We start from the raw sequence: 61,854 nt of genomic DNA, 5'->3' as shown, positions 1-61,854 counted from the left end.
TTCATCACTTGGGCAAGCCAATCAGCTGTCCCTAAACACACATACCCAGAGTTTCTTTCAGGCATCTCTTCGGGGGGGGGGGGGGGGCTAAGGCCCCCCCCCCCCGAAAAAATTTTTAAATTTTTACCGCCCCCCCCCCCCCCCCCCCGAACGAAATGAAATTTATATAATTTATATAGAAAATATATACTTTTAACAGTGTCCGCCCCCCCCGAAGAAAGTTTACCGCCCCCCCGAAGATTTCAAGTGCCCCCCCCTCCCCCGGAGAAAAAAGTCTGGAAGAAACACTGCACATACCACATGTTACTAACGTGTTCGAAGTAACAGCGAAGTAGTGCATTTTAAACTGACTAAACTGGTGCAGGTGGGACGACAGAGGGTACCACTGCTAACCTGCAAATCTCGAGTTCAAATCCCGTCCCTTGAAAATGGATACCTGACAAACGTTACCGGCGGCTGACCACACCATCCCTTCAGATGCCGTGGCTACAAAGATAGGTGAACTCTACTTCATCTGCGTTTCGTCCGACAGGGTAACTGAGCTACTGCATGTCCACTATCAGTCCCTACCATAATGTATCTACTAGAAGGTTCCTAATTATATCAAGCATTTGGATCGAGGTTAAGTCCAGTAGGTCTTGACGCTGCGACTAGGTTTAAATATGACTTTAATACAAGTTACACGATACTCATCAGTTTACAGTTTGGTCTAAGTTTAATTATCGATATCATCTTTACTAACTGTTCAATGTAGCGATAACGGTTGAACGAAATGCTTTAAATAATTTTAAAAATAACTACGCCAACAAAATATTGTGATTCCCCCACAAACCATTCCTCCATCCCCGCCCAGATCCCTGAACCCCCCGCCCCCCCCCCCCCCAACCCATCCCCCAAATCCCTGAACTCGCCCCATTCCCTCACGTCCAGATACCTGAAACTCCCCCCCCCCCCCCCACCCCGTACGCTACGCCCCAAATCCGTGAAACCCCTCCCCGCCCCTTACGCCAAAATCTCTGAGCTCCCCCCCCCCTCCGCCTCTACACGCCCAGATCCCTGGACCTCCCCCCCCCCCGCCCTCACGCCCCAAATCCCTGAGCTCCCCCACCCCTTATAAAACCACGATACAACATTTCCCATCTCAAGTTTGATCCGATTTAGCTCCAGTAATATAATTAAGAACACATCAAAACCCGTCTGCCGTTGCAAAATTAGATTTTTTTCTTCAAAATTCTCTTTTTTTTCTTTTTACGACAAATGCGAGTTTTATTTTGTTACGGTCGTTATCATGACGCCATCTTTAAGCTTCAACACAACCCCGCTCCAAACCTTAGTGCTACACGCTAATGTTGAGATTAACACCTCATTAGGAAACAAGAACTAGGCGGATGTTTCATTTTAAAATATTTTACTTTGGGTTGGATTTTTAAATTTAGGTTATTTTTATAACAAGATAATCGTTACTTGTTTTTTTTTCTAATACGATTACGTAATATGCGTGAAATAATTTAATTAAGCATTTAAATATAGAAAGAATTTATAAAAGGTGAACGCATGATTTTGATAAATGATAATGATGCATTTTTTTGCGTTCTGAAAAAAAATTGCAAACATCTTTCTAGCTGAGTAATACAGTGCTTATGTGTGTGTATGTGTTTGTGTGATCGCTTACTGCGTGTGTGTGATTGTGTATGTACTTTTGTACAGTTGTTACACTTCCGCACAACCAAGTTCCACAACTCCTGATATCTAATCGACTTAGTCGATGACGAAAACAGGGGCGGTCACCCAAACCAAGTTCCCTAACTCTGGCAACCCAACCCATCCAATACAATTGACAGAGCACCATATACCCTTCTTTCTCATACAATTTATTAAAAAAAAAATTAAAAAAGCAATAATTTACTGTATTTTAACGCCCATGCCAAATTAGCCTGCTCTTTTTTTTTCCTTTCTAATTTCCAGTACACTGGAGACCAAGACCGCCAATCGTGTTGTGGTAGAGGGGTCACCGTGACATGGGGCGAATGTTTTATCCAATGCGTGTAAAATGATCTAAGCATTACATCACACAGATGGCGCAACATTTTCCGACAGAAATTACAGGAGATGTTTTCGTAAACATACAGTTGATTATACGGAAAGTCGTTTTCTATTGAAGATTTTTGTGTTCTTTCTGTAGAATGTATATAACTTGTCCACCCAGCTCTGATGGGTACCTGAGTCCAACCAGCTCTGATGGGTACCTGACTCTAGTCCACCCAGCTCTGATGGGTACCTGAGTCCAACCAGCTCTGATGGGTACCTGACTCTAGTCCACCCAGCTCTGATGGGTACCTGACTAGTCCACCCAGCTCTGATGGGTACCTGAGTCCAACCAGCTCTGATGGGTACCTGACTCTAGTCCACCCAGCTCTGATGGGTACCTGACTCCACCCAGCTCTGATGGGTACCTGACTAGTCCACCCAGCTCTGATGGGTACCTGAGTCCAACCAGCTCTGATGGGTACCTGACTCCACCCAGCTCTGATGGGTACCTGACTTTAGTCCACCCAGCTCTGATGGGTACCTGACTCTAGTCCGCCCCGCTCTGATGGGTACCTGACTCTACTCCACGCAGCTCTGATGGGTACCTGACTCTACTCCACCTAGCTCTGATGGGTACCTGACTCTAGTCCACCCAGCTCTGATGGGTACCTGACTCCACCCAGCTCTGATGGGTACCTGACTTTAGTCCACCCAGCTCTGATGGGTACCTGACTCCACCCAACTCTGATGGGTACCTGACTCTACTCCATCCTACTCTGATGTTTATGTTTTTAAAACCAGAAAAGTATATTCCACTGCATACACAAACTCTTCCTATGCATATGGCTCACATATCATCTGCCCACATATCATCTGCCCACATATCATCTGCCCACATATCATCTGCCCACATAATATCTGCCCTTACGTGAAAGTATACTTGACAAACGTGAATCCTTGTCCAGCCCTTCCATACCTTGACCAGCCCCACAAGGAAGCTGACCACACCCTTTACAACAACCCTCCAACACCATGAGATTCTCCCACACACGCATACGCCACTGCACCATCATGTATATACCCCCCTCCCGCACGCACACACACACACACACACACACACACACACACACACAAACACACTCGGTGAATTGCTGTTTTTAATTTCACCTGTCATGTTATAGCACATATGATCTAATCTCATTATCATCTTAATTAATCAACAAAAAGTGTTAAGCCATGTTTATTATTTCACGACTTCGCGTTGTTCAACGCTTGTGTAATTAACTAAATTAATTAATTAAGCTTTTTTTTAAATAATAATTAATTTAACTTTTTATTTCTTTAAGTTTGTTTTAATACAAGAAGGTGGGTTTCAGAATAGGGCCGACCATACTCTAGGGCCCTGGGCCCCGAGTTAGTATATTAGCGATTGAAACTGTATGCAATATAATTACAGATCCACAGTTAAGTAAGCTGTATCAATATTGAAAAGACGCGTATAAATTTAGTTCTTGACAGTTTCAATCTGGTAGATTCTTTCTGAGAACAAATTATCGTGACGTCAACGACTATTCGGCCAAATTAAGTGTTATTATTTCGATTTAAAAAAAAAATTGTTTTACAAAGTTGATTAAAACGTAATGTTATTGATTCAAAACAATAATTTTCTTAATTTGAACGTCATGTTTTTTTGAGCAGTCGAGAGTCAAACGACCATACACAGAGTGGTCGAGGCCAACCGTCCATAACATACGTCAAGTGGTCAAGACATGTATATGATTATGGGCGTATGATTCTGGGGTATGTTATTTGAATCATCACACACGAAAAATTCATGGCGCAGTCCATCACATGGTCTAAGATAATGTCCAAGACGAAAAGATATTGTGTCTCAGAGAGACAAAGACACTATCCAAGACAAGACACGGTTCTAATAGGGGAAGATGTGATCTAAGACAAAGACACTATCCAAGACAAGACACGGTTCTAATAGGGGAAGATGTGATCTAAGACAAAGACACTATCCAAGACAAGACACGGTTCTAATAGGGGAAGATGTGATCTAAGACAAAGACACTATCCAAGACAAGACATGGTTCTAATAGGGGAAGGTGTGATCTAAGACAAAGACACTATCCAAGACACGACACGGTTCTAATAGGGGAAGATGTGATCTAAGACAAAGACACTATACAAGACAAGACACGGTTCTAATAGGGGAAGATGTGATCTAAGACAAAGACATTATCCAAGACAAGACACGGCTCTAATAGGGGAAGATGTGATCTAAGACAAAGACACTATCCAAGGCACGGTCCTAATAACTGTCCAAGACAAAGACACTCTCTAACAGTCAAAGACACTACAAGACATAGTACAAGACAGTGCCACACAAGACATGAAAAAATATGTAGGTGCCACGTCCAAAACACTCTCAAGACGTGACCAAGACACGACTTGAGACACGAACAAGACTTGGTGTGAGACGCTGTTACTAAGAGCTCAAAATATTGCATTAATACCCTTCCCCCCTCCCCTCCCCCACTTTACACACACATGCATCGTCAAAATGCCATTTAGACATTCCATATTTTTTAATTCTGCCAAAGTAAAACAACAAAATACATGTCCAGAAAAATCCACCGAGCGAGACATTATATAAACCTTACACCGATTACACGCTAACCCTAACTAGTCTTTCCCCCACCACCCCCCCCCACACCTTATGATACGGCTACCCCCAATCTCCTCCCCCCCCACCCCATAATACGGTTACCCCCAATCTCCTCCCCCCCACCCCATAATACGGCTACCCCCAATCTCCTCCCCCCCACCCCATAATACGGCTACCCCAATCTCCTCCCCCCCCCCCCACCCCATAATACGGCTACCCCCAATCTCCTCCCCCCACCCCATAATACGGCTACCCCCAATCTCCTCCCCCCACCCCATAATACGGCTACCCCCAATCTCCTCCCCCCACCCCATAATACGGCTACCCCCCAATCCCCCCCCCCCCCATCTCCGCCCATGTAGCCATGGAGTATGTTGTTTACTTGGTTCCACCCATACCCAGGACGCACCAAACTCCTTGAGTGGGTTCCCGCAGATGGCGAAGTGATCACAAATGTGTGTTTAGCACGAAGGTAAAGAACGGGAGGTGTGGGGGGATGGGGGTGGGGGGGGGGGGGTGACGGTAGGATTGGGGTGTAGCTGGTAGGTGAGCAGTTAAAGTGACGCCTGATGCATGATAATGATCGCATAACGCATGCTATAGCATATTGATCGTTTTCTAATTCGCATCCATTTTTTTTCAAACGCGATTTTTGTCACGTGATTGTTTCTGCTATTTATAGCTTACACTTTTCTGTTGTACGCGTTAAGTCTTCTAAGTTGTATTTTGTTTTAAATCGAGAACAAATTTTTTTAGTTAGAAAATTTATAAAAACAAAATCAGAAATTCGTTTGTGGTCTAGTGTCTCTGGTTAATATATAACATCACTGAGTTCACTCAGCACTAATGAGTACCGTGCATGAAGAGAGGCGGGTGATTGAGGTGGTACTGACTCATGACGGTGATATTATAAAAGTGCTTGTCAAACCAAGGAGTTGGATTGAAACCCTCTAAAATGTATTTGGGAGATACCAAAGAAAACATTTTTTTTAGCTAGGGCTAGCTTTAGTTTCTCGGTAGTGACCAGGGGTGGACTGGTCCATAGGTCAACAGGGAACAATCGCAGAGTGCCCCATGTAAAAAGTCATGGTTGGCCATCATGGAAAAATTTCGGTGGGCCATCAGGGAAAAATTTCGGTGGGCCATCAGGGAAAAATTTCGGTGGGCCATCAGGAAAAAATTTCGGTGGGCCATCAGGGAAAATTTCGGTGGGCCATCAGGGAAAAATTTCGGTTGGCCATCATGGAAAAATTTCGGTGGGCCATCAGGGAAAAATTTCGGTGGGCCATTAGGAAAAAAAATCTCGGTGGCCCACAGGAAAAGTGCTGTTATAGTCGTATTTATGTTTTGATTTATTAATTATTATTTTTTTTGTGTCCATTCCTTCATGTAAAATTCAGGCACTTATGGAGAGAAAAAAAATACGCAATGAAAATTTGAATCTGAGGTTTGTGGCCCATTTTTATAATCTCTCGGGCCTCTTGGGCATAGCCAGTCCACCACTGATATTGAAAGTTTGCGGAGGATCGAAATGTGTTGAGGAAGAGTGAGCAGTTGAGACAGAGAGGTTAAAGAGAGGAGAAGTTGAATGGTAGGGGTGGGGGAGGATTGAGAAGTAGATTGAGGATTGACAGGTTGAGGAGATGAGGGGTGAAGTAGAGTAGGGATGATTGAGAAGTAGATTGAGGATTGACAGGCTGATGAGATGAGGGGTGAAGTAGAGTAGGGGTGATTGAGAAGTAGATTGAGGATTGACAGGCTGATGAGATGAGGGGTGAAGTAGAGTAGGGGTGATTGAGAAGTAGATTGAGATGAGGATTGATAGCCACAGGAGGAGATTAAAAGAGGTGTGAGGGTGTAATATAAAGCTCTAGAGAAAGGATAATATCAAGAGAGAGAGAGAATGTGAGGAAGAGAGGGAGGGAGATGTTAGAGAGGGAGTAGAAAATTGAGATGCCTGGGTTTGAAGGCGAAGCAAATCTGTTCTGAGGCTGGGCCATAAGCACGGAGCGATGCTAAACATACGCTAGTAACATATTGGAGTAATTTAAGATGGCACTCAAACATAAGTGCATGTCGGTGTTCTTATGTTATGGGTGGGGGGAGGGGGGGGGGGTAGAGCACACGGGTGTGTGAGGGAGTGTGTGTGTGTAAGGGGTGAGGGTATAAGGAAAGTGGTGGGGGAGATATGGTGAGGTAGAAAATGAGATGATGAGATATGAAACTTTACACACCTGCAGTAACTTTTTAAAATTGAAATCCACCTCCCCCCCCCCCCATCTTTCCAGAAATAGATTTGTAATTCTTTCTTAGGCGTATCGTATAGGTGTTTAAATGGAGGGGGGGGGGTGATATTATGTAAAACGGTACCGTTTATATCTATATTTATTAGATATTTTTAGTTTTCCGTTTAAAATGTGTTTGTGTTTATGTGTGTCATATTGTGTCTGTCTGAGTGTATGTGCGTGTGTGTCTGAGTGTGTGTCTATGTGTTCATGTGTCTGAGAGTAAGGGTCCGTGTGTCCCAGTGTGAGTGTCTATGTGTCTTTATATGTGTATCAATGTATATGCACGTCCGTCAATATGGGTGTCTGTATGTGTCTGAGTGTGTCATTGTATCCGAGTGTGGATGTCGGTGTCTATCTTATCTACCTCGATGTATGTGCATGCATGTCCGTCTATATGTGTCTGTGTGTGTCTGAGTGTGTCTGAGCGTGTGTGTGTGTGTGTCAATGTGCATGACGTATATCCGCCAGTCTGTGTCTCTATGCCTGTGTGTCAATGTGCATGACGTATATCCGCTCGTCTGTGTCTCGGTGTCTATGCCTGTGTGTCTCTGTGTCCGCGAGTGTGCCCATCCCCTGTGTGCCTAACGCTCCGACCCACGTGACCGCATCACGTGATACGGCCATCACGTGGTAGCACCAACATGTCAAGCCTCACCCGCAGGTGCGGCACTACTAGAGAATAATACAACTCGCCTGTGACTGTTGATAGAGGGCCGAATAAATAAAACACAAATTCCACACACCCCCACCCCCTACCCCACCACCCTGCGCCTTAAGGAACACATCATTTGACCATCTGTTTACCTCCACTTGCGTTACCTCCTATTTAACCCCTCCCCCCACTCCATACCCCTTTTCACGTGGTAATAATGGTGTCTATACGACTATATAGACATTAAAAATGTTATCTCCAGGGTGTATATGTGAATGACCTCCCTTGTCTTTACTACTTTAGTTCCTCAAATTCTCGTAACAGAGTTCTGTTTCTTTCCTCGCATGGTTAAATATATCCCCCCACACACACACACACCCTCACCCCCACTCCCCATCAGCACCACACACACACACACCTCCCATGCTAGCACTGCCAGCCAAGCCGCGTTACACTGAAGGCACCAGGCTACAAAACATCTGGTCAGCACGCTGAAATAATCAAACAAAATTCTGGCATTTAAAAAAAAAAATTTTGGCTTTCATTTCTGAAAGTTTGCGCTGGCCAACAGATGTCCCTTGGCCAGGGAGAGTTGGTTAAATGGGATGGTTAAATGGGATGTTTAAATGAAATGGTTAAATGTGTTGGTTAAATGGGATGGTTAAATGGGATGGTTAAATGAGATGGTTAAATGAGATGGTTAAATGAGATGGTTAAATGAGATGGTTAAATGGGATGGTTAAATGAGATGGTTAAATGAGATGGTTAAATAAGATGGTTAAATGAGATGGTTAAATGGGATGGTTAAATGAGATGGTTAAATTGGATGGTTAAATGGGATGGTTAAATGAGATGGTTAAAGGGATGGTTAAATGAGATGGTTAAATGGGATGGTTAAATGGGATGGTTAAATGAGATGGTTAAAGGGATGGTTAAATGAGATGGTTAAATGAGATGGTTAAATGAGATGGTTAAAGGGATGGTTAAATTGGATGGTTAAATGAGATGGTTAAATGGGATGGTTAAATGGGTTGGTTAAATGGGATGGTTAAATGAGTTAGTTAAATGAGATGGTTAAATGAAATGGTTAAATGGGATGGTAAATTGAAATGGTTAAATGAAGTGGCTTAACGAAACTGTTAAATGAAGTGGTTAAATGGGTTGGTTAAATGGGATGGTTAAATTAGTTAGTTAAATGGGATGGTTAAATGAGTTGGTTAAATGTGGTGGTTAAATGTAATGGTCAAATGAGATGGTTAAATGAAATGGTTAAATATGATGGTTAAATTAAAAGAAATTGTTAAATAAGCTGGTTACATTTGCTGGCTAAAGGAGATGGTTAAAAGTTGGTTTTAAAAAGTTGCTTTAGCTAAATAAAATTAGTTAAATGAACCAACCACACACCACCCCTCCTCCATTCCCACCTTCGCCAAACATCATCACAGACAGAGTTTCTTCCAGGCATCTCTTCGGGATGTGACGTCATTCTTGGACGACCCGTTAAGATTTATCCCACACTCAAAGAAGGTGAGGAGCGGGAAGGTTTTCTTAACTGGCGTTAGTTAGTCTGCTTTTTTTTGTCTGCCGTTTGTCTGTTGAAATATTAATTAAAACACCTGCAGGTAATGGGACTGTGTGGGACTGTGTGTGAGGGTGTGTGGGGATGTGTGTGTGTGGGGGGGGGGGGGTGTCATGGCTGTGTGGCGCTGTACCGAGTTTGCTTACGTGCTAGTTAAACAATTTACGAGCACGGTCCGACACCTGTGTCCCCTGGGTGGGGCCACACGTGGTGTTCCTCAGCTTAAGACGAATGGAAATTACACAATTATTGTGGCTATTTTCTAGAAAAAGTTTATTTACACAATTATTGTGGCTGTTTTTTGGAACAAGTTTAATTACACAATTATTGTGGCTGTTTTTTGGAAAAAGTTTAATTACACAATTATTGTGGCTGTTTTCTAGAAAAAGTTTAATTACACAATTATTGTGGCTGTTGTCTAGAAAAAGTTTAATTACACAATTATTGTGACTGTTTTCTAGAAAAAGTTTAATTACACAATTATTGTGGCTGTTTTCCAGAAAAAGTTTAATTACACAATTATTGTGGTTGTTTTCATGTAAAAGTTCATTTACACAATTATTGTTGTTATTTTATAGAAAAAGTTTAATCACATATTTATTGTGGCTATTTTATAGAAAAAGTTTAATTACACAATTATTGTGGCTATTTTCCTGTAAAAGTTTAATTACACAATTATTGTGGCTATTTTCTAGAAAAAGTTTAATTACACAATTATTGTGACTTATTTCTTTAAAAATTTACAATCCTTGTGGCTTTTGTATTTTTACTAAAGTTGGATTACACGACGTTATGACAAGACATTACTTTTTATTGATGTAAGTTTATGCTTAGGCAATAATGGTTCTGTAAAAGTTCAGTCTGATTTCACTCGTCAAAAAAAAAAAACTATCGGCTAAATTTATTCTTTGATGGGTTGTTGTGTTTTCTTTCTCGTATTATTACACCTGTTATTTTTGCATTTATTTAACTACAGTCGCTCTACGATGTTTCAGTTGCACCCGAGGTAAATTAGAGTGGTTGGGTTGTGGAGCAGATTACAGCTAAACGGAGTCGTACCTGAGACCACCCAGCTCTGATGGGTACCTGGTTCACGATAGGGAAAGTAAAGGCGGCTGGGCATGGTACTGCCCACAATATGCCTTCATATGCCGAGGTCACAGAAGCAAGTGAGATCTTTTTTATCTTCCTCATGCGTGAACCCTCGGGCACGATAGTTGGGGACAGCCACTCTTCTCGGAGACGCAACTCTAAACAAAAACAACTTCTGCCTTGTAGTTTGTTCTTGGTTGGACAAAGGCTATGGAAGCAAATCCAACGAGAAAAGCAGGCTGAAATTGGAGTCAATGGCATATATGGCGCATAATAAGCTTACACGTAATACTTAATTGTGTTGGAGGGAATCACTTCCAACATTAAAAAATTAAGAACGAAGAAGAAGAATATCCGTCTATTCAGCTTAAAACTTGAAACATGCATGTAGATAGGGAAACAAACATTACTTTGAAACAATTTGGTACATTTTTAAATTTCATTTTTTTTTTACCTTTGAACACCACACAGTACCCCACCCAGTACCCCAAGCATTTCTCTGAACCAACAATCTCCAACTATTTATCTCTGATATTTACCTCCCTTTTTTTTCCTTCACTAAACTCCTTCAGTCCGCCTTAAAGACGTCAATTGCTTTTATCGGGCTAATCTTTTAATCCCCTTACGTTATAAAAAATTTGCTCGTGTCACATCTTTTAGTATGACAAACGGGTTGAAACACATTGAGGACGTGTCAGAATTGCGAGCCTGACCATATATCAGACGGACGAGCCTGGCAACGTGAAAACGAACCTGACCACTTATTAGAAGGACGAACCTGACCACTTATCAGAAGGACGAACCTAACCACGTGGAGACGAACCTGACCACTTATCACTTATTAGAAGGACGAACCTGACCACTTATCAGAAGGACGAACCTAACCACGTGGAGACGAACCTGACCACTTATCACTTATTAGAAGGACGAACCTGACCATGTATCAGAAGGACGAACCTAACCACTTATTAGAAGGACGAACCTGACCACTTATTAGAAGGACGAACCTAACCACGTGGAGACGAACCTGACCACTTATCACTTATTAGAAGGACGAACCTGACCACTTATCAGAAGGACGAACCTAACCACGTGGAGACGAACCTGACCACTTATCACTTATTAGAAGGACGAACCTGACCATGTATCAGAAGGACGAACCTGAGGACGTGGAGACGAACCTGACCGTGTATCAGAAGGACGAACCTGACCATGTATCAGAAGGACGAACCTAACCACTTATTAGAAGGACGAACCTGACCACTTATTAGAAGGACGAACCTAACCACGTGGAGACGAACCTGACCACTTATCACTTATTAGAAGGACGAACCTGACCACTTATCAGAAGGACGAACCTAACCACGTGGAGACGAACCTGACCACTTATCAGAAGGACGAACCTAACCACGTGGAGACGAACCTGACCACTTATCACTTATTAGAAGGACGAACCTGACCGTGTATCAGAAGGACGAACCTGACCATGTATCAGAAGGACGAGCATGAGCATAAAGCTGTGGGGTTTTCGTGAAATGGTTAAAAAAAAGTAGAGAATTGGAAACAGGCGTGATGTAAAAGGTGTGAGTAAAGAGTACGTTCTCAACACATTTCTCTAATACAGAATCCATAAAAAATATACACCTATATAAATAAAATGTTCTTTAAAATAGCTGAGCCATGGTCAGATGGGCAATCTGGTGGTGAAGTTAAAACTCTTTAACCCATTACGTACCGCGTCACGTGCTCGGTGCGAGTTGATTAACTCTTGGGTGACTGGTTTTTTCAGGTACCTTGTGGGTTGGGGGGGGGGGGGGGGTAGAGGGAGAGGCGGTACAGGGGTAAAGATACAGATTGTAGTTGTGGAGGGGATGGGGAGGGGTGAAAATACCGGAAGTCCAAGGTGCAACAGATTTTTTTCCGGCATATTTGCTGCACATCTGCACAATGCTCAAACATCTGCCTAATCCTAAAACCAATTGAGAGTTATCGAACGTTCCTGTCAGTTGGTAGGAGTTTTTTTAAGAGGTCCAAAAAAATTTCTGTGTGTGGATGGGAATGTGTGGTTGTGGTGGGCGGGTGTGGCGGTGGAGTGGCCCTTATCTTAGTAGAGACAGTTGGGGCTGTCAAGTTTGGCCACTTGAATTCATTATCTTTCTATTGTTTGTATCAAGTGCTTCACTGTGTATTCTAAGGGATTTGTTAAATATTTTTGATTTATATAATATATATATATATATATATATATATATATATATATATATATATATATATATATATATATATATATATATATATATATATATATATATATATATATATATATAAACACTTGGATGCCTATAGCATATAAGGAAAACAGAAGACATAAGTTATTAAAATGATTGCTTTTCTTTTTAGATGAATATAGAACCGAATATCGAATGTGTTGGCCATTTGCTTGTTTGTTTTTGTCTTTGCTATATAAATAAGATTGGAGAAATAACACCAATACTAATGGTATCTGCATTGAGGTTAATGTAATAATTTAAATAATAATTAGTAATAAAAAAAATAGTGTTAGTTACCTCACTAGTTAAAGAAATAAAACAGATAGTGTTTTCACTTGTGAGGTAAGAAGCACTATTTATTAATAGAAAGGGGGGGGGGGGTAGAAATAACACCAAGGTTGGTCTGATACCCAAAAATACCAACCCTAGATACGCCACTGCTTCAGTAAAATCTTTCAGAAAAAATGTCACCAGAATATTTGAATAGTCTGTTCCGTTCTAGGACGGTCAATGTAAGCTGTGAGATAAGGCAGGCCGCGTCATGACGTCAAGCGAATCTCTACGTTATCATACGTCACATGACCGCCTAGTTAAGCGCGGTACCGACCGGAGCTGGTACGGTACCTGTGACTTTCAGTTCTGTGAATTTCGCTCCCCTGCTAGGTCAAGCTGTCCTTCTTCCGGGACATTAAGAAATTTCTAGAATCGGATAAGAATAGTTGTTTTATTTTAGTCTATCCACGTGGTCTGATACATGGTGCTAACCTCGTTTTTTTTTTCTGAGGTGTCATTACCAATTTTAAAAACCTGTATCACAAAACTAAATCCAACTAAACTACAATCAATAACGGATGTTTGTTCGTTTGATCATTACATCAGACAAATCTTTACAAAACACACCTGACCCAAATGTTAAAAAAAAAAAAAAAAAACTGTCGGTGGTTTATTTTTTTGGCCGACACTTTAAAAAAATCTGGCCTGTTAGTACGCGCGGGAAAACTTACACCCCGGTGCGAGTGACTTGACCACTGGTTGTCTGGGCCGGTGTCACCGCAGATATTTGCTCCGTTTTTTTTTTCTCTCTGGCCGTTGGTTACGTGAAATGTTGACACTCCCCCGGTGTGTGTAGGGGGGGGGGGGGGAGTGCCGCTGTCCTGATGAGGGGTGGTGTGCGGATTAAACAGGTGTCTTTAAATTACCTGTAAATAATTGCCCCAACTCGCGGACGAGCTTTCGAACTTGAATACGAACAATCCCAGTCCAGATGTCGAAACTAGCAGCAAAGTGGAATAAAACGTGGTGGAACATTGATGTTGAGAAAATATCATTGCGACGAACTTAAAAAAAAATAAGGAAATTCCTCACAAAATTAAAGCGTTTTTTTTTTTTTGTTGTTTTTTTTTTTTTAATTTTTTTTTTGTTTTTTCTTGCATTTTCTTTTTCTCTCTTAATTTCCTTTCCTCTTTCTATCTCTCTCTCGCCTGTCAACCTATCTTTACATACAGGATAATTGAAGCCTTACAGGCCCACTGTCTTGAGACAACTCATCCTACGAATAATTCAAAATAAAAGCAACTCCAAAATAAAAGAACGACAAAACAATAATATTGTGAGAGTAGTTTCCCCTTAGTCGTCCATCCAGTGTTTGTGCCCCGAGGGCCGGGCCACGCTCCACGCGTCAACCAGGATAGTCCAGCGTCTCTGACATGCGCACTTGGGTGGTCAACAGGGATTAACCGGACCGTTTTAATCCGTTAATGGCCCAGGTGTAGGGGGGGGGGGGTGATATGCGGGACAGGGTGAATAGAGCTGTCATGCGATGTGTAGGCCTGCCTTATCTAGGTATGCAGTGTATATTTATAGATAGAGCCGGGACGTTTTTATGACAGGAGAGAAGAATGGCTGATCCCCTACTTATCACACCCTTGGGGCTTTGGTCCCGCCTTTGTCCAGCTGGTGTGGTCTACAAGATAAAGCCCACCGACATATGGGGGGGGGGGGGGGGGGTTGCCGCGGATTTGGGGGATTTGTTAAGAGCACGAGTTGTCTAACTTAATCAGGGCCCACAGGTGTTGGGGGTACCTGAGTTGAGGAGGGGGGGGTAGACAATCAACGAGGTGTGGGGGGTGTGCCACTTCTGGTGTTGTTACGTCATGGTGGTGGTATGTAACTCTCTGGGGGGGGGGGGGATAGAGTGTGATTACGTCATGGTGGGGTATATCACTTTTGAGGAAAGATGATGTCATCGTTGATTAAGTCGTCGTGCTTTCAATAAATACGGCTGACAGTATTGAGTGGTGTTTGGCGAATGGGTAACCATGGTAACCTGCCTAAGGGCGGACTGGCTCTAAGTTAAAAGCCGTCATATACAGCATCATGGCCGTGGACGTTATAGCGTCGTTTGTTGTCATGGAGACACGCGTCAACTAAGAGCTCAGAAAGTGTGAGATGACAGTCATTCCTTAGTTCATTCCTAGACGCATCATAATTCACACTTTACAACAATACCATAAAACGAATGCGGCAGCCATTGATTACCAACAATCGGGGATGCTGGATGTAATGGATTATTTCCACTATCATCATCGTCACTCACGGTTCGTCACAGAAAGGTCATCTCCACAATGTAAAGTTCCCTTTATGATGGTCCATGAGGCAAGTGACCAGATGGTCCATGGGGCAAGTAAAGTAGAGTTCATCTGTTTTAGTGACCTCGGATAGTGTTTTCAGCACAATGCCCAGCCGCCTTTACTCCCTAACGTGGGTCAAGTATCCATCAGAGCTGAGTGTACTCAGAGACGTTTTGCAGGCTTGAACCCGGATTCGAACTCGAGACTTTCGGGTTTGTAGTCCACCCTGTAGAAACACTATATAAACTTATTGGTTATTGTATTGACCTGTATCTCGAGTGTTGAATGAAACGTTTTGTAAACTTCTCATTTCCTCGAACGTTTAGCTTGTACTGCTCTTACAAGATGAGGTTCCACTTGACCCAACTAGCCTAGCCTGTTCTAAAGATAAATTACACATCCTAATCGCCCCCCCCCCCCCCCCGCCATACTTTTGTATTACTAAATCAATGTTATTCTTTTTTTTTCACGCAGCGACAATTGAAAAACAAATTCAAATTGCTTTAGGGATCCCTTCCCCCCTCCCCCCTCCTCCTCCACATGTACCCGCCCGTACCCCGCAATAAACCACCACACAATAGTGAACAAACGATTGGTTCACCCCCGGTCCACAAACACCCCCAGGGTTAAACCACCCACGGGATCAAACATACCTGACACCAACCGATTACCACTACACCTGGGCCTTTCTAACCTGGCCTGAAAATTAATTATTTCAAAATTTGCATTAAAATACCGTACGTAATTTCTTTCATTTATTTTCTTTTCTTAACGCCCGCTTGATAATGAATTAAACATCTTTTAAAAAAAACAACAAGGAGCTTTGATTTATATTTGAAGATTTCTGAATCAAAGCCACATTCCGAGACCGCTAATTTTGTTTTCATTCAATCGGCTGCCACGTGACACCAGGCGACGTCGTCTGCTAATTGGGGTCTTGAAGGCCCGCGTGACGGAGCATGGCACGTCCTACATTGGAAACGGTGCCGATAAGATTTCGCATCCGGTTTATTTTTTTTTATTTTTTTTTTTCCTGTCGAAAATGTAGATGAGATGTAAATAAAGTCTAACGTATTCTTTTCCGCTGAGTGTTTTTAAGTCGTGTAATTAACATAAGTAATTAATTGGAGGCTAAGGGTAAGGGCAAATTGTTGATTAAAATTCCTTTAGCTTGAAAAGAAAAAAAAAAAGATGAGACAGATTTTGAATGCATACCTCGCTACAACCCTTAATTGACGATACGTTATATTCTTCTTGGTGTTATATATACATAATGGTGGTGTGTGTGGTAAAAGTAGTAAAGATCCCTTTCGAACCTGAATGTCCATTAGGTCCATAGAGTAAATGAAGCAGAGTTGACATGTTTCTGTAACCTCCTCATATGAAGAGATAGTGCCGTCAGCACTATTCCCAGCCGCCTTTACTTTCCCTAACGTGAGTCCAGGTACTTTACACAACTGGGTGACCTCTTATATTTTATATGAACCTTATACGGATTCGAACTCAAGGACTTTCGGGTTGGCAGTTGTATGCTCTACACTAATTTTGCGCGGTCTCTTTTGTATGAAATGAAAAATAAATTTAAATTAAACAGAAACCACAACACGTTGCAACTATAACGGCCGTAGAACTCATGTAAACATTTTAGATGGTGGATTGCGTGGTCGAGCGGTAGGGCAATAAACCTGGAAGGTTAGTTCACAGGTTCGAGTTCGGGCGTCTTTGGGCCAACCCGGCTCTAATGGATGGAGGCATCTGACCTGAGTTGGGTAACGTATGGGCATCCTGGGCCACCATGGGCACCATGGGCACCATGGTCATAATGTAAACTCTCACATCAAATCTTCACAAGGCCGATGTTGAGAAAACAGGTGACATCTACTTCATCTGCCAAGTGAGAACTCTTGTATTCAATGGTTTCATTCATTTTGTTTTTGTAAACATTCATTTTCATACATTGGAAAAATGGGGTGTAATTTTATTTATATATACAGGGGGGACGGGGACGCGGAAATTAATTCTCAAAAAAAAATTGTCTGTAATTAAATATCAAATTTCGCACCACGTCAAACACAAACATGTATGTTAATTAAGAACACACGTTAATTAAAGCCTATTAACATTTTAGTTCAAGGAATAATGTAAAACAGGTGTCAGTTTCGGGGCATTTCGTTTCATGTTTTATAGCTCTCGTCTATTGTGGCCACACCTGGTTAAAAACTTACTCGCATAGGACAAGAGACAGACCACGGTGGACGAGAGGGTGGATGATGATGACAGATCAAATGTCGACACGACAGTAATATATATATTATATATATATATATATATATATATATATATATATATATATATATATATTATATATATATATATATATATATATATATATATATATATATATATATATATATATATATATATGCTACCTTGATTCAGCTAAGCTGCTCTATCACTTGTCACATTACCCCATCCCACCCATCCACCCACCCCATCCACCTCACCTCCCCCACCCCATCAACTCTCGCCTACCAGTATCCTGCATTTAAAACGAACCATTTCTCACCTATTCTTCGATGTTTCTCTACCCCGGCTAATACAAATATTGGCCACGTTTATTTCTTTCTTTTATCCAACGCACCCTCAAACGCTCCTCTATTGAATTGATAATTTCCCTACCCCCCCCCCCCCCCCCTTTCTCCCCCACCTTTCGCGGACGTGTGTATCTCACCTTTTAACTATCAGGAACCCCAAAGAAAGAAAAAAATGTTCTATAACCATATACATACCACCCCCCACCCCCCCCCCCCCCCCCACCCCCCCGCCTTCACCAACACCTTAGTTTAATTTACGACAGTTGCCCTATGTATAGAACTCCTCAAGTGTGTCCGACCATTCTTCCAAATTTTTTTTTCCCCCAACCAGGTACCCTGAACCCCGTGATGTGGATCAAACACCTATATGACCAGAATAATTCAGGTGTTTTTTTTTTATAATAGATCTATATAGAAATCCGTTTTCACTCTAGCGTATACACCTGTTGAAATAAAAAAAAATACCCTATTAATTAAAGCGAGAAGGGGCATGAAAGAAGGGCATTCGGGGCATAATACATCCTTTTTAAGGGGCATACACAACGTATAAAGTTCGAAACCCCACTCCCAAAATGCGTATTGTATTTGAAGTTGTTTTTTTTTCAATTATATTTGTTCACGTATTTATTTCTGGTAGACTTTGTTGCCCTTTGACTTGACGAAAAGTCGGAAATTCTTTAATCTACGACTTCTAAGAGGTTTGAAATGTTGAAGTTGCTACTTAGGAAATGTTATACCATGAGTCATATGAAGCCTTTGATTCAAGTATTGTTCAGTAAAAGAATTTTAAAAGCTTTGGTTTTAATGTTTTACTTTGAAAGTTAAGTCTTTAATTGTCAAGATCAATGTCAATTAAAGAGTCTTAAAACAGTTTTTACTATTATATGGCTACACGTTGATTTTCAAAAAAAGACATGTGGAAATGTAGAAATTTTTGAAGAAAAAAACATTTCATTTAAAAAAATCTAAACTATTGGTTGATTATTGAGTTGTACTTTTTTTTTAAATACTTTTTATTTTCAAATAGAAATAATTACATCGGCATATACAGATGTGTGTGTGTGTGTGTGCGTTAGTTTGAAGTGCCTAAATAGCTTAGTTGATAGTGTAACAGTTACCATGCGATAGGTACGGGTTCGATTCACACCACGTCTCTGTTACAAAAAAAATTAATTTGTATTTTACATTTTTTTTACTTTCTCGTATATACCAAGTATAGAGAAAATATTGTAATCGTGCAAAAAATAACATGAAATTTTGACCGTTTTCACCGTTTTACTCCTCAGTCCTTCATCACATCCGGAGTATAGAGGACTTATTTTAATCAGGCAAAAATTATTAATACAAATATATAAACATTTTGGCGTTTTATGCGTTATCGAGTCGTAAAAACTGGACTTTGCAATTCTGTCCGTTTAAAAAAAGGCCTATAACTTGAGTACTATTTCAGCTAGATAAATGAAATTTCATATGTAAGTAAAAGATCTAATTCTCTACCTTCTATCAAATTTTGAGTAATTTTCGTTGATTGAAAGTACTAATTTACGCTATTTCCGATTTCTCAAAAAACGAATGTAAATTTATAAAGTACTAATAATATTCCGCACTATTATGCACGTTTTATTTGGCGTTCACAGGTGTGTAATTCTTTTTTCAACGAGATTTTATTCTATTTTAATAAGTTTAAGTATTTAAAATGGTTTATAATTCATGTCTATATCCCGAGTTCCATCCCCTGTTCTTTTTTCTAAAAAAAATTTCGAGAAAGTTATTAAGGGAGATCGTTCCCGGTACACTATACATTATACATGCATTGGTCAACTGATAGTTCAAGAGTGATCTAACTAATCTAACTTTTTAAAAAGTTACCGTTTTTAAAAAGGTTCATTATTTTCTCAGAATGTATCGATTTTTCTGTGTAATCAAAATAATTAGCCACGTGATTTCATTAATTTTGCTAACATTTGAACACCTTCTCCTCCATATTCCAAATGTCGTGCGGCATTTAGCACGAAGGGGAAAATGATACACCGAGATAAACAAGCAGAGTTACTTCCCCGCCTTTGACAAAAAATGCCGGCTTACCGTTCCTAACTATCGTGTAATCAAATTTGTTGCGCCGACCGCAAATAATGGCTACAGTGTGTGTCTTGTGTTTTCTCTTTCTGATTAGCATTAAAAACACCTGCCCGGGCAGGCATTTTGGGCATTAGACCATGCACGGCCAAGAATGTGAGGAACGGGACACTGTACTGTAGACACTTATAAATTCTGGATGAAATGGAAATCTGAATATTTAATTTATATTTAATTTATATTTAATTTATATTTTATTTATATTTTATTTATATTTTATTTATATTTTATTTATACTTAATTTATATTTCATTTATATATCATTTATATTTCATTTATATTTCAGTTATATTTAATTTATATTTCATTTGTATTAAATTTATATTTAATGTGTATCTAGTTTATATTTTTTTTTATATTTTATATATATTTTGTTTACATTTTATATATATTTATTTATATTTTATTTATATTTTATTCATATTTTATTTATATTTTATTTATATTTTATTTATATTTTATTTATATTTTATTTATATTTTATATATTTTATATATGTTACTTATATGTTATTTACATTTTATTTACATTTTATATAACAGCATGAAATGATTAAAAAAAAATAATTAATTAAAAATTTCAGTGCAGCAGTGACGTCGATATGACTGGAACCAAGGGAGGTAAGATGTGCCTGGACTTTGTCCATACTATCACGGTTGCAGTTCCAGATAAAATGCCATTCCTCGGCGTGTGCATTTTACCATCTGGTATAACTGGGTAAACTAAGAAAGTTCAGTCTTCGGAATGTACACCAATGGAGTAGAGTTTACCTGTTTTAATGTCTGAGGAAAAAGTAGCCAGATAACACTTTGAACATCGTCCTCGGAGTGTTGGCTCTAAATCAAGTAAAAGTGGGGTGGGAGGTAAATAATGCTTTTAAAAACCTTGAGCATTCCTTACTAGTTAAGGTCAATACCTACCAGGCATGGTTTGGTGTATAAGATTATATTTTAGTGGTCAAGTTATGGTCAATACCTACCAGGAATGGTTAGGTGTATAATATTATATTGTAGTGGTAAAGTTAAGGTCAATGCCTACCAGGAATGGTTAGGTGTATAAGATTATATTGTACTGGTCAAGTTAAGGTCAATACCTACCAGGTATGGTTAGGTGTATAAGATTATATTGCTGTGGTCAAGCTAAGGTCAATACCCTATAGGCATGATTAGGTGTATAAGATTATATTGTTGTGGTCAAGTTAAGGTCAATACCTACTAGGCATGGTTAGGTGTATAAGATTATATTGTTGTGGTCAAGTTAAGGTCAATACCTACTAGGCATGGTTAGGTGTATAAGATTATATTGTTGTGGTCAAGTTAAGGTCAATACCTACTAGGCATGGTTAGGTGTATAAGATTATATTGTTGTGGTCAAGTTAAGGTCAATACCCTATAGGCATGATTAGGTGTATAAGATTATATTGTTGTGGTCAAGTTAAGGTCAATACCTACTAGGCATGGTTAGGTGTATAAGATTATACTGTACTGGTCAAATTAAGGTCAATACCTACCAGACATGGTTAGGTGTATAAGATTATATTGTAGTGGTCAAGCTAAGGTCAATACCTACGTCGCATGTTTAGATGTATAAGATTATATTGTAGTGGTCAAGCTAAGGTCAGTAGCCGCCAGACATGGTTTGGTGCATAAGATTCTATTGTACTGGTCAAGTTTCTTAGAGGAAGAGAATAGAACGGACCGCAGTAGTGTTGAGTACTCATATGTTTGTATGTTTTTGTTGGTCGTGCAATCCAATAATAACACTCGCTTAGTTCCTATATAGCAATGGACGGCATTATGTGGTGAGTAAAAATCTCACATAAATATGTTCAGTGAACCATTTAGCAGGTCAAATTAAGAGTGTGGGGTTTCGATTATAAAAAACAAAAGCCATGAAAACGTAAGTTGGTACATTAAAAAACAAAACTCGATGATAGGAATTTTTTTTCAGGTACAGCAGTAGCGAGGTCGGGTGTCACCCGGTGCGGCACTTAATGGTGTCACCACCTCAGATGCGTAGCGACTCTTCCCGGGGACAAATTTTCGATTTGCACCCCCCCCCCCCTCTCAAACTTTCGATTTGCACTCCCCCCCCCCCTCAAACTTTCGATTTGCACCCCTCCCCTCAAATTTTTTCTCTCTATATCTGTTACTATTTTTTGCCTTGGTGTCACCCCCCTAAATGGTGTCACCGGGTGCGGTCCGCACCCCCCGCCCCCCCCCCCCCTTCGCTACACCTCTGAGGTACAGTCGTGTCTGGTTCCAAGAAAAAAAAAAAAAAAAAAACGTTAATAGGCAACGCATTAACCAATAGACTTTAAAGTTAAATATTAAGTAAAAATTTCTTAATTTTCTTTACAAATACTTAACACTCAAAAAGAATGAATGTTCGTCTTTTTGTTCAACAATCCATTAATTTCATAATATTTTCGCGTTCGTGCCCATGACACATGGGGCAGATGAAGTAGAGTTAACCTGTTTTAGAGACGTCAACATTTGAAGGGATGGTACGGTCAGCACTATGTCAAGTCATCTTTGTTTTCCCTAACGTGAGTTAGGTACTCATCTGATCTAGGACATTCTACTTCCTAGAAACCGGATTCGAACTCGAGACTTTAGTGGTTAGCAGTGAACTTGGCAGTCTAGCGCTCTAATGCTAGGCCACAACGTCCATTTCGTCTGGACATAATTTCAACCGGCCGAGATTCGCATTGTCCATTCTTCCCCCCCCCCCCCCCACATGTTCTCATAAAACATGAGTACAACTGTGTTTATCCCTTTACATATTTTTATCCCCCCCCCCCCCTCATACAACAAGCCAGGAGGAGACGCTAGAAAACAAGAACATACAAATAAACATTCGGACCCTACCCCCGGGCCGTGTACGTCCAACAGAAGAATCTGCTCAAAAGACATTTGTCCAAACGATTTCTGCAGACCTGGACGGTAGCCGGCGAACTCTTGACCTTTAAGTATTAAGAGATTGCCCCCCCCCCCCCTCGCTTTACAGACAGCCCCCCCCCCCCCCCCCCACCTAGTGTCTCTTAAAGGACTTTACCAGTCCACCAGATGGATTCGTTTCCTAGTCGCTAAAGTGTTAATCCAGAAACATGGACGCCTGTTCGTATTAGTTCTGTTTTTATGGGGTGTGGGTGGGGGAGAGGGAAGGGAAAGAGGGGGTCCTGACTATTTAAAAAAGTACCTTTCTGAACCTGACAGTCTATCGGTAAAGTAGAGTTCGTCTGTTTCAGTGACCTTATGAATAGGTAGTGTGGTCAGTACTGTGCCCAGCCGCTCTTATTTTTTCTTAACGTTTGCCGGGTACCCATCAGAGCTGGGTGGACTCAGGAACATCTTGTCGACTCGAACCCGAGATCCGAACACGAGATCCGAACTCGAGACTCGCTCTAAAATCCGACCATGCCGTCCGCCTTAAGTTCTATATTTAGTATATCTGTAGAATATACCTTATTTTATGAATCCTTTTTTTTCCTATTATAATTTTATGAACCTATCGTAGATAGTATATGGCATATTGTATATTGTTGGTAAAATTCCTTCACTATGCTATATTCGGTGATGTAAAACAAATACCAGAAACAAATCTATTAATAAGATTGTATTAACAAGGCACTGAACTACTGGTCATTCAGTCAAGTCGTCATCAATTATCAAACAGGTAAGTTATTAGGCTTTTTAGAATCAGCATCGATGCTGCAGAATTTACGTAATGCGGGCGCGGTAATTAGCAGACCAGGTGATCGACTCCAGGGAGCTCACTAGGGCTAGGTGAACGTAGGGACGTCTTAAAGATCTGAACCCGGGATTCAACGTCGCTCAAACGTGCTCTACCACTCAACAACACAAGTTCATATGAACGTGTAGGACCAACGTATTTTATCCGTTAAAAATAACTTTCCAGAAAGCTTATAAAACGCGTTATTAAGGTTTATCAATACTTTGTACTTACTATAGTTTAAAAATAAGCTACGTAATATTAAAGTTTATCCTTACTCAATACTAGGTCTTGTATAAAATAAAAATTTCAATAACTTGCGTAAACTTTGGTTTTATCATTATTTAGTACTTACTTTAGTTTAAAAAGCAACACCTAAAGTTAAGACTCAAACCATAACAAAACGTTACTGATACCAAGCACAACTTCGGATGTTTTTTTTCTGTTTCTCTGTAACTTTTTTTATGTGACCTCTTGCCCTCCCTCCCTCCCCCTCCCCCCACATGAAGATCTAGTTGTAGTTCTCAAGACAGTCACATCCCTTCAGAATTAATAGGGTTTTAGTACCTGGTAAAGCCATTCCAGTTAGTGTTCCGTTCTTAGTAGCGTGTGGGGAAGTCATCAGTGGATAGGAGGATGGGAGGTTGAGGCTAAGTTACTCAGGGAGGCTGGGGGGTGTGAGGGGGGGGGTATCTGTTAACACACGAGTGGGGGGGGGGAGGGGCTAGGTGAGACATTGTTTTGATAGTTGCTTATATACAAAGTTCGCGGGAGGGGCGGGGTTAAACTGTTTTACGACTGCTGATACATAAATATCGATTAAGAAGCGGGTACGTATTTCTGTCGGCGATGGTTTTGTCGAGAAATATATAGAGGAGAATAAAAAGCTGTTAAAAATTTTGAATTTAATTTTACATTTGTCAAGATTTCAAGTATACTACTATTGTAGCTGTTTACTATCTCACAGACTGGACTCATTCGCCAAAAAAAAAAAAAGAAATTTTCTTGCCTACACGTAAAACCTTTAATAAATAATGATCAAAATTGTAAAAAATAACAAACAAACAAAAAAATAACAAAAGGCGAGAAATGAGACTTATTTTAACTAGGCTAAATCGTCAACTGCAAAATTCAAGTTGGTCTTGTAAAAATCGCTAATTATGCTGACCTAATTGACAAAGCTAGGGTCCGGAACTTCTCCACATTTTCCCATAATGCCCTCTGAGATTGATCCGCATTGCTTCACGTCCTCACCAGATGGCTCTTCCCTCAGCATGTTCCCAGAACAGTAGGTGCCTTCACACCTACCCAGAGGCGTAGCGATGGGGGGGGGGGGGGGGGGCAGGGGGGTACATATGTCCCCAGGCGCCGACCTTAAGGGGTGCCAAATGGGTTATAAAAACAAATTAAAATGTAATTTTAGCTGCATTTTTTGCAGTTTAAGGGGGGGGGAGGAGATCGAAAGTTTTAGGGGGGGGGAGGAGGTTGCAATTTACAAATTTGCTCCCGAGGGGGGCGCCAAATTGAAAGTTTGTCCCCGGACGCCGGGAAGGGTCGCTACGCCTCTGCACCTACCTCCTCCACCTTGAAGTACCCAATGGACGACAATCTCTTCCCACAACACCTCTGGCTTGTAACTAGTCTCCAACCGCGGCAAAAATGTGGTCAGTGGCAGAAATGTTAACACTCACGAGTATCACTGTACACGACTTGGGGGTTTCAATCAATTAGAAAACGGTGTCTAAAATTACAAAATTAAAAAAGTAAAACGAGAAAGAACAAAAAGTGAGGTAAAAAAACGTGAGGAAAACATTGGCACTTTGCTGTGCCTTGAAAATCGTATGGCGGTTTGAATTTAAGCATGTCCGTATACCACATAACAACAGCAGTGTACATCCTCAGAACACCCCAGTTAACCGCAGTAGAACACCTCAATTTTCCCGATATAGAACACCTCAATTTCCCGCATTAAAACACATCAATTTCCCGCATTGGAACACCTCAATTTGCTACCTTAAAACACCTGAATTTCCCGCATTAGAACACCTCAATTTCCCGTATTAGAACAACTCAATTTGCCACCTCAAAACACCTGAATTTCCCGCATTAGAACACCTCAATTTCTCGCATTACAACACCTCAATTTCCCGCATTATAACACCTCAATTTCTCACATTACAACACCTCAATTTCTCACATTACAACACCTCAATTTCCCACATTAGAACACCTCAATTTCTCGCATTATAACACCTCAATTTCTCGCATTACAACACCTCAATTTGCCGCCTTAAAACACCTCAATTTCTCGCATTACAACACCTCAATTTCCCGCATTACAACACCTCAATTTCTCGCATTACAACACCTCAATTTCCCGCATTACAACACCTCAATTTCTCGCATTACAACACCTCAATTTCCCGCATTACAACACCTCAATTTCTCGCATTACAACACCATCAATTTCCCGCATTATAACACCTCAATTTCCCGCCTTAAAACACCCCAATTTCCCGCCAACCTTGCGACTGGACGCTCGTCTGGCGTCTAACCACTGGAGCCTGGCGGCTTGGCAGACGAGAGTAAATAAGTAAACAAGCCAAGATTTATTTTTAACCCTTTCACCGCCGCTGCATCATTCGCACCCATTCTTCAGCAAGCTTAGAGCGAGATATTAATTAACGATACGATATAATGGTCTGGAGGCGAAATCCATTGAAAATAGACCGCGATGAAAAACTCTAATCAGCTATTGATGGAACAATGTTAGGGCGCATGCTCGATACAATCAATGGCCGGTGATTACGATATCACGTGCCATGTTAACAATAGGTGATTAAAACTTTGAAATAGCAAGAGTTTACGACTTAGTTAAATAATAGAATAATACATTTACAATCGGTTGAGTATTGCCGGTAAACCTACTTCATACATTTAGCTAGCTAAACTACTTCACATTTACTGCCGTCTGCCAGTATACGTATTTACTACGCCTTGCCAGAATGTTTATTTCATACGTATTGAAAGTATATCTATTGCACAAGTATTACCATTATACCTATTTCACACGTATTACAATCATACCTATTTCACACCTATTGCCAGTATACCTATTTCACACGTATTGCCATTATACCTATTTCATACGTATCGCAAGTTGAGATTTATATGACACCGTGTGGGATAGATGGGCGGGGGAGGGTGGGGTGGTTGGGGAATTACTTTTAAAACAAATTTAAACCTGCATGTAATTATCTTAAAGTACCAGCTCCGCAAAATTTGGAAAAAAAAAAGACATCGGAGAAAGGTCAGAGCTACTATCAACTCGGCCACAGCGTTTCCGGCTTCCAACCTGAAGTGGGTGCATCCCGGACAAAATCTTTCCGGATATTTTTGAAAAAAAAAATATGGTACATCAAGAACTCTAATAAAACCATCTGTTCCTGCACATGCGCAAACCGCTCGCCCAGAAATTAGGCACATGTGTTCAAACGGCGATTCTTAACAACTTCCTGTGCTGTAGCCGGCCAATCAGGTTCAACCGAAATATGTTGCGTCTCAATCTAAATTTAAAACGAAAAAAAAATCACTTTTCATCTTAGCTGTTCTCGTTTTGTAAAAATGGTTTATGAAGTAATCTGACCAAGTTGACGAAATAAATATGTTGTGTACGATGGTAGTTCGTACATATTGCTTGATTGGGAAAACATACCCCATGCAAGAAGCGATTTCTCTTTACATTCAATGGAATAGATTACTATACTAAATTATAGAACGGCGTGGTAGAGCGCATGGCGGCTAACCCGAAAGTCTCGAGTTCGAATCCAGGTCCAAGTCATTAGAATCCCTGAGTCCACCCAGTTATGACGAGTACCTAACTCATGTTAGGGAAAATAAAGGCGGCTGGGCAAAGTGCTGACCACACATGACTTTATATGCTGAGAAACATATGAACTCTACTTCATCTGCTCAGCGGATCGCTAGGTCTAAAGAGGATTCTTTGATATACTGAATTAGTAATCGAAAACAATTTGACAATTTTTTACTGTAAACATGTAAGACATGACAAGTACGTGGGTATGGCATAACAGGTGGGGGGAGGGGGTGAAGTCAAATTGTAAGTGACTTGGTACTCTTATATTTTTGGAATAAGGTGCGCCGCTAAAAATTTCTGTAAAAGCAGAGAAAACACCCCCTCTCTCAGCCTACTCACCCCCCCCCCCCTCCCCAGCCTCCTCACCCCACCCCACACACTTCTTCATAGCTGCACCTCTGGTTCAAATCGAACAAACAGATTATTAAATACGGAATATGTGTGTATCTTTTAAGCAACTAACAGCTGTGAAAATACAGATAATGTATCAATCGCTTCACATCTACAAAACTGAACAACCCTCGAACCCTCTCTCTAATGGAGGTAATCCCCAAGGGCTGGGTTTAATCCTCTGCGGTCAGCTCATAATCCACACGGTCAGTATATAATCCACGGCTGTCTCTACATAATCCTGTCGGGTCAGTACATCCTTCCCTGCCTGCAATATAGAATTTTGTTGGAAACTAACCAATCTTGACCTAATCTTCTTAGCGGACTCTATACAATTATATCTAGACAACTGTACAAAATGTATGTCCGAGTGATTTCAACTCCACAAACCAAACCAATAAATTAAAAAGCAATCAACTAACCCATGTAACAGTATTGGTTATTGTTAAAATATTTATTTAATCTATACCGGGATTCGTCAAATGACAAACTTGCACACACACACACACAAACACATACACGCTCGCACACACACACACACAAATTAAAAAATTGCTACGTAACAAAAAAAATGCGCAGCGATTAAATTGCATAAAATAAAATGCGCAACGGAAATTTGCGCACACAGATTAATCCTCACATAAGAAACATTGTGTAAAAAGGCAAAGCTCTTAGTGTTAGTGGCAAAAAAAAACTGAGGTTAACACGTTGACCACCCCTGGGTTCTGTCCGCTCAATTGGGCGTTCCATTTTTATCAAAGCTGATACGGAAGTCAAATGTGTTTTTGTTGATTTCTTCTTTTAAGTGGCGGTAAACTTTAAGAGCAATAGAATTAAAACATTTTTTTTAAATGTAATATCCTAAGATTTTAGAATAAAATTATCAAAATGTAGATAATTAAAATAAATTATAAAATAACTAGGACACTTTAGCTTCATAGCACAAAATGAATAGAGGGTGTGTGCATTGAGTAGGGGAGGGGTAGGTCTAAAATTTTATTTCCCAGTATGCCTGATGCTCTAAGTCTCTACAAATAAAGTTAAAAGGTTGACATGTTACATCCCTCCCCCAAGTCCCCTACTCTTACTTTCTGATAATATTAAAACTGCAATCTTTAGTTAGTGGTCGGTTGGTAGAGCATCCGACTGCAAACCCAAAAGTCTCGAGTTCGTATTCGGTAGAACTTCCCAGAGTCCAGCTAACTCTGATGTGTATCTTACTCATGTTAGGATGTTAGGAAGAGTAAAGACAACTTAGCACTATGCTGATCACAGTATCACTTCATATGACTAGGTCGCAGAAACAGGTCAACTCTACTGCATCTGCCTGATGGACCTCTAGGTTCGAAATGGTTACTATTTTTCGTAATTAACAAAAATATTTGTCTCAAGAAAGCTAATAGTTATAATAATAAGGTATTTGATAACTTAGACTTCTAAAAAGTCTTCTTACTCCTACTCCTACCTAAAGAAAGAATATTTTCTACATCAGTGGTTCTCAACCTTTTTGGAGGTACCGGAACCGAACCCCACTTGTTTCATATGCGCTTTCACAGAACCCTTCTTAATAGTTCTATCGGCTTCACCAACAAAATCCGATCGTAAATCATATAAGTCGGGTTGGGTGTGTTGCTTGATCTCCGTCGAACCCCTGTGGTTTGATCGAACCCTGGTTAAGAACCACTGTTCTAGACTAAACTTTAACTGCTCTGTTTTGATAATCACTGTGCCGGGCATGGTCCCTTGTAACTGTTATCAGAGTTTATCCCAGGCATCTCTTCGGGGGGGGGGGGGGGGGGGGGGGGGGGGGGGGGCTTTGTCCCCCCCCCCCCCCGAATTTTTTTTACCGCCCCCCCCCCCCCGAAATGAAATTTATATAATTTATATAGAAAATATATACTTTTAACAGTGTCCGCCCCCCCCCCCCAAAGAAAGTCTACCGCCCCCCCCCCCCCCCCCCGAAAATTTCAAGTGCCCCCCCCCCCCCCCCCCGGAGAAAAAAAGTCTGGAAGAAACACTGAGTGTTATGTCGCTGTTAATGGTTTCGTTGTTTGTTTGCTTGTTTGTTTGTTTTATTTCGGTTGCCTGGACACCTTAAAGACGGTGTCAAACTTGGCCTCAGCAAACACCCCACCCCCACACACACACCGCCACCATTACTTTCCAATTAAATGTGCTGATGAAAAGTAAGTAAACGCGGAAGAAGATAAATTGTAAACAACCTTTAACCTCCATCCGACTGCTAAACAGGGTAGCTGATACGTCTCAGCTTTGTCGCCGTTTAAAATAGCTTGTGATGGGGGAAGGATCAAGTCCTTAATTTATTTCACTACGGTGTCAAAAAATTTAAATATTTAGATCTTCTAAATTGTTATTCGAAATTTTTTTTTAAACATAAAACAAAAATTAACACCCCGTCCACGTTTAAAAAAAAAATTTGCATGAAATTATCTAGTGAAATGTGTATTTCCTGTTTGGCTAAAAGGTCAAAGGTTAAACTGTTAAGGATATATCCCATATGGCGTAACTCGCTTGAGTACCTCAAGCTAGATTTACTGCCATTTAGTGATAAGCACAGTATTTTAGACCGACAAGCAGCTCTTGGGTGTACGCTTGTATCGACGCTTGCATAAATTAGTCCGCGGATAATTCGAACCCGGGAGCGCGGATGGATACAGCTGGTAGGGCGGATGGCTTACATCAGTGTCTTGGCATAAGGCGAATTTCAAACACAGGGGTGTGAGTAAGGACAGCGAAGACACGTGCATTAAGTCTATGATGTGCATAAGGAGAATGTGTGTGTTTGGGGAGGGGAAGGGGGGCTAGAAGACTGAAATAAAACTCTTATTAAAAAGTAAAATATCCTGTCGAATTTGAGGTCCAAATGGCAGATCAAGTAGTGTACAACTCTTTCTACGATACTCACCCCACCCCCGAAGCTTTTCTAAAACTAACAGCTAAAAATACTATATTCAAAACATATATTTCAAACAGTGTTCACACCCCCCCCTCCCCCCCCCAAAAAAAACCTCCATAAGTGCCGCCCCCCCCCCCGCCCTCCACCTGAAGAAAAATTGTTTAAAAGAAACACTGATTTAATCTGCATACAAAAAGGTGTGATCAGTTATATGCCCAACCCCTTTTACTTTACCTAACATAAGTTTAGAATATACGTCGTTATGCCCTATTGACCATCTGGTCTGAAAAGGGTAACTTTAAAAAAAATGTTAAGATAATGTACACATCATTATAATCTTTTCCCGTTCGTGCCCAAGACACACGGGGCAGATGAAGCAGAGTTCATCTGTTTCAATGACAGGAGGTAGTGTGGTTTGGACTATGTACAGCGGCCTTTGTTTCCTTAACGTGAGTCAGGTACCCATCAGAGCTGGGTGTACTCAGGGGTTTCATACATATTTGAGCCCGGGATCCGAACTCGCACCAGCATTCGTAAGCTCTACCATTCGACCAGAGTGTGCACATATTACAGAACGGAAAAAAAAGTAACATTTCCGCCCTAACAGAATATAACGTTGTATTAAGGTACAATAAACTAGTCTGTAACATTTCTAAGAACAACCCCACTATTTCCCCATACACATACATACACTTACACACACACCACGTCACAATTCAGTTACACACAAATGTGAAAGTGTTGTGTCGCTATGGGAATCACATTATTGATTAACTCACGTCATTTCCTTAAAGAGTGGAAATCTAATGTCACATATCCACCTAAAGGAGAAGCAAGCCCAGTTAGAAACTTTTAAAACACTTTGATTGGGGAGATAAGAGAGCCAGTATACATTCACCCATTCTAAGTAATAGAAAATTTAACAAAAACAAAAGAATCAAATGTTTTACATCTAGATAAAATTGATAAATATCGCCTTTTACCATATATAACAAAAAGATGAATAACACTATACATAAATTCTGTATTAAAAATATAGCCTATGTATGAACCCTTAGAATGTACTGAGTTTAAATGAATGCCTCTTACGTTTTATAAAAAAAAAATATTTAAAAAAAAAGAAAGTAAACTCCCCATCTTAGATTTCGATATAAACGCTATCAAACACAACCCCGTTGTCTTATTTTGTGACATTGTAAATCTGAATCGGTCATATTGCCACAAATCACACACTTCCTTCCCCCCCCCCCCTCCCCCATCCCCAACTATGGCACCACATTAGTTTGTTATATCACATTGCGCAGCTATGGTGAAGTTTCCTCCTCAGGCAAAAGAGGCCCATACGCCAGTTTTGTAAAACTTTAGATTTGGTGTCACCCCCCCCCCATCCCCCGCTGGGATGGTATCATCCTTGTCTACTAATGTTATTTTTTCTGAAACAAAATCTATTTCTTATTAAAATTAGGTATTACTCCCCCACCCCCTCCCCCAGAACGAAATAGAAACAATATATACTTTATATAGAAAATATATACTTTAAACAGTGCCCTTGAAATGTTGAAATGTGTGTCCAACCCTCACTGAATGTTTCAAGTAGAGTTTCTTCCAGGCATCTCTTCGGGGGGGGGGGGGGGGATTTGGAGCTTTCCCCCCCCCCCCCCCCCCCCGAAAAAGAGTCTACAGCCCCCCCCCCCCCAAATTTCAAATTCCCCCCCCCCCCCCCCCGAGAAAAAGTCTGTAAGACACACTGGCTTCAAGTGCCCCCTCCCCTCCTCAATAAGAAAACATGTCTTAACGAAACACTTTTTATAACATTATTTTAAGTTACCTTTATTTTAATCATTTCTAAAACTACACAAATTAATAATAACCATCCACCTAACCCCTTCTCGCCTTGTATGATTAAATGTGCAAGATTTTGTATAAATGTAAATTATATCATTATTATTATTATCATCATTATTATTTGTGTAATGCTCTGTCACGTTTCCAACACTCAGCCCCACACTCCTCCTCGAAACACAACTTTCTTTAAAAACGGACAGTGAAATCCACCACCTCCCCCTTAAATCGAAGCTACATCATTGCCTCATCTATCACAATTTTCCGTCTTTTATTCAGTCTAAAAAAATAACCAAATTATACAGATTGGATAAACCGGTAATTTCTTAGAATAATCAAATATTAATTTCCTTCTTTAAAAAAAAAACACTTCATAATAGTGATTGAAAAATTACTGATATAACTGTGACTTTTCATTATACAATATTTATTACGATAATAAGTTAATGACTGGTGAGTTAATTATATACAAGAATATCGCGAACGCCAAATTAAGTGTTGCGCGCGAATAATACATAATTATTAATTCTCATTTCAAATACCGGTAATAAAAAAAACGCGTAGTCACTGAGAGCGAGATTTACCATAGCAGAAAAGTGGAAGAAAAATAAAGCGGCATTTCCAAACAGAAAAAGAGGGCAGTATGTCCGCTTTGGCGAGTTATAATTTACTTGGTAACGCCCCCTTTTGGATTATAAGTATTAATCCAAGGCTAAAGATTGGTTGAATGAATAAACAAATGGATTTGACACCGATAAACGCGTGCTCCGTCGGCAATTTGTCACTTCCAATCAGTATGTTTTGCATTCGAAACCCAGGGTGTTAATATATGCGTCACGTGATACCAACCGCCAATCACCAATTGCTGTTACTTGGAGGAATGCATTCGGGGCACAAACGTGGGAGGCGAAGCTCACGTTACTCAGTGTGTTGTGAAACTTCTGTAGCGACAGGTTGTGAATGTGCCTCTACTATATAATGGAGTAACTTGTGCATTCGTGAATATTGGATTACTTTTGAAACCATGTCTCGGACCAAGTTTATAAGCTTTCTAGTGTCAGTTATTCATAGTATATCGCCAGCAGTGGAGCTCTAATCGAGTTCAATGTCGGGCCAATATGGCCGCCGTGTTGTTGTATGTCTGTTCTGCTTTCGTTGTTTGGGTGTGTTGTTTCAAACACACTGTACAAGCCGAAAGTGTAAAATGCCCATCTTCGTGCACATGTCTTGGAAGTGTTGTTGATTGCAGTAAAATCGGACTAGTGAACATACCGAAAGATATCCCAAGATGGGTTACACGACTGTAAGTATTTTTATTTCAAAACAGACGAGTCCATTTTTTATGCTACCTTACACACGACACAGCAGTCGGTCTACTGTAGTATCGACTCCGTGTTTACAAGATTCATTCATAGTTTAGCGTAAGCGGTGTGACTGTACTAGATTAAGATCTAAGTATTTACATGTTGAAAAGGCTGATCATTATTTAAAATTATAAAATGGTTCTAGATCTATTTAATATTTAGGCCTAATGGAGAATTAATTCTAGAATCTAGAACACACCGAGATTTTACTGTTGATATTCTCTTGCCGCTAGGTCTAGATTCTAGCTAGATTTAGCCCCTCTCTACTCTTCTACATTATTTGAGTCATTTCTAGAATCTCTAGATCTAGACTCTATGTCACTAGCCTATTGGTGTTTTTTTCTGATTAGTCACAAATCCGATTGCATTTTAAACTACTAGAGTCTAGATCTAAAATCTAAATTAAGTAAATTTCCATTCTCAAACCATGATAGAATCTCTACATTGTTTGGTAGATTTCTAATTTCTAGAATGCTATTCAGATCTAGATCTAGATCAACATTCTAGAAATAAGTCTTCTAACTTAATTTTACTTAAATAAGTAGGCCTAATAAAAGACCGTTTTAGTGCTAATTTGTAATTTATTAAAAAAAAAAACCATAGGAGACCCTGGTGTAGTGAAACGTGCCTCATCATTTAATCAGTTTAGAACTACTTAACTTTGTATAGAACTTCTGTGTTAAAAAACAATTTTTAAATTGCATGCATACATTAAAAATTGATGAATTAATCAATGAAGAGTCCTGGCCAAAGGCTTAAACATTAACTAAACAAATTCACAATTTACTATCAATATTCAATAGGCCTATTTGGCACAGTCCCAGTAATTTTCCACCTAAATAAATGTTTTGTTTTGTTTGCAAACCGTGAAATATTTTATTTAAATTACATTTGTTGGTCTTTCTTACACAACCATAAATTCATGTAGAACTAGCAATTTACTCCAACCCTCTCGGTTAGTCAGTATTTCAATTCAATATTTTATTTGATTGTTGCATCTAACCTCTGTACTCACTAATTAGCAATACTTATCGATGCTATATAGACCTATAGATTAGTATAAATTCTATATATCCTCCTTATATTTATATAGCTACCAATGTTGTTCGAAGCCACATTCTTTAAAAAATATGTCAACCCATATATATATTTCAGGTAGCTCGTATTATAAATAAATAATAAACTATACCTTGACCACTTTGTTGTACTCACTTAAAGATGCTAATGCTTTGATCATGAGGGATTAACTTTTACTAAATTACCCTTTTCTAAGTGGACTCTCTATTAAGTAGGGCCTATCTATTGGTTTTTCCTATCGATTTTTTTAAATTGTTACAAATCAGTTCAGCTGATCAGTTTTATCTTAAATTAGCAGTACCATATAGTTAAGTTAAAAGGCTTTAAATCAAAGTGTTGTGTTTAAATTACTAATTGCTGGTTCAAATTGTTACTTATTTATGAGTACTAAATTGGGACCAGTGTGCCCTCCTGTTTCCATCTAGTTATATAAGTTTAATTATTTCCACAATAATTGTGTTATTTTAAATCACATTATTGAGTAGAATTCTATAAATACTGGTATTAAAATATATGTAATATATTAACTGTCGAGTCTGTTTTCTTCATGTGAATAAAAATCAATACATCTTTAACTATATGTATTTTTAACTGTAAAGTTCTGAGTCTAAGTAATGTAAAGTTAACATTTATTTATACTCTATTGTGAAATTTATCATCATTACAAAGAATGTATGACATTTTAAATTTTTCCACATGTAAAGTTTAATGTCTTGTACACATTCAATATCATTGATAATTTAGGTTTTTAGTCCTTCACACATCACTACCAAAAATAAAAGAGAAATGTAGTCTTTTTGTTTTTGATTAATCTAAAGTTTTTAGTTTAAATGTCAATTTATAAACATTTGTCAGAGAAATTTAAGAGGTCTTATTTTGATGGATCATTATTCAGTTAAATAAATGTGTGAAGTGATAGGTTTAAAACGTGCATTGTGTTTAACTGTAAAATGTTTTTACACACTTGCATATAAAAAGTGCATGGTATTTTGCAAGGCTTACATTAAAACATTTTAATGTAAATATTTTACTCTACAGAGAGATAGTGTCTAACAGTATTGTGGAAATAAGGCATGATGATTTAAAGGGACTGCATAATCTCCAGTATCTGTGAGTAATTTTACTTGGTATTTTTTTTACTTAAAAAATTATTCTCATTACCAAAATGGTCAAGGGCCAGGGCATTGTAAAAACAGTTTCTTCGCAATTACTCAAAATGAAGGTAGTTATTTCCCTGCTAACTCTATTGGAAGTCAGTTTTCTCTCCTTCCCCCCTGACCCCTCCTCACTGCAGCAAGGATCTGTGGTCAGTCAGAGCCTTAGCTTTTGAGGGTGGAATGCGTTTCTTCTGTGGTCAGCAGGTAAAGACGTTAAAAGTAACCAGAGCCGAATGTGTTTCAAAGGTCAGGGAGGAAATCTGAAGTTCAAAGCAGTTCTTTTACACACGGGTTTACTTTAGTATGGTCAAGTAACATGCCGGCCATTGAAGAAATGAAACCAATAGGTCCTTCTTTATTTAAATACGCATTGTGTCAATAAAGTTAGTTCTAGTAAATTCTACCTAGTCATGTTCAAGTACGTAGGCTACTGATGGCAGTATAGCCGGGTTTTTGTGTGTGTTGCCTCGTGGCAATGCGGGCCGCACCAAGTTTGCACGAAATGGTGTGAACTCGCTCCCTGCGTAATTGTTTATGTAGATCTTATCTCCAACCTGTTATGTACACCCCTTAAACAATCAGGCAGCCAACGACGCCTCTGCCATCCTATCCTGTGATGTATCTGTACATAGTGTTAAAGCTTCCAAGATTCGTAACCTATTGACTGGTTGGGGGAGGTGGAGGTGCATTTACGTGGGTTTCTACATCAACACCACTATCCCTCCTCGAATTCTGTTATTGTAACGTAATTGGCGATCTGCTCCGAGCACTACGCTATTTAGTTGTATATTTTACAGGTATTTCCTAAACTGAGTAGCTCTATTATGGCCTGGATACACTATTCGTCTTTTAAACGTTAAATATTTAATTGCTATTTTTTTAGTCGTATATAAATAAACGGTGCGATCGTGCGTGCGTATACTGGTTTTAAAAAAAATTGTGAGGGATTGTATTCACTTCTTTCATTTCTATTTAAGCGTAATAAAACATTTCCTCTTGTGGGGATGTTTATAACGCTCGTTACGTTACCGGCCTGAGGTATACTATAGAGAGTACATGTCTGATTTCACTTTTATTTTCACTCCCAATACAAAACCACTGACCGCGAATAATCCTCAGGCCCATTAAAAAACAACGCGTATTAGTTACTTTGGATCGTTTTATTTTAAAGTGTGCCTAGAAATGCGCGCTGCTTCAAGCAATAACGAAATGTGGGGCTTATTTGAAAGAACAGCTGACCTTCATCCTCCCTCCCGACGTGACTATAAAGTTTTTCATTTTACTCTCATTGAAATAGAATTGCAGTATTTGAATCATTTTCGCCTTGATGATTAAAAAAATACATTCTCGCCCCCCTTCTCTTTCCCCTCGACGCCCCTCCTCTCCTTATTTCCCCTCAGTCATATCCTCAGTGTGTATCGGAGTTGGCTGTGAATTTCAATGGATAACCCGAACTCGTGAAGAGCCGTATAATGAATGCGCCGTGACTTGAGTCGGGGGAGACAGAAGAAAGGGTCCCTATTGACAAGCTTTGGAAACCGCGAAAAATCGTGCCAGAGACACTGAGAGTAAAGAAGTTGGGGGGGGGGGGGTGGAGATTGAAAGAGCGTTCACTCTCTATTGCCAGATACCAGAAACCTGGTAAATAGGAGGAAAGAGGGGCGGGGAAGAATACGAGGATCATATGAAAGAAATGTTTATTACTATATCTGTATGGAATGAGAAATTTCAAGGGGGGAAAAGGCTACACACTACACGCCGACAACTAGGATTTTAATTTTAGTTACTTCTTAAATATTTTTTGTTACTTTTTTAAAGTATCTTTTTCTATTATTGATTATAAAAACAGTGTTATCGATTACGGATTTAGAAAAACTGTTTTCGATGATTAACATTTTGACTACCAACAGCTTGTGCTGAAAGCAGATTAAGAGCTGATTAAAATTTTGTGCGGGGGTATTGACGACTTAATTGTCGGCTCTCTGGCGACGGTCTGTCGCCCTCGCCGCTTTCAAAACTGTAGTCATGCTTATGAAAGGCTTTGACACAAATCCGATTTTCCTTCAAAACTTTCTTTTTTTCTTTCTTTCTATGCTATTAAATAAAAACCTTTGTCCGCTTTAGAGGGTTTTTTTTCCCAGTTCACGTGACGACCCTGTGGAGATTAGCCAGTAAAACGTAACACATTTATTTGGCTGTGACTGAGTGATATGCTGTTAATGTTGGCTAGGGCTTAGAAAGAGATTAGCTTGTAAAACGTAATACATTTAGCTGTGAAAAACTGATATGTTTTTACTGTTGGCTAGATCACACAACGATATCATTACTGCGCGTTATGTGCAAAGCTTTTTACATGCATGCTCTGCTCACATATTTAGTCCTGTAATAGTATGTTATTTTACTCTAAGCAAAACACCGTTTGGTAATGTTAAATAAATATATCCCTGCTACAATCGGCTTATAAACACTTTAATGCCTCAGGTAGAAATACGTATACAAGTTGCCGATTTCCCCCTCTCTCTCTCCCCCCCCCTCTCTCCACGAGTCTTCTACATTCACCATCTAGGCTAAAAAGATCGAAACCGAACCGTATAAAAATAACGGACGACGCTCTCTAGGGGAAAGGAGCTGAGAAGAGAAGAAGAAAAAAAACTAACGAATCTTGTTTTTACGCAATAAAGCTTAAATAAATTTTGTGGAAGGGGCTTAATCATTAAAATTTGTTGTTACAGACGTTACAAGTAGTGGTGGCGCCACTGCTATTTTTTCAGCCCACGGAGCGAGATGGTAGAAGAGTTTGCTTTGCCTTCCTCGGCTTTTTTTTTTTTAAATATGCGTACGTTCAAATAGGGGGGAAGGGGTGGTTGTAGAGAGAGATGTATATCGTTAGTGTATTTAAAATACATTTTTTTTTATTCTTAATGTATTCAATTAGATCTATATTGAAAAACGTATGATTTTATTTCTATGAAAAGATATATAGACAGCTTTCTAGCTGCGAATTGTTTTCTTGTTGGCAACGGGGTGAATACTCGACATGCAGTGCTTAAGTACACGGCTGTTTCGAACATTCCGATGAGATTCGTCGACGTAAATGTAGTTTTGATTTAGCCGTTTATGTAAATCACATGCTAAAGCTGACTTTTTGTTTCCTAGCCAAAATGATGTTGCCATTTGAATACGTGAAGCGCTCAACTGCATCTGTTTTCTGCTGGTAGCATTTTTTCTCATCAGTCTGCTCGGGGCGGGGATGGTGGGGCTGGCTTCTTGTGATTGAGACTTAAAATAGCCGTGTATACGTGTTTTTTTTTTAAGGTTATTAGTGTATAATCTAAATATATATATATATATATATATATATATATATATATATATATATATATATATATATATATATATATATATATATATATATATATATATATATATTATATATATATATATATATATATTATATATATATATATATATATATATATATATATATATATATATATATATATATATATATATATATATATATATCCTTCCCTCTTTCCAATATAGTAAAAGTATGTCCAGTATGAATAAAAATCCATGCGTTTGAAGTGTTTTCTAGTCACCGTGTCAGGCCCCTAGGCTGCCTGTGTTGTCACTGTCCGTCAGTCTACCCCTTTACCGCTGACCCTTTAACCCCGCCGGTGTCAGCCCGTCTTAACTCAAACACGTTCAACAAATAGTTCCAAGTTTAAGGCAGGTAAACAAGGATTGCAATGATTAAACAGGTGTGTGTGGTGGCTTCAGGGGTTTTAAAATAAAACGTACAAACCCGCTGCTCGGTCAGCGTGGTAGCCCCCTCTCCACTTCTCCACCCAGATAACAATTTTATCACCAAGTATACACGTTCTTTTAGTTTAATAAGGAAAGATACAAAATATTTGGTTCTGAGTTTAAAGCGTACATCAGTATGTGATGTAGAGGCGTTGACGATGGTGTATTGACACACTGCACTGCTGTGTGCTCACCGTGGACAAACTCACTAATCCCACATATCTTATTATCTACGCCGAGATAACCTTGTTGGTGGGGTATTAGCTTATCGTTCTTTCGGCGCGATGAATAATTTAAAAAAAAAAAAAAACAACCCCAGCGTTGGTCTCCTCCTGCCTCACCCCCCGCCCTCCTTGCCGAGACTGTACACACACACTTTGCCGTTCCTTCAAATAAATCCGGCACGCCATTCACTGATTGAACTTTGTCACACCTTTTCACCGCCTCGTTCACCTATCGGGTGCCGGCCTCTTGTCCTGTGCCAATATATTTTGCGGTCTCCTGTCAACCTGGATGTTCCCCCACGCTGTATCAACCGTATCTCTACCCTCCGGTGGATTCAGGGGGGGGGGGGGCGTCCCTCACTCACCCACCTCCTTCTCTTCAAACACCATCGATAAGTGTCCTCTACAAAACCGTATTCAAATTGACCCCAGATTTGGGCTGGTGTTACCTGTAGTGGGGGGTTCTTCTTTGTTACCCTAGTCATCCAGTCTCGAGTACTAACACACCTTTATTTGAGTCAACGTTGCCACCCATAGAATCCTTAGTCAGATACATTCTACACACGTGTTGATACTAGCTAAACATGTATCGATGTGTCTTTCTAATACATACATGACTCGATACTGCTCACAAAAGTAGGTGTGATGACGATAAGGTACTTAGTCAGATACATTCTACACACGTGTTGATACTAGCTAAACATGTATCGATGTGTCAATCTAATGAACACATGACTCGATACTGCTCACAAATGTATGTGTGATGACGATAAGGTACTTAGTCAGATACATTCTACACACGTGTTGATACTAGCTCAACATGTATCGATGTGTCAATCTAATACATACATGACTCGATACTGCTCACAAAAGTATTGTGATCACGATAAGGTACTTGTACACATAATATCGGCTGTCGACGGTAAATCTATACACGATTAGAGATGCAGACATGACATAGATAGCATGTATTATTTATCAGTTAATCAAACATTATTGACAAGCTAGCAGGGTGTAACATTTCTTCTTTATCAGCAGCACAAGATAAATGCTCACTCATATTTAAAAGTATACATCATATATATATCATATATATATATATATATATATATATATATATATATATATATATATATATATATATATATATATATATATATATATATATATATATATATATATATATATATATATATATATATATATAGATGTATATACATATATACATATATATACATATATATATATATATATATATATATATATATATATATATATATATATATATATATATATATATATCCTAACACCCTAAAAAGTTTTTTTTAAGAGTGTTGTAGGTCACGCGTAAAGAGAATATTTAACTTACATAATTTAGAAAATACAACACCGCTCACAGTATTGACATGTTTAAATTCTTAAAACACAATTTTAGTCGATTGTTTAGAAATTGCTTATTCGTTATATCTTTTAAAGTGTTCTTACTTTTATTATTAATTGGTTTTAGTTTAGTTTTATATTCCTCCTACCATCCCTCATTTTTTCTTTTGATTAGCTTAATACTTTAAACATCCAGTTTGTAAAAAAAGATTAACGATATATATTTTATGTATGACTTGAAAGCCCAGCGTAATGAATGTTTGTTGGCGTAATTAGGTCTGAATTTGTATTTTAGACTTAACTACTCTAACACGATGAGTGGTTTTAGTGAGGTGAGAGGATGCGTTAATAGGGAGCTTGAAGCAGGTAACATAAAAAAAAAACTTCTTGTCATATTAAGACTCGCTTCCATGTGCTAAAAGCATTTTGAGCATGGCCTGATTTCGCTTGGTTCTCCAACACCGAGTTCTGCTTGGCCGAGTTTGCGCTACACAAAAAAAAATGGGCTTCGTTTCTGCCAATAAATGCTTTTACTCAACAGCGGTTATGATAGGTTTTCCACGCCAGCGCCTGGTGAGAGCAAAGCATGGTAACGGAAAAACTTCAAACCTTACACTTAGAACTTCGGTGGTAGAGATGTGAGCTCTTCTTTTTTTTTTAATGAAGTTTTTAAAAAAAAATGTAGTGCAGCAAGAAGTGCGCAAGGTGAAATGGTGGCCGATAGTATCTCACGAGCGTTCGGTCTCTTTGATAGAGATATAAAGATTAGCCAGGGCTATGTGGCGTCTACACGGGGCTGCACGTTTAAGGTTTAATGTTGGCGTGTCGGTGACACCTTCATACACGGGTATCTGTACACTAGTTGAATGAGTGAGAACCCGATATGTCAGAAAAATTAAATTTGGTCATGATACCACGCTGGCTTGACAGGGAATTTTAAAAAATAAAATCGCATTCATAAGCAGATTAAACACTACATTTTGACACTTAATTGAGGTTGAATTAATGCTCATTAAGTGAAAGGTGGTTAAAATTGAATGGTGTTAATTGGTTATAAGCCAGCGTCGCTGTCGCGTTGTTGGCGTCGTGCTGACTGTCCGGCGCTGTGGCGGCGACTGACGCCAGCCTTCAGTACCCTGCTGTGAAATGGCCGTGTGCACTAGCCTGAACCACTAGACGCCCACGAGTAGCTCGCCCACTAGTTGCCCCCACATCAACACGTTACTTTTATTTTAGTTAAACCCGTATCTCCCCTGTATCAAGCTTCATCTGCCGTCATGTTGCGATACCTAGCTACCACCACATCAACACGTTGCTTTTAGTTAAACCAGTATCTCCCCTGTATCAAGCTTCATCTGCCGTCATGTTGCGATACCTAGCTACCACCACATCAACACGTTGCTTTTAGTTAAACCCGTATCTCCCCTGTATCAAGCTTCATCTGCCGTCATGTTGTAGATCAGATCGATTCTCATTAAGTCTCTCGCCTCGTTCTCTCCCCTTGACAACGGCAGTAATCATTTTAGGCTAATGATGATTTAGATATCAAATAGTGGGGGAAATTCGTTGCTCGAGAATTTATTTCCTTCAGTCTATCGTCCACCTGGTTGGTGTAGACCAGTGCCGCAGACAGGGGGCGTTAATTCTCCCCCCCCCCTTTTTTTTCTCCATGATCGCACAGTATGACAGCTGTCCCACGTTAAGTTACAATTATTGACGCACGTGTCACATTCTGTACCTAAACTTTCTAAAGAAACTTATGTCATAAACCATAATAGTAAAATGTTCAAATTGTTATGATATATATATATATATATATATATATATATATATATATATATATATATATATATATATATATATATATATATATATATATATACATCCTGCCTACATCTCTGACATTTCCTACTTTAGTAACGCTAACTTTGTACGTCTAATCCTCGCCCCTGAGTATAAATGTGTTTAGTCCATGTGGTAAGCTTTTAAAAAAAAAGAGGGGCGGGGTGGGTGTTTAAGTCTCCGGTGTCAGGCGTCTGACTGTGACAATGGATCTGGTTTCGCTACTGTAAAACTGAGATGGGCTGCCCTAACTTGCCATTGTGGCCCGGTGTTTCCAGCTTGTAACCCAAGGTGGTTACCAGAGCCCCTTGACTAACAAGGGGCTCGGTTTTTTGTAAAGGCCGCAGGATGAAAGGGATCTGGCAAAGTGTTAACAATTAGTTTGGGGGAATTACTGCCAGGTTTTGAAACTGCTTCACCAACTGGATGCCTCGAGGACGGAGCAATTAGTTGAACACTTGTTTTTTTCAATTACCTGCCTATTTAAATTGGTGTACAGTAATTATGAGGCACGAAAATAAAATTTAATTAAAACAATAAGCAGCCCACATGTAGTTAAGAAAACTCGCATTTTATTAATAAAGATATAATGTAGCCAAATCTTCATATACTGTAACTATTGTCAAGGTTCGCTTAAATTCAATCTCCCCGAGACTCACTGCATGTCTGCCGTGCATCGATTATGTTAACCCACAAGTGATAAAAGCTGCCACCGCACCTATTCTCGCGAGACCAACTAATAGCTCATATTCCATCAATAACTCCCCGAGTTGCTTCTTATCCTTCAACCTATCACGATCTCTCTCTGTACTCGGCGGGTCACTCACACAAGAGCCGTCAGCATGTGAGGGGGATACGGGGCGATGGGAGACGTTGGCACCACGGGAAGGAAGCCGGCATTGTTTTATGTGGCGAACAGGTGGCGGGGGGGGGGGGGGTCTATCTTGTTGCTTAGTACGAGCAGTGTCTAGGTTTGTAGAGTCGACTCGGGTGTCCTGTTTTATCAAACTTAGTGTTGCCACCAAAGTATTTAACTTAGAATACAGGTGGGGGAGGGGGTATCTTGTTGCTTAGTGCGAGTAGTGTCTCTTCTAGGTCTGTAGCGACTCGGGCGTCTTATATCAAACTTACTGCTGCCACAAAAGTATTTAACTTACCACACACATTCTGAAGAAAAAACCCCAAAATGATTATAAATTAATGTTAATGTAAGCACGAGTCGATAGACAGTAGCAATATATATCTACATTCGTTATTTTATTCCCAAAAGTACATAATGATTCGGGCATCAAGATTTACACAACATAACACACATCAGTGTACTGGGTTGTGGCCTGAGCCCCACCAGAATCTCTGGCACAATGAATGACACACTCTTGTGTGGCTATGATTTTCCCCATCCGAACCGTCTTAGAATTTCCGGGTGTCGAGAAATATGCTCGATGCTGGAAAGGTTACTCCGGCCTGGTGTTATTTCACTTGATTTTCTATCTTTCTCCTGCATTTCGGGTTTGCGTTTTTTTTTGTCTATAAATAAAATAATTTGCCAGAATAACACAGGTCGTTGCCGGCCACCCACAGGCTACAAGTTTAGTGTAAATACTCAATAAGGCTACCTTAACGGCCGCAATGCATGCAGTTTAGGTAATAACATGCAGCTGGTTTCAAATCTGACTTGTATTAGTCTTCACCTTTACACTAAGCTGTTACAGTGATGATTCGTTTTCCTGCCTATACTTGTTTTATTACACCGTCCATGAATTGTTTTTGTTTTTTTTTTTACTTTTTATAATGCAAGAAAATTATCGTGTTTGATTTTTAAAATTGGGTTTATTTCTATTCCTCAGGGATCTGAGTAAAAACGAGTTGAAATCTATCGATGGATCAGCTTTTAGCGATCTGACAAGTTTAACTCAGCTGTAAGTATGATTTTTGTGTTTTTATAAGCCTCGTCATCCCTGTCAACAGACTGTTACTCAAACATATAGTCCTGCTCAGCTAGTACTCACACACCCAACCCATCCAGTACTCACACACCCAACCCATCCATTACTCACACACCCAGCCCATCCAGTACCCACACACCCAACCCATCCAGCACCCACACACCCAGCCCATCCAGTACCCACACACCTTACCCATCCAGCACCCACACCCAACCCATCCAGCACCCACACACCCAGCCCATCCAGTACCCACACACCTTACCCATCCAGCACCCACACCCAACCCATCCAGCACACACACACCCAGCCCATCCAGTACCCACACACCTTACCCATCCAGCACCCACACCCAACCCATCCAGCACCCACACACCTTACCCATCCAGCACCCCCCTCCTGTACAGTTTGGGTCACCAGCCAATGTTCTGTTATCGCCCACCCCAGATCGTTAACTTGACATGTTCACTGATACGTCTGACATGAAGAGTGTGAAAGATCATTCTCTGTCCGAGTTTTGGCTTTTTTAATTGTCAGCCTACTGTCATATCTGGCTAGTTCAATTGTGTATTTTTTTTAAACCGAACACGAGAAGCCGAGTTGAGTGGGGTGGGGGATAGTGATAGTCTCGGAATGTTGGACGACACAAACCTCTTGTTCATGTCCTAATGAGATAAAGAGACAGGTTAGGGTTCATGCGCAGACTAGATTTGACCCCACTCAAGGAAATTTCCAAAGATAGCACACACTAGCTTGAAGAGTGTGAAACTGTCACTTCAAATTTGAGAATCGTTAGATTAGCCATCTGATTGCTCTCCAACGCAATCTTCGTTGTTGTTGTTGTTTTTCTCATCTCTAATAGATGTGCTTTTCTTCGTGTGTAGTCACAGCTAGTATTTTCGGGTGTGTAGTCCGAGTACTTTAGGGTGCTGTATCTCTGAGTTTGGTCAAAACTTGAACTTAGTGGCGTTGTATCTTGGTCTGATATTGTAGCCACTGCTTTGTTACCGTTTCTTGGTATATATTCATAGTATGCACTTTGGAATGCGAATATGAAAACCTGATTTTAAAAACTCGCGTTTTAACATCTCAAGTAGGACGTTTTGGCTATCTTGTAATGTCAAAGACAACTGACCTCAGTACAGTATGACAACCAGCTAACACATACAGCACACACTTTAAAAAAAAAACTAGATCTATGACCAATACTTGAATATTTCAGTGGTATATATTTTAACGATTAATTCAACGACACATTCTGCGTCTCCTGTGTCAGTTTATCACACCTTGGCCGCGTCCGCTAACATAAAAAAAGATTAAGTTAGATAATAGGCAACACGTTTTTATGTACATTAAAAAAATTATCTTGTCACCGCTTTTTCAAATGAACCAAGATAAGCGGCCAAGTTTACATACTTTCGTTGAGAGGGTTGCACAAGAAGGCGACTGCAGAACTTTTTTTTTTCAATAAAGATAAAAAGACTTCCAACAACATTAATCCATACTATTGCTCTGGCAGCACACTGTCTGTTGTTACCACTATATATAGGCCTATATGTATATATATATATGTGTATATATATATATATATATATATATATATATATATATATATATATATATATATATATATATATATATATATATATATATATATATATATATATATATATATAGGACTTGTGTTAAAATGTAACAGGATCGAGTGGTAGGATTAAAACACTGGGGGTAGTACCAGCCCTCATACGTGGAGCGCTGCTGGAATAGTTTCCACGTACTGCGGTTGTGTGGCGTGCTCGCTTGTCAAACGGTTTGATCCCACCCAGACCACTAGAGATAAACAGACCCTGATTACAAAAAAAAAAAAAGAACGCCCGTTCAAACAATTGCAAAATATACACACACCTGTCAATTTAAATAAGCTTGGGTTTTTTTTTTTTATAGTGGAAAAAATAAATTTAGATAGCCAAATGTAACGTGACTCATTACACTTTAGGGTATTAGAGGTTTTGATAAACATTGAACATGCGGGTGGATCGGGGAAGTAAATAAATACTCGCGGCATCCACAAGCGGGACCCCCTGCTTGGGTCCCTTAGAAAACCACGCCATGGTCTGTTCAGGTTACAGGCAAACGTCCCCTATCTCGCTGCATGCGCTGATAAGTCGTGGATTTGATGGGGCTGGGGGTTTAGGGAAATCAGATTATTTGTTACATTTTTTTAACTAAAGCCATTGGCAGGGTTTAGGAAAATCAGATTATCATTCTTACATTTTCAAACTAAAGACATGGGCAGGGGACAGAATCCCTTAAAAATTACCTTCTCTGAGATTTTAAATAAATAATTTGATCGCTGGAAATCGAAAAAGTATTCGATGGCTTAACCTAGTGTAGCTAAACGGGTTGTTGTTGTTTTTTTTTACTCCATATTAATCTGGTGTTTTAATATTTAAGTTTTATGGTTTGAAAAGAAAAAGTATAGCGTCTGTTCTTATCAAAACACAGTGAGCAACTTGATTGTCTATACCTAACCTAGACAGACACAGGAAGGTGAAAATTAATGAATGATTAAATTTCTCACGGCGCCCCAGCAAAACGTTTCCTCTATAAACCAAACATAAATTGATTCCATTGTACCCCGAGGTGTTTGTTACCACCAGATAATTTGTTTAGACTTTAAAAACACAAGAGCGCCCCCTCCCCCACACCGTTATGTTCCCCCTGCCTTTGGTGGATGCAAATTAAAGCTGAAGCCTTTATGCCGGAAAAGGTGTAGTTTATGGCTACCTCCCTGTGTATCCCACCCACTCTCCCGCCACCCATTCACCTCAGGGGTTTTATTTTCTTCTTTCGTTTTAAGAGCGTGGGACATTAGATTAAACTTAATCTGCCTTCTCCTCGCAGACAAAGTGTTCTAGTGTGCTGTTTGTTATTTGAATTGGAGAAGACAGCGTTTGGTATTCAAATTGACCTGGGTTTATGGCTGCCATTACGTTACGTGTTAATTGAGACAAGTGTAGTTTGATGTTACCCCGTTTTAAAATGCCCATTGTGTGAAATTTAAGACATATTACAAGTGACACGAACATGTAAATGCTTTTAGTTTTCCCCCATCAGATTAGCCGTACCTTCATCCATCTAGGTCTAGCCCTGACAATGATAATGAAAACACTGGTTAAGGTAGAAGTATCCTTCGTAAGAAGATCTCTCGGTATTTTTTACAATTTGCTTAGTGAAAACTCACATATATTATTTACAGTTGAACACAGTATGCGATTTTATTACTTGGGGACTTCACCAGATAAATCTATATGAAAATGAGAATGTTTAAAGGCATCTCATATGCAGGGGTGCCACTTTTCCGGGATTATCCATACAGATGATATGTGTATCGAAACCTTAGTACAAACACAATCGTGAAGAGCAAGACTAGAGTTAGGGCATTAAATAAAGACTTCAAACAGAAAAGTTCGTAAGTCATAGAAATTATCACGAAAAATCAGTTTACGGTGAATATTTCTTATAAGCTAGCATTACATATGTATCTTTGATGTTAAAATATTCTATTTAAAAAAAATTAGAACATAAATTCCGTGCTCGTTTTCAACGTTAGTCACTTGATATCATAAAGTGCATGTTGTTTACAGAAACCCATACTTTGATGTCTGTTGTCGGACATTTGAGATCTTACCTAAAGAATTTCTAATCATATCCCTCAAGTGTGATTGTTTATATTTTATTAACCAGAATGTTGAACTTGACAAGCTAATGCAAATATTTCATTACTTATTTTAATGCAATACCACGTTTGGAGCTGCTAGCCAAAATAAATAAAAACTCGTTGTTGCTGCGAAATGAATTCTACAAACACAAAATTACAAGGAGCTTAGGGCACCTACAATCGTTTGTATTGTTGCTGTAATCCAGCTTGAGCCTTATGCCACACGATTTTTTTCTTCTCTCAACGCCTTGATTGATAGCTGTTATTCTGTTGGTGTCTGCCATCTCTGTGTGCACGTTGATCAATTGCATGTATTACACGCAGCATTTTTATCACGACGAACCTGTTTATTCTGAGCAGGAAGGATTTTTTTTTTTAAATGCAATAATAAAACTCTGATTTTTTTTTATTTAACAGGAGACTGGATTTTAATCAGTTGACGGAGATCCCGAGGTTTTCGCGACATCTGAACATCACAGAGCTCTCCATGTAAGTCCTGCCTTGGTTTCTAATCCCCGGGTTGGCTGTTCTTTGATTGGGGATCTGGTCCCACATATGCTTCTGGCCTCACCTTCAACAAAACACAGACAACTAGTAGAAAGTTAAAGTGTTGTCTGTGTGGGGTTAAACGCGAGAATTTTTGTAGGGTTGAAAAGAAAAATGCATGTATATGCAAGACATGCCATCGACTTCTCTTTTGAAAAAGTTTATCTTTGAAGTGTGAAAAATCGTCTGTTTGGTACGTTTTGGTGGAAATTCGACATCAATAGAATATTTTTTTTGTACACGGAATAAGTTTTATAAGAAAACTATTTTGAAAATCCTGTTCTTCATACGGTTTTTCTATCCTTTATAATACCCTCTCTTTGCATTTCTGAAACCTATTTTTTTTAAAATGCCGTCATAGTTAATTAAATGGGAGGCTACATTATTCACATACCGTAGAACAGGCCACGTAGCTGGCACAGTTTTTAATGGCAGTCATTAGCGAAAACATCCACTGTTGGCTTATTATTAATCGTTGAAAGGTTTTCACTTGAATCGAGTGTTAATTAATTGAAAGAGCTCTAACGACTTTATTTTCGGTATGTAAAACTAACGTGATTTTTTTTTTTTTTGCGTGGTAAAAATAGCTAATAGATATTAGAGAGGTTGTTTTTTTTTCATACTTATGAGTAGAACAATTTACAAATCCGCTCTACTAATCTGTTAATTGCATTGGCGTTAATGATACACGTGTCAAGTCTAAGGGGCTGCTGTTGAAAACTTGGGGACAACGATGTCCCACGTCATTTCAATTGATGAGAGTAGGCTGGTGTAAAAAAAATACGTAACGACTTTTAATTACCCGTAGTTGTAATTATTATTAGTATTGTGATACCACTTTATCCTAACAATGTAATACCTTATAAGTCGAGCTGATACTCTCGGAAACCGTCACAATTCGTGTATATAAAAACATCCAACCACAAGGCCACATATTGTAAGCCACGATCTCGGTCAGGGATCATGCTATTCCACTGTCTGATCTAGATTTTTTTTTCCCCTGTTAATTCAGTCTTAAACGCCCTGTCTCCAGCGGGTTCGCCCCAGCATGGGGTGGATCAGAACAAAAGATAAAGACACACCACCCGAGCCAGTATTGTTCTTGTGTTACATGTGGGATCACATTGTCCTCCTTGTCGATGATCTCCAATACTTCGCGGAGTGCAGCACCGTCTTTGTTGATTCATTTATTATATATTTTTTCTTCTTCAAATCACGTTAAACATTTTTTTTTTTACTTTTATATTTTTTTATTAATTATCTTAAAAAAAAACGTATCTGACTGCGCCATAGCGAAGTTTTTGGAGCGAAAGAAATAATACGTAGCTGTAGGGAACCCCCTGGTGTTGCATTACGATTGACATGGTATAGGCATGCATCCGGACAATAGCCTGCTGGGAAGACATCGAATTATCTCTAACCTCGGCTCAGCGGAGAGACGCCTTTTGACGGCATAGCGACTTCTCTCGTGTGCACCAAGCGGAAAATTCTCTATTCTCTCCTCCGTACGCATTCGTGTCTACGTGTGTGTATGTAACTGTATATATATATATATATATATATATATATATATATATATATATATATATATATATATATATATATAAAGTGTAGATTCTTGTGTTTTTGTGTCACTGTCTATCAACCTTCTGTATACGCCTGCCTTTACCAGTGTAGCAAATATATTACATTGTCCTCAACAGAGGGAGCATTGACAAATGTATCTTTGTGTTAGCCTTTGGTTTACGCTACACACACACGGGGGGGGGGGGAGATTTTTTTTCCTCCAGCACAGACACTAGCGGCCCAATGGCGTGAATTAGGGCGTACATCAGTCCTTGTTGTATCTTAAGTGGGGGGTCAAAACTAACCTTGACCGCGCTCGCCCATTGTTCGGGCAGGCCATGAACCTCTTCTGGTCACCACTTGTAAACCCTCCACCCCTCTCCTCCCCTCCCCCACCTCCAACTCTCCTAAACACTTGCAGAGGTTTAAACTATTTTATCTCGACCAAAATGTGTTTGTTACGGTAACCACGTGACTAGTTTTGACACGAGATATCATATGCGTGTGTTCAATCATTAAACCTGACATATGTGGTTAACTCTGCGCTATCCGCTAATGTGTTTATTATGCTGTCTGGGACTAGCCGAAAAGATAATTATAGATTGCTTATATTTTCTTTAAAAGTTGTTTTATTTACATTTAGCATTTCCTGTTTTCTGTCAAGAGTTCCATTCAATAGTTTATATATTTAAAAAAAATTAAATTACTTCTGCCTGTGAAGAATATCTACCTTAAATACACAATTAATTAAAATTTTGTTTTTTCCCCTTGAGGAAGGATTTAATTAAAAAGGAACTTTAACTGCAAAAGAACCTTCGTTTAAAAAAAAAACCAGTTGAGGCTTTTATCTTTGTAGGATAAATATCGCAAGGTAAACGAATCCTTTACACAGACGCGCTCCTCTAGGTTTCATTAGCCTCCCAACCTGCTCAGTAACACCGTGGCTCAATCAAAACATAATCACGTTCTCATCACACTCACCACAGCACAAACTCTATTTGAACTTATTTATTTTAGGTGGCGTGTTGTTTTTTTTTTAAAACCAAGGCGAGCTTAATGGTAAACAAATGGTTAGATTTTCCCCGTGTTTGAAATGGAGCGATTATAGCACAACAAAGGCATACGTGGGTATACCCATGATTATTAGTTTGATAAAATATTTTTTTTTTTAAATTTTATATTTCTAATGAAATGTTTTCTTTAACACTCATAGGATTTGTGTTGGGGTGGAGGTTTAAATGGGAGGGCTGGGGATAAATTGGGGGTGTGAGGGATCTCAACTCTCTCACTTCCTGTTTATAGCATCATTTCTGCGAGCATGTCGGCAGCTCCATTGCTGATGACGTTAGAAAAAAAACCGGAGCAGTCTGGGACTGCAATAATATTAGCCGTCAAATCGCGTGTTGTTTTTTAATCGCCGGCAGCGAGCGCTGGGCCGGTAGGGATATGTTTTGTTTGATGTGATAACTGAGATCGTTTGGATGGCCAGGACAAAAAAAACAAAAAAAAATGTACAACGTCCCGAGGCCGGGGTGTAAACAAGATGTAAAACAGAAGAAAGCCTGGACGTCTTCGTTAGCACGGGCTTGCCTGACTCACATGCTGGAGGGGTGGGGGTGGGCCGAACGTGTAACCCTTGGTTTATTTTAATATGTAGAGAAACCTACGGTGTTGTGTTTTAAGGTGCCTCTACATCAGTGTTTCTTCCCGACTTTTTCCTCCGGGGGGGGGGGGCACTTGAAATTTTCGGGGGGGGGGGGGGGCGGTAGACTTTCTTCGGGGGGGGGGGGGGGGCGGACACTGTTACAAGTATATATTTTCTATATAAAATATATTAATTTCATTTCGTTCGGGGGGGGGGGGGGGGGGGGGCGGTAAAAATTTTTCGGGAAGAAACTCTGCTCTACATAAGGAACTGTCAGGATAGTTTAACACAAACCACACATCAGACCTGATATTAAGCTGGACACTAGCCTATAACACCACACATCAGACCTGATATTAAGCTGGACACTAGCCTATAACACCACACATCAGACCTGATATTAAGCTGGACACTAGCCTATAACACCACACATCAGACCTGATATTAAGCTGGACACTAGCCTATAACACCACACATCAGACCTGATATTAAGCTGGACACTAGCCTATAACACCACACATCAGACCTGATATTAAGCTGGACACTAGCCTATAACACCACACATCAGACCTGATATTGGGGTGGACACGAGCCTATAACACCACACAGACAGGCCTGATATGCTGTAAAAAAAAATTAACTTAGTCGATATTACTTTCTTTTGTGCATAGCACATGAAGAATATGCGCACGCTTTAGTATTTATTTCTTAATGTTATTTCCCGCCATATAATTGACAATTTTAAAGTTTAAAAAGTTATTAAGCCCATAAGTCTAGGTTGGGCTTCCATTCTCTCTTTATATTTTTATTTATTCCATTCTACTGTTTTTCATTGTGTATATTTTATTGCTTTTTTTTTATCCAGTTTGATAGAGAAAATGTCTGTATTTTTCTTTTTTTTTTCTTCTATTTTTATATTAGTTTTTTCTATAATCCCGCCCACGTAACCAGACGATCTTTCATTAAAATCTCACATCCCATTTATGTTAGCGTGAGCTATCGTCCGACACACATCGTGGGCCACTGGGCTTGTAATCAGCCGCCTCAACTATATCACGCGGACCTCTCCAATCCTCTTGCTCACATCGTCTCATTTGTCCCTTTGATAGGTTTTTTTACCGGCTAATTTGGAAAACTGGGCAGCGTGACCTATGTTAAAACATTGCATGGTAACACGATTTCTTTTTCCCAATTCCAACGCCACTGTAGTTGGTCAGTAACTGTTGGCGTTCTTTACTTTACACGTGAGACGTTATTTACTTTCCACGTGGGTTGAAATGATTCTCCCTTGAATAATTGTCTGAACATGTCATAACATGAAGCCATCTTCCTCAGACCACTCCCCTCCTCATCTCCCGGGGTTCTTCACAATCCGGGGGCCTCGGGTGGCCGTCGCTAGCCACTGGTGACCGTCGCCAATTTGTTTATGGACAGTCCACTAGTCTTCGCATTGTGTCTAATCATTTGTCCTCCCCCCCCCCCCCCCCCCCCCCTTTCTACTTCATCCCTTTCCTCAAGTACACTTTCGGCGCCAGTGGTGAGTCACGCCTTAAGGTCTTGTAATACAGGCTAGTTAAGTCACTATCGTAGGTTAAAACCTCTTATGTTACTCTCTAACCACGACGCTGTTTTATTAACTATCATAGGTTTAAACCTCTTATGTTACAGTCTCACCACAACGCTGTTACATTCACTATCATAGGTTTAAACCTCTTCTGTTACACTCTCACCACGACCCTGCTACATTCACTATCGTGGGTTTAAACATTCACTATCATAGGTTTAAACCTCTTCTGTTACACTCTCACCACGACCCTGCTACATTCACTATCATAGGTTTAAACCTCTTATGTTACACTCTCACCACGACCCTGCTACATTCACTATCATAGGTTTAAACCTCTTCTGTCACAGTCTCACCACACCCCTGCTACATTCACTACCATAGGTTTAAACCTTCTCTCGGTCCATCCTGTTACCACAGTTTTATTACTGCAGCACAGAGTTTACTGCTTGAGTCGTGTTATCCCATTGGTCGAGACTTTTTGAAGAGCTCTCTAAGAAAGTTTCCATTTCACTTATGTCCCTTGCTTACCTTTTACATGTATTCTCACATAGACGCACTAACATGTATCACCTCGGTCGTAACCGATGTTTCGGGATTTTACACTAGTTTACTGCAGGGGTTAGATTATGCTTTAGGGCCTCTTGACGTTTGGGTTGTATTTCTAGGATTAGCCAAGCGTGCACTCAAATACAAACCACGTAAATAGGATCTTAAACTGCGCTTAAAATATTGTTAGCCTCGACGGTCATTTTTTAACGATATCATTATGTAGTAAATTTTATGTTTTAAGTGTCACGTGTCTTGATGTGTGTACTACGTAACATGATATTGCCTTGTAAAATACTGGGGACGCATTCTCATCGATGGTAGTGTGTCTTAGCCCCCTGGGTGCTAAGGACAGGTGGTGTATCACTGAATGGGTACCCTGGGGTAGGTAGTGTATCGCTAAAATGGGTACCATTGCTCACTGTAGATATTGTGATTTTAATTTCACCGTACTACAGTATATCAAGGCCAGGGCGATGCGCCGTTTTGTTTGAATATTGTAGCATGTCTGGTGACGTACAGCTCTAACATGTCTGGTGATTGTGTGTCTCCATCATGGTCATTATCCAATCAAGGGCGGGGTCAGACTACGTCAACATTGGGGTTTACGAGGCAAAGGTCAAACGGGCCCTGTGTTGGACAGCTGGCTCTATCATTGCTGCCAGGCGGGATAGAGAAGCGCCGCCTGACATTAAATGATGCACGATAAATTGGCCCATTCAAAAGTCGGCTCTGTTGAAATGGGGGGAAAAATTAAATTATTTAAAAAAAAAAAACTGGAAATACTAACGTTTTAAATTGCGACAGTTTTTTTAATTTGATTAAATTTAATGTTATCACCAGCACTAACCAGAGTGGTTAACTTATAGTGGTAGTTGTCTGACATGGCCAAGACCACCTCAACTTTACTCAAACCTTTGAGTGAAGTTTTAAAAATTCTAGGCCAGTTGATGTGTCACGTGGGCATCTCTCTGATATTACTCTAGGGTCGGGCGGGTGGTCATCACATTTTGGACACTTACATCTTGTTCTCGTTAGAATAATATTTATTATGTCTCTTTTTTTTTAAACTAAATAACTGAGCAAAAAATCAACACGTTGTACCCCTTGTTAATTTGTCATTTTAAAAAAAAAGGAAATGGAGTGGGTACAAAGGGCAACAATAGTGTGAGTAATCGCAGGAGAAGAAAAAAACCAACCAAGTTACTATTTCCGTTTGAAATGTTTTTACCCTCTTGAGCTTACCCGGTCCAGTCGAGACAGGCCACATTAAACGCGAGTAAAAATCGTGTCACCGGCGGGTGGTTCAAAGCTTTCCTCACGCCCTCGTCTCCCGTTGCTGGCAGTCGCTACTAAACACTGTCACAGACCTGTACAGCTACATGCTGTTTATCCCCCTTCCCGACTCGACTGGTCTTCTGGTGGTTTATTACCTCCCCTGGCAGGGCTTATTTATAGCCCATTTTTTTTCTCCCATGTTTTATTTCTCGATGCCCCTTTTAAATCCGAGGAAGGGTGGGGGTGGGGTTAAAGATTGAACAGGGCTGTAAATCAGGTGAGGGTTAAGCAAATACTTTTTTTTTTTAAAACTTAAACAAGGGTTGGGGTAGTGGGGGAGGTTGTGAAAGAAGGGCCATAAACAAAGAAATAAATAAAATTGTAAAGTGTCAGTTTGGATGCAAGCAATACATTTGCCCAGTTGTCAGCCAGGTGGGTGGTACTAGTGTACTTGCTGGGCCCTAAGCTATGTACTAGTGTACTAGCAGGGTCCTAAACATTGTACTGGTGTACTAGCTGGACCCTACCCTATGTACTAGCAGAAACCTACCCTATGTACTAATGTACTTGCAGGACCCTAACCCATGTATTAGCAGCAGAAAGATCCCATGTACTAGCTGGACCCTAACCTATCAGTATTAATTAAACTAACCAAGTTTTATCTTAGCTGGCCAAAACAAACAAAAAACATTGGATATAATTTTAAGTAAAATAAAACCTTTAAATTGTGAATGGGAACATACTAAAAAAAAAACATCCAACTTTGACAGTTTAAATTCTGCTGTTATGTTAAAACAATCTTTTTTTTTATAGCTGAAAGAAATATTTCAGACAGGTTTTATTGTCAGGGGTTGAGTGTTAATTTCTTCAGGTTATAACCAGGTGTTGTGGAGGATTTATATCTGTAGGTGACTACCTAGTGTTGTAAATGTTGGGGCAGTTAACATGTGTGAGGGTGTACTGGAAGACACAAGGGTTGAGTGTTAGTTTCTTCAGGTTATAACCAGGTGTTGTAGAGGATTTATATCTGTAGGTGACTACCTAGTGTTGTAAATGTTGGGGCAGTTAACATGTGTGAGGGTGTACTGGAAGACACAAGGGTTGAGTGTTAGTTTCTTCAGGTTATAACCAGGTGTTGTGGAGGATTTATATCTGTAGGTGACTACCTAGTGTTGTAAATGTTGGGGCAGTTAACATGTGTGAGGGTGTACTGGAAGACACAAGGGTTGAGTGTTAGTTTCTTCAGGTTATAACCAGGTGTTATAGAGGATTTATATCTGTAGGTGACTACCTAGTGTTGTAAATGTTGGGGCAGTTAACATGTGTGAGGGTGTACTGGAAGACACAAGGGTTGAGTGTTAGTTTCTTCAGGTTATAACCAGGTGTTGTGGAGGATTTATATCTGTAGGTGACTACCTAGTGTTGTAAATGTTGGGGCAGTTAACATGTGTGAGGGTGTACTGGAAGACACAAGGGTTGAACCAAGTGGGGCACCTCGGTGTTTATGATCAGAATACATGCACACAAACTGGCACTCCCATGTGGGGTTTATAGCTACTACAGGAATATAAGAGAAAAGGTTGAGTAAGAAATGTTAAGTTTACCTGCTGAATGCCATGTGGCACCTGGTGTATGGCAGTTAAAGACAAATAAAGCTTACATTTTTATGGCAGAGCCAGGTGTGCTGCCCGGGCAATCTGTCACTGGAACTGGTTTTAATCCCACAACCCCCACCCCTCTCGACCACCACACGCCCACCACACACGTGTTTCTGTTAAGGAAATGCAGGTTTTAAAATACCTGCACAACCTTGTTTAAATAAACTTAAACATTTTTTTTGTATTTAGACAATAGTTTTAAGATAACAGGTATCCACCTGCAAGTATAAAAGAACGTTATCCCGACTGTTTAATCTAAGTATAACTTTGATAGCCCATTAAATGAAAAGCAATAGCAATATAAATTGCATGCTTTTCCAGCTTTTTCTATGTATTTTCCCTAGTTCTGTATAGTGTAATACAGTGTAAAAACTTTGTTTGTTTCATGCTTTTTCCAGATTTTTCTCTGTATTTTCCCCTGTTCTGTATAGTGTATTATAGAGTAAAAACTTTGTTTGTTGCAGGACTGACAACCATGTGGTCAGCATCTCTATCTCAGCCTTGTCCCAGCTACCTCACCTCCAGAGTCTGGACCTCAGCAACAACCTCATCTTGAGCATCACTAATGGAAGTTTTCCTGGCCCCAGTAAACTCACTCATCTGTAAGTCACTGCCTCATCACACTCTGGATGAATCACTTCCTGCCCCACTCACACTACACTTCAACTCAAGCAAATCATCTTAGTATTGTCTAATTACTAATGTTACTCTTAACCTTCTATGTGATAACATCATGGATTCAAGTATATAAAAAATAGCTTAAATTGTTGTTGTTTTGTTTTGTTTGTTTTTTTACATTTTCAAAAACATTTATGAAAATTTTAGCATGATAGAATGCAATGGGTGAACTGTTTAGAATGATGTAGTGGGTGTCTGTCAATTTTTGATTTTGTTGTGTATAAAAGTTATAGTAGAAATGATAAAAATGCAATGGGTAAACTGTCTAGAATGATGTACACTCAGTTCAATGAGGTAGTAGATGTATGTCAATGTTTTTGATTGTGTTGTGTATAAAAGTTATAGTAGAAATGATAGAATGTAATGGGTCAACTGTCTAGAATAATGTTGTACACTCAGTTCAATGACGTAGTAGATGTATGTCAATGTTTGGTTTTGTTGTCTAAACAGTTATTGTAGAAATGATAGAATGCAGTGGGTAAACTGTCTAGAATAATGTACACTCAGTTTAATGTTGTTGTAGATGTATGTCAATGTTTGATTGTGTTGTGCAGCAACATGGACAACAACCAGATAGCTGCTGTGGAGATGGGAAGCATGGCCAACCTAACAGCTCTGCTCACCCTCAAGCTCAACAAGAACAAGCTCACGGATATCACACCTGGGGCCTTCATAGGCATGAACGTCTTGAAAACTTTGTGAGTACCTTGTGTGTGCATATGCTTCAAATGTGGTGGTGGGGGGGGGGGGGGGGGCACTTAAACCTCGGACCTTCGTTGATATGAACAATATTGTATACAATAGATCATATAGTATCATAATTCCTCTTGATACAGTCATAACTTTTTTTAAGAGATCGCACAGTAAAAAGTTATGTATATTTGATGGCACGTTAAATAGTCATGTTATGTATATGTGGCGGCAAGCAACCCCCAAATATTACTTCCCAAATCAACATGTAGTACCTTTCTCAAATAGATCTATCTACCCATAACTGGGCCATGCCACTAAAGCCAGTTAGTAACTTCTATACCATTTGTTCTGTCTAGGGAGTTGATGAGGAACAAGATCAAGATTATTAGGTGGAAGACATTCCATGGACTCAAAAGGCTGACCTCTTTAAAGCTCAAGAAAAATGAGATCTCGATTCTTCGTGATGGCGCCTTCTATAACTTGTCTGTTTTGAGAAACTTGTAAGTGTCAGAGTGTAGTCATCAGGTTAACAGAATTAGAGTTAAATTATTATTTATTTTTATCCTAACATGCATTCTAACTTCTCCTCAATTTTGGATGTCTAAATTTGCATCTAACTTTTATTAAATTTTGTGTTCACCAGACAATTGGACAATAACAATTTGGTCAACATCACAAAGGCTTGGATCTATGGTTTACAGAGGCTGAAGATATTGTAAGTACTTGGATCTTTGTTTCTTTTTCTTCTAAACCATCCCTGGCTGTATGTATCTTTAAGGGATAAGTTTATTCTGTTTGTTGAGCTACAAGTTTTGTTTGTTAATCTTAATTGGCTGAGACACAATAATACATTTGTCAGCTACCATATAGGCCTACATGGTAAAGAGGCCAAGAACATTTTAGTACTATTTGTCATACAAGACTATCATAAACAGTAGTTCAACTTGTAGAACATATTTTGATATGGTTTTTACAAGGTGTTACCTACTGTCAGTGTGATTAGACCAAAATATATAATCAATGAAAGTTTTGTTTTGTCTAATTCCAACACTCTTTTAATCATTCCCAGATCCCTGACTTACAATAAAATAGACCACATAGAAGCAGATGCCTGGGAACAGTGCAAGAATCTTGAAAAACTGTGAGTACCCTCCACTTTTATTTCAGATGTTGTCATGAGGGGTGAAAAAAAAACACAATTTTTTTTTTTTTTTAACTGCTGTGTAGTTTGATTTACTTTTTTTCCATTAGTCATTCAAGGGAGTTGAATTTTGTATTTAAAAATCCATGAATCTTATCTTGCTTTCCTTGGTCAGGCAAGGGGAGTTAAGTATTTAGTCGTATTAAAGCCATGAATCAAATTCTCCATCACTTGGTCAGGCAGGGGTGTTGAGTATTTAGTTGTATTTGATAAGCCATGAATCAAATATCCCCATCACTTGGTATTGGCACTGAGTTCCGAGTGCTGTGAGATACTGGTGGCACCTCACCCCCTAGTGACATGATGGCTGCACGCTGGTGATGAATGCCTGCCAAACCTTTTCACTAGAACCCACAAAATTTATTGACCAGGGGCTGTCTCTTTCAGACCCAAATGGTGCATCTTCTTTTGTGCAATGTCCTGGGGTAGAGGGGTGTTGCCCAGATTTATGTTAACATACTTTGTTTTATCATACTAATCATAGCAAGAAAAAAAACCATGCTACTGAACTTTTGTCAGAAACAACTACCAGCATTTATATAAATATGATATAGATAGATAGATGCATAGATATATTTATATATTTGTATCCTTTCTTTTTTATTAGTTCTTGACATTCTGACAAAGGCCTTTTGCTAACACATCTAAAAGAGAGGTGTCTGTTTCATTTATATCCCCCCCCCCCCCCCCCCCCCCCCCCCCGCTTTAAAAATTTGGATCATCTAAAATTCTATACAGTGTTTAGTCTTTCAACTTCCTTCAATACAGAGATGATGCAATGTGTTAGTGTTATATAACAAGAAATTGATCAGTAATCCAGTACTATTCTTTGGTCCTATTCAGTGTGGGTATTGAAGGTTAGAATTAAAGATGCTATGGGGAAAAAGATGCCTGCTCCTCAGCCATCTAAACAAACATTGAACCCTCCAGGTCCCCGGGTAACCCTTCTCCACCATTGATAAACTGTGATATTTGTACATCTAAATGCTCCAGCAACATTCCATCTTTTAGGTGGCTCTTTCTTCTTGGCTTGCCCTATAGCATTTCGTCAGGGGACTTCACCCCTTTGCTCTTCGTCTACCCTATATTTACCATATTTCTCTTCTTTAAGCTCCGTGCTTGAATAAATTACATCCAGATATAGATAAGATATAGATGTGAGTAAACACACATATATATATATGTATTTGTATACATATATATGTGTGTATGTGTATATATATATATATATATATATATATATATATATATATA

General features: G+C 39.5%; 1 protein-coding gene across 1 annotated transcript; it reads left to right on the top strand.

Annotated features, from left to right (window-relative positions):
- Nucleotides 1-33,589: 33,589 nt before the first annotated feature.
- Nucleotides 33,590-60,540, top strand: LOC131933883 (leucine-rich repeats and immunoglobulin-like domains protein 3; the record flags this gene model as incomplete). The annotated part of the gene is made up of 9 exons (XM_059290389.1): nt 33,590-34,007; nt 36,184-36,255; nt 45,406-45,477; nt 49,640-49,711; nt 58,493-58,630; nt 59,261-59,404; nt 59,756-59,899; nt 60,043-60,114; nt 60,469-60,540. Coding segments are annotated over exons 1-9 (971 nt in total), but the record flags the coding sequence as incomplete, so codon positions are not given.
- Between the last annotated feature and the right edge of the window lie 1,314 nt (nt 60,541-61,854).

The sequence above is a fragment of the Physella acuta genome, unplaced genomic scaffold, assembly GCF_028476545.2.
Source record: "Physella acuta isolate Inbredline_101_S28 unplaced genomic scaffold, ASM2847654v3 ptg002658l, whole genome shotgun sequence".
Classification (NCBI taxonomy): Eukaryota; Metazoa; Mollusca; class Gastropoda; family Physidae; genus Physella; species Physella acuta.
Note: the sequence above shows the minus strand (reverse complement) of the source record. Positions and strands in the feature narration are given on the sequence as shown.